The 72,089-nt window shown below is 35.9% G+C and overlaps 4 protein-coding genes across 4 annotated transcripts; 3 read left to right on the top strand and 1 right to left on the bottom strand.

Moving 5' to 3' along the window:
• Nucleotides 1–11,631: 11,631 nt before the first annotated feature.
• On the top strand, nucleotides 11,632–14,430 carry LOC131622630 (uncharacterized). The gene is made up of 4 exons (XM_058893698.1): nucleotides 11,632–13,309; nucleotides 13,447–13,588; nucleotides 13,994–14,157; nucleotides 14,249–14,430. Exons 1-4 carry the CDS (start codon nucleotides 11,632–11,634, stop codon nucleotides 14,428–14,430), a joined length of 2,166 nt encoding a protein of 721 aa, XP_058749681.1.
• Nucleotides 14,431–23,148: 8,718 nt separating this feature from the next.
• LOC131635755 (hydroxyproline O-galactosyltransferase GALT6-like) lies at nucleotides 23,149–26,826 on the top strand. The gene is made up of 7 exons (XM_058906395.1): nucleotides 23,149–24,065; nucleotides 24,987–25,228; nucleotides 25,310–25,600; nucleotides 25,685–25,813; nucleotides 25,898–26,071; nucleotides 26,209–26,316; nucleotides 26,447–26,826. Exons 1-7 carry the CDS (start codon nucleotides 23,339–23,341, stop codon nucleotides 26,654–26,656), a joined length of 1,881 nt encoding a protein of 626 aa, XP_058762378.1. The 5' UTR covers nucleotides 23,149–23,338; the 3' UTR covers nucleotides 26,657–26,826.
• Nucleotides 26,827–57,277: 30,451 nt separating this feature from the next.
• Nucleotides 57,278–59,398, top strand: LOC131605046 (AAA-ATPase ASD, mitochondrial-like). Its single transcript, XM_058877448.1, has one exon. The coding sequence runs from the start codon at nucleotides 57,683–57,685 to the stop codon at nucleotides 59,240–59,242; it is 1,560 nt and encodes a 519-aa protein (XP_058733431.1). The 5' UTR covers nucleotides 57,278–57,682; the 3' UTR covers nucleotides 59,243–59,398.
• A 3,318-nt stretch (nucleotides 59,399–62,716) lies between these two features.
• Nucleotides 62,717–70,911, bottom strand: LOC131635743 (DDT domain-containing protein DDR4). The gene is made up of 12 exons (XM_058906391.1): nucleotides 70,240–70,911; nucleotides 70,024–70,134; nucleotides 67,875–67,961; nucleotides 67,723–67,760; nucleotides 67,560–67,641; nucleotides 66,975–67,081; nucleotides 66,693–66,858; nucleotides 65,592–65,684; nucleotides 65,314–65,437; nucleotides 64,320–64,362; nucleotides 64,017–64,202; nucleotides 62,717–63,937 (listed from the first exon to the last, which is right to left on the bottom strand). Exons 1-12 carry the CDS (start codon nucleotides 70,681–70,683, stop codon nucleotides 63,136–63,138), a joined length of 2,283 nt encoding a protein of 760 aa, XP_058762374.1. The 5' UTR covers nucleotides 70,684–70,911; the 3' UTR covers nucleotides 62,717–63,135.
• Between the last annotated feature and the right edge of the window lie 1,178 nt (nucleotides 70,912–72,089).

The raw sequence follows: 72,089 nt of genomic DNA, 5'->3' as shown, positions 1-72,089 counted from the left end.
TTAGTTCTTCTTCAAGCCGAGCAGTCTTAGCCTTCTCTTCCGCTAGCTGTTTATCTGAATCCCGCTTCTGCCTCTTGAGACTACTCTCTGATCTCTGTAACTGTAGACACTCTTGCTGCTTCTGATACAATTCTTCCTCTAGCAACTCATAGGGACGCCTCCGGGCACTGGCTTGACTTGAACTTGCGCCTTCGACTTGCTTGAGCTGGTGCATCAACCTCATCTTTGCATCTCTCTCTTCAAAGAACTTCAAATTGGTCTCTTGCTCTCTTTCATGCAACCTGTAGTTGGTAACCAGAGCATCCTTGTAAAGTTCTGTTGGCACAAATTCAGATAGAATCAAAGGAGGTTGCTTCTGAAGTGGTGCAACCCTGTCATATGGCAGCAACAAGTTTCCAACCCGTTTCACAATCCATTCAACATACGGTGTCAAAGCAAGTGATTCCTTCTTCCCTAAATGGGCTCCATTATGCTTACGGATCTTCTTCCAAGCCACAATTATCTCCTTCAACTTTTCTGGATCCGACCCCTTCTCAAAATAGACTGTCTCCGCTATCAAGTGATCTGCCGGCTTGTCTTTCAACGTATACCCCAACTGACGCAAGGATACCACGGGATTGTAATTGATGCAACCTCTGGTACCAACCAAAGGAACATTATCAAACTTACCGCATCCAACAATCACTTCAGAAACATTAATTCGATACTTTGGCCACTGGATGTCATAAGAGGTAAGTGACATAATCCTGTGGGTCCACTTAAGTGTCTCCCTTGTCTTCACAAAAGGTCCTTTGCTGGGCAACAAAGAGAGGAACCAGATGAACAACAATTGAAGGCAACAAGTGATAGCACCGCCACGTTTCTCATATCGGGAATGAACGGCATAGTAAGTATCGGCCAACAAAGTAGGAATAGGATTCTTTCCCATGAAGATGTGTATCGCGGCCGAGTCTACAAAATTGGGAACATTCGGGAACATCACAATCCCGTAAATAGCCACAGCAAGCAATGCATTGTACGCGTTCCAATTCTTTTTCTCAAATTCCTCTTTAGCTTTTCTCACCAAGAACTTCAAAGAGCACCCCGAGACACCTCCATTCGACTTCCAATTATCAGATACTTCTTTTATGCTCAAATAAAGAGCAGCAACAATCAACTTGAAATTCAACTCTTTAGGAATGTCGATGAATGGCACTTTGCTTTTTACCTTGAGATTAAGAATAATAGAGTACTCTTCCAATGTCGGAGCCAACTGGTAATCCTGGAACGTGAAACACCTCATTTCAGGATCATAGAATTGCATCAAAGTTTGCAAAGCAGGAGTATCAACCACGGTTTCCAACAAAGTCAAGATATTCCCATAATTGTCCGTGAAACTCTTCAAGCAGAAAGCGGTCATTAACGAACTCAAACCCTCTAAGGCGGTCAACGGCTCTCGAAAAAAGCTGTAGGTGTGCCTATGTCTCTTTGCCTCCTTGACAGTATCAATGGGAGTGTCCATCTTTAACTTGAATGAACTCCTGAATGTCCCTGAAAAACATGACATGCAAATGCTTATTATACATATCTTTTTTTTTGCGTTTCTTTTGGAAATAAATATGCTATGATGCAAAGTGGTGGGACTTGTTGCCGCCCACCAGGCATTCTGGACTGCCGGTAACACACATAGTATAGAGCCAAAGGTTCGGCCCCCAAATGTTATACCACACGGAATATAGAATGTCAATCCACGGAACCAAAGCCCATAGTCAATAACACACTTGGAATAGAACACAGACTACCACTCGAACAAGAACCATAGTACCCCACGAACAAGGACCATAGTACACTCGAACAAGAACAGCGGTAACCCACGAACAGGAACAGCGGTAACCCACGAACAGGAACAGCGGTAACCCACGAACAAGAACAGCGGTAACCAACAATGTACCTGTTAATATGATCATTGATTCCCGCCCCACTCACGGGTAAAATCTAGGCCAAGGTAAGGTCATGAAACGCAGTATACGGTCCGCCCGAAGGTAAGCATCATCACAGCGCGGAAGCGGGTGACGATAATACCTCCGTTTGAAACCACTACTCTGCTCGTGGTCACATAATCCATCCCGAGACGTACACCTCGAGACAAACCATGCTCCCACTCTATCCTAGGGTTCCTATGGTTCACACATAGCCTGGGTATTGGGCCTTTTACCTCTTGAAACACCCACCCAACAGACAGAGATCCAGACAGTCCAGAATATGATGCAGAAAAGTAAAAGCGCACATAGAATGCAATGCAAACAGATAAATATGCAAAGCAGTAAAAACACCCAAAGATAAACACACAAGCGCTAGGATCGACTCGCTGAGTCCGGACCAGCAACAGGTCAAGACGTCCCCAGCAGAGTCGCCAGCTGGCGCTACCGCGAAAATTAACAGAGTCGCCACTAACATATTTATCCTGAAAAGGAAGGGAATGCCAGCAAACCACAAAACAAAACAACGGTCTCACGACCAGAGAAAAGGGTAAGGGAGTCGGTTACGCGAGGGGAAGGTTTTAGCACCCCTCGCGCCCATCGTACTCGATGGTATCCACGCCTGTGTCTAAATCTATGGGTGTGTAACAAATCTATGCTAATCTGGACTAAAATGAATGCAGAATGTAGGGAAAAGAAAGGATTGTGCTCGCACGGGCCCTACCCCGCTGCCTACGTATCTGTTTTGCAGAATCAGAGCTACCGTAGCTCGGCTAACTAATTTTGTTTGTTTTGTGTTTTTTAGGTGAACGAGTTACATTCACACTCTGCTGCTCGACCTTTGGAGACTTATGCTGGAAATGGAGCGGAAATAACAAGCTCTTAAGAAAAGAAAATCAAAGAGTGTGGTTTGTGTTTTAAAGAATGCATGAGGAAGACCTAAGCTAAGGGGGAAAGCTTGCTACCTAATGTTATCATACAAAGGGTACCAGTCTAAACTAAACTAAACAACCTACGGGGGAAAAGCGAATGCAAACAATATAGCACACAAACGAGCATCCGCTCGTAAAGCAAACAAACCAACGGTACTGACCGAATGGTAGAAAAGCGGTCCCGCCATAGCCAAGGGGAGCAGCTCAACCCAAGTCAACCAAGCATTAGACCTCGTGAAAATGATCGGGCCATAGACAAGAGGGCGGACCCCTCTCAGCAACCAAGCCGTCACGGATCATAAAGGAAAACGGTGCGTGCGTACACCGAGCATCTACGTCGAGCGACGCGAGCTATAGGAAAGGCGGGGGTCCGGCTACATGAACCCTTTTCCTGACATACTCGATAACAAGATCTTGTGCAAGTTCGGAAGCGAGCAACGCGTAGCATGCGCATACCAAACGACTCGATGAGACTAGGCGGGGGTTGATTACGAACCCTTGACCGCATGCCTTCCATGAGGACTTAACGGAGTGCCATATAGGACTTATTACACCGTGACTCCCTGCCGCAAAGCACAAATATAAACACACCAACAAAAACAGAGCCTCTTTCGAGGGCTTGGCCAGATGCATGTCTAGGTCCTACTTCTCATGTTATAGGATGATGCGGGGAGGCGATAAAGTGCGAGAGAAATAAAATGAAACGGGATCAATACCAAATGGATGATGATCCGTAAACTAAAGAGAGGCGAAGCGAAGAAACTAGAATCCCGCAAGCGAGCTAGCAAAGCAAAAGCAAATGGTCAGCACACCGATTAGCCATAAAGCACACAAAGATCGACACGCGCGTCGAGCATAATCACGATACACCTGCAAGAGTAACAAGCAAACCAAACAAGCAGATATAAAGCAATAAGATCGTGTCTCCAAGTCGAGAACACGATACGAGTCAAACGAGATATAATCGTATTCCGCAAGTGAAGCGGAACACTCAAGCAATGAGTATCGATCGGTGACCGTCCAAAAGCCTTGCACACTAGCACACAAGTTAGAGATAACAAAACATCGCAATCGGAATTGCGTTATTACCTTCTAATCTAAAAGAAAAGGAATAACTAATGCAAACATGAAATGAACAACAAAATGTCAAGGGGAAAACAAAGATGAATAAACCACAATCAATCAATACCAATCATCTCACAAGATAGCACGTTTCACAAGCTTTCTAACGGTATAAAGAACGCGCAAATCGGAGTTACGAGCAAAAAGATATGAAAGATTGAAGTTAGGAAGCAAAGGAAGCAAAAGTAGGTCGACCTACCTTCGACCTAGGTCGACCTAACAGGTCCAGAAACGAAATAAACAGCTCCAGGTCGACCTAAACTCACCCTGGGTCGACCTAACAGTGCCATGGTCAAAAATGAAGGTTTTAGGTCGACCTAAACTCACCCTAGGTCGACCTAGCAGTGCCAGGATCAAAAATGAAGGTTTTAGGTCGACCTAAACTCACCCTAGGTCGACCTAGCAGTGCCAGGATCAAAAATGAAGGTTTTAGGTCGACCTAAACTCACCCTAGGTCGACCTAGCAGTGCCAAACGCCGAAAATTGAGTTTTCTCGCAAGGAAACATGATGCAATTCTTCATGAATGTTCAGCATACAAGCAAATATCAAACATGCAATACTATGAGTCAAGAGCAAAGCACATTATTCAGCAAATTGATCGGTCTTTAAGAGCAAAATTAAACATTCCATCGAACAATTAGCATGCAAGCATTGAATCGTAAGCATTGTGATTATATCATCAAGAGCAATTGTTATCAAACCTCAAATGGCATCAATTTAGCGTAGGCATCATGAATTATCATTCCACAATCAATTATCACATGCTAGAAATCAAAATTAAGCATAAATGCTTCACACATTCAAATTATCAAACACTTAGTATGCAATTTCTTGGATCATAAGCAACATGCATGTAGCATCATCAACAACTCAACGGTAAATCTCAAATTCAATCAAATAATCAAGATCAACACAAATCGAAGCTGTCAACAAGCAATTATCATCATCAATTATCATAGATCCATCATCCACAATCAAAAATCTTCATGATCAATGTCGAATTAAGCAACAAATTCAATAATCTAGCAAGGTTTGTAGTGAATTTACCGGATCGAACGAAGAGAATGAGATCGAATGAACACGAACGCGAACACGACGCGAACACGAACGAAATTCAAGAGGTGTGAGGGAGAGAGTGGCGCGTGAGATCCTTTGATAGGGAGAGAGATGCACGACACTTTAATCGGAGGAGAAGATCTTGATTTGTGCTTTGATCTTTATTTGTTCTTAAGATTTGATCTTGAATTGATGAAGTTTTTGTGAGTTTTTGTGGTTTTGATCCAAGCAAATTGAGAGAGAATTGAGAGAAAGTGTTTTTGATCTTTTTGGGTGAAATTGAAGTTATGAGAGTCCTCTTTTATTTGTGAAGAGCAAAATGTTTATATATTGTCAACGCGAAATGTCCAAATTGCCCTCGGTGCGTCTTATTTTGGCTCATTTTTAAGGAAACTCGGTTCGGCTCTGAATTTAGGAACGAAACCAATGCCATTATGAAGATGACCAAATTTGTGACTCATTGCCGCGAGAAGCACCTCAATCCGATAAGCGATGAAGAAAATACGCCCGTTTGAATGACGAGAAACGTCGATCCATCTGACGCGACTGTGCGAAATTTTGTGAGTACCGCTCAAAGAACTCGATAAAACCCCATCTTCGGCTCGAAATATGAACAAGCATGTGTGATGAAGAATCGAAGCTAACAAAATTTCTGAGAAAATGCCGCCGGAATGGACTTCATACGATAAAAATCGAAAAAGTTATGAATTTTTGAACTCGGCGCGACATACCCGAAAACACACTTTTTACTGAAACAACGCGACGATCCTTAAAATTCTGGGAATTTTCTATGCATATTTAGCCTTTGGTCCGAACATATGAAATCTTGGTAATGATGCCACGGAGCTCCAGTTAAATTTTCAAGCGAATCCGGCGAGCGGATTAGGAGATATGAATTTTCCGAGGTCCGAAACCCTACATTCAGCACTGTTTTTTCACCGCGAATTCTCAAGTAATTTGCACATTTGACAACCTTCCTCAAAGAATTGGCTCCCGAGCCGAACACGAAAGTTGTAGATATCGTCGAAACAGCGGAGACAACGCGGGAACTTAGCTCGTATGAATTTTCTCGTACTTTCACCGTTTAAACCGCTCTTTCACACTTTACCCTCCTAAACCCATGAAAACTCTTTATTATTTTTCTTCCATTTTTGGATGACGAAATAAACGTCATCATTAACTTATAGCTCCAATAAAGAGAGCAAATTTTGGGGTGCAACAGCTGCCCCTATTCAAACTTCTTGAACCTGGCGAGTGAGAAACGAAAGTTTCGAACCGTCGAGGTGGAAGGAGATTGAATACCAGAATGAACTCGAAAATTTGCGCTCTTGATCAATAGAAGATTCCATCTTGTAACAAGAAGGAATGTACCACCCCGCGAGCAGGGGAAAAAACTTCAATTGATCTGGATAATAAATATGCTCCCACTTGTGAAAAAGGAGGAACGGGCACCCACAGGCAGGGGAAAACACTTCAAATGATCTGGGCATCAAGAGAAGGAACATCTCGACTGATCTGGGTATCAGACGTAGCAAATGTCTCCGAACTTGCATCGGGATAGATGTCTTAAGTCGATCTGGGAATCGAAGGAGATACGCCGGTTGATCTGGACATCAACGGGTAAAAGTATCTCTGATCTGGGAATCTGGGCAGACATCTCTTCTGATGCAATTAAATCATCAGGTAGATATTCCTACTAATCTGGGAATTAGCGGCTAGCTCCTTCGTAAGACCACGGGGATCCGGAGGCGGTTCCTTCAACTGAGCTGGATATCAGGATAGCTCCTTCACCTTCCAAATAGTATTTATGAATTTTCTCGTACTTTCACCGTTTAAACCGCTCTTTCACACTTTACCCTCCTAAACCCATGAAAACTCTTTATTATTTTTCTTCCATTTTTGGATGACGAAATAAACGTCATCATTAACTTATAGCTCCAATAAAGAGAGCAAATTTTGGGGTGCAACACTACGCGCCATACCAATCGAAAAGCTAAGTTTTTAATTTTTTCTTATTTAAATATCATTTTACTGTTATTTTTGCCTTATGAATTAAATTAGGGTTTGCTTCAACCGTTAATGAATTACTCCTACACTCACCCCCTTTTATTTTTTTCTTCATTGATTTTCAGGGTTAACCAACCGGTCAAAGCTTAAACCTTCGGTAACCCTAAACTCGTTCTCCTTTAATTCTTCTTTAATTATTACTTGTGTTTAACTTATTGCTTTATTGGGTTATATTATTGCTTCTTCCCCTTCCCCATGGCTATATATTTTGTAACTGCTCCTGGTTTGTATTGTTTGGCCTTGAAGGCACTTAAACTGTTATTATTATAACTGTGTGGTTAGTAATTCTAGGGAGTGCAACTCTGAACAGAATTAGAATAACTAATTTACAAGATAATATATCTGAACCAACCACGTGATTGTGCACCCACACACCTTTTATGGTAACCCCTTCAGTTTCCTGTTGCCTTGTTGCCTTTTCAGTGCAGAATAGTCAAGTCACTCGGATACGAGGACGCCTCAGCAAATGTTGCCCTCAGTTCATTCTCATCATTAAAGATCATACGTCCCTACGATGCTGCCTTCGATTGTATGATCTCGTCCCTCGAGGTTGCCTACAAATATGATGTGATAGTCCCTTTCGATTGCTGAGGTGTCCTCTTGGTTGCCTAATAATGACTATTTTTATCCTTCCCTTAGACTACCTGCCCTCTCTATGGCAGGGACAGTCTTGTGGCGAACGATACCTTCGACGACCCTTCAACCTCCAAATACAAGGACTTCCTACCCTTCTTATGGTATGGATAGCCCCGAAAGGCTAAAAGAACTCTTTTACAATGTTAAGGTAATTACCTCCTAATTGCTAGCTCTGGTTTAAATCCTTTTCTACTCTTTTCTCAAAAACCTTCAAAAAACTACGCTTATTTACAAGCTAAAGTCTTATTTCATTTCTAAACTTTGAAAACTAAAGAGCAAAGCAATTAAGAGCCCATGAAAAACCATGGATGCAAAGGGTGCCTTACACCTTCCCTTTGTATAATTACCCCCCGAACTCAAAATTTCTTTTAAAGGTTTTTCTGTTCTTTTAGCCTTTCTATTAAATTGGATAAAATAAAAGTCGGTGGCGACTCTTGCTATCCGCAACATTTTCTTTAAAAAACATTTCACCGTATTACATAACTGGCGACTCTACTGGGGATTTTTCGAATAAAAGAGGGGTTACCTTAAAAGTTTAGGATCACTTAAATGTTTTCTATTGTTTGCTTTGCTTGCTTTATTTTTAAGGGCTGTTTTGGGAATTAAATGAAGGACGAATCCAACACCCGGATTCAAGTACACCTAAGATAGGAAGTGGCATAGTCATGGCGACCTCCTTCATGTATGTGGAGGATTGGTCAATATGAGAGTTCACGCTTAAGTTAGGCCTCTATGGGTGTTTGCATGCTTCTCTTGTATGAGGGAGGTTCGTGCGGATATCTGTGGGTGAGTCGGAACTTAAGGACCTTTAGTTACCTTTAACCCATCTTGACCTTTAGGAACGTAGTGGGGGGACTACTCTTGATGTATGTTGAGAGCATAGTCGCTACCTGATACTACAACTCAGATAGGTTCTTTCTCAAAGTATCATTGCATGGTATGTATGTATCATGTTCGAGGGTGCTTTAGGAGGGCTGACAATTCTGGGTAACTCGGTAGAACCCGTTGCAGATATCATCCTTATCCTTAGAAGTGCCTTTGGGGAAGGGTAGTCACCTAGCCATACTTCATGCAAGCCTTTAAACTTAAGGACTCTTGTGTGACTTGTTTGTTATCTAACCCTTTGATTTCCTTGCGGGTTTTGCTTGTAGGACTTATTTGTCCCTACTATCTTACGCTTTGCCCGATGCACTGCATTCACATAACATCATGACATCATGACATCATAACATAACATGATTAACTAACCCTTTCAAGGATCTTAGAAATTTAGGGCGCACAATTTCAGGTGCTCTTATCAAGGACTGAATCCCTATTAAGGGGCAAGAGGATTTATTTTCCTCTGGCCACACACCTTCCAATTCAGAGACTCAGTACCTAGCAAGGGGCAAGAGGATTTATTTTCCTCTGGCCACATACCTTCCAAATTCAGAGGCTCAGTACCTATCAAGGGGCAAGAGGATTTATTTTCCTCTAACCATGTACCTTCAAATTCGGAGGTATCCCGAATCAGAGGCTATGACCCACTGGATATGGTGAGCTTGATTCCCAAAGAAGAGCATCCTAGAATCAGATTTCTTTGAACGAAGATGCGACCAAATCATTCTCTAAACGTGCTAACTATATTCCTTAAAGATCCTTGAAAACATTGCATCTGCATTCATAACATCGCATCACAGGTTTCTACCACAGGTTTCTCACCTCCTCGCTGTTTATTTCAGCATCATGAACCTCGAACAATCAGTTAAGGATCTCCAAGCTCAAAATGCTGAATTCCAAGCCTTGATTCTGAACTTAGCCAAGGGGCAAGAAGAGCTGAAAACCATGCTGACTAAAAAGAAGAAGAAGGGCAAGAAGACTCTGGGGAAAAAGCTTAGACCGATCTTGCAACTCAGGGAACTCAGGGAAGCCGAAGTCTCTGAAGACAGTGACGACGATGAGCAAGATGGTGATGCTAGTATCAAAACTAATGCAAAAAATAACCATGATTCTACTAAGCCCTTTGAAGAAGAAGAGGACTATTACCATGGGGATGAACATCCTGATGACAAATACAAGTTGTTGGAAGAACGTATGAAAGCCATGGAAATTCAAAAGGTACCCGGGCTAGACTTTGAAGAACTAGGACTTATCTCAGGGGTTGTTATTCCCCCGAAATTCAAAACTCCGACCTTTGATAAGTATGATGGAGTTTCTTATCCTAAACTACACTTGAGGTCTTATGTGAGGAAGATTCAGCCTCATACTGCTGATAAGAAGCTCTGGATCCATTTCTTTCAAGAAAGTCTATCAGGGACACAACTGGAATGGTACTATCAACTCGAAGGTACCAATATTCATACTTGGGAAGACTTGGCGGTTGCTTTCTACCAGGAATACCAATACAATGCTGATCTATCGCCGACTCGCATGCAACTACAAAGCATGTCTATGGGTCCTAAAGAAAGCTTCAAAGAGTATGCTCAGAAGTGGAGAGACATGGCAGGCAGAGTTCAACCTCCTTTAGCTGATGGGGAATTGGTTGATATGTTCATGAGTACACTAATTGGTCCTTTCTACAGCCACTTACTGGGAAGTTCCTCATCTTGTTTCACCGACCTCATACTGACTGGGGAACGTGTTGAAAGCGGTATCCGAAGCGGTAAGATTCAAGTGGCTACATCTTCTAATACCACAAAGAAGGCGCACAATGAGAGGAATGAATCCAACACTGTTGGAGCCAGTGTTGTAAAACCTGGACCGGCCTGGTAACCAGCCAGGTTCACTTCTTCGATTGCCCTCGTCTCAAAACCGGATGGAACCGGTGTGAACCGGTACGAACCGGTACGAACCGGGAAAACCGGTGGTCCAATTGCTTATTTATTTATTTATTTTGTTTTACTCAAAACAACGTCGTTTTGAGGTTTTAAATTTTAAAAAATAATTAAAAAAATTGTTTTTTATTAGTTAACTTGTTTGTTTCAGTCTTCAGCCAAAAATAAAATTTCAGAAAGAAAAGAAACTAAAGTAGTGGAATACGAACAAGAAGAAGTACAACAACCCTGCGCCGCCGCACCTCCGTCTACACAACAACGCCGGCCGTTTCCTATTCCGCCACCACACCTCCATCTTCAATCTCTCTGCACCACCGTATGTTTATTTATTTTTTATTCTAATATATGTTGAAAATTAGGGTTAGTGTTCAAATTGAAATTGAAATTATTGATTTTGTTGTTGTCTAGAGTTGTTGTTGTTCTTGATTTTGTTGGTTTCTCCATAAGGTAATTGGTGTGTGTAGGGGACACCACGTTTCTCCAACAACTATTTTATATTTTTAATTTACAGTCACAAATGAATGATTATAGTGTGTGTGAATAAGGGACACCACGTTTCTCCATATAGTGTTTTGGTTGGTTTTGTCACTTTGAATGTGAAATGTGAATAGGAACTACTAACTAGAACTTTCATAAATAAATATGAAAGAATAATGAAAATAAATATGAAGGTCTAATGAAAACTAATTACACAGAATGAAAAAAATGTTGTAAACTATATAGACATTCCGTAGGATTATGCTAGCCAAGTTTCTTGTAGGATCACTATGTAGACATTCCGTATTCATGTTTTAAATTCTACACAGTGGACATTCTACACAGTGGACATTCATGTTTTAAATTCTACACAGTGGACATTCCGTATTGTCTTTGTAGAAATACAATTACACATTATGGTATTTTTCAAAATAAGGAGAAATATGAAAGGGGAACTTGTTTCAAAGTCTTGTTTTGTTTCTCGCCTACTGGTATTTTTTTGTTACTTTATGATCCATTAACAAGGTATATATTTTTTATATGGTAATTTTGAACTGTTTTACAGGAATATGGCATCTTCTGAAACACCATCATCACAACCACCATCACAAGAAGCATCTTCAGCTCAAAGTTTAGTTCAAAATAATGTTAGAGGAAAGACTGATATTGCTTGGGCACATTGTATTAGAACTCCTGATGGAAAATCTCTTGTTTGTATGTATTGTCACAAATCTTTTGGTGGAGGTGGAATTCATAGGGTAAAGCAACACTTGGCTGGAATAGTAGGAAATGTTGAAATTTGTAAGAAAGTGTCAGCTGAAATTCGTTTTCAGATGAAACAACATTTCAATGAGCGGAGCAAGAAAAGAAAAGCTTCAGATGTGGCTGAAAGTGAGTCATTTGCTGCGGAGGGAGGTGAATTGCAAATTGGTGCATCTAAAAAGAATGACACTCGCATTGGTACTTATTTTTTACCAAGAACAACTCCGGGAGCTCAGACTACTTTAAAAAGTGTGATGCAAAGTAAAGAAGTGGTAGAAAAGTGTGATCTTGCTATTGCCAAGTGGTTTATTGATGCATCTATTCCTTTCAATGCTGCAAATTCACCGTATTTTCAACCTGCAGTCGATGCTCTTTGTTGTATGGGTGCTGGATATAAAGTTCCTACCATGCACGCTCTTCGAGGTAATTTGTTAAATATGTGGGTTGATGACGTGAAGATACAGATAGAGCAATATCGTTCTATTTGGAAGGATACAGGTTGTACTCTTATGGCAGATGGGTGGACTAATCATTGTAGGAGAACTCTTATCAACTTTTTAGTTTATTGCCCCAAAGGAACTGTTTTCATAAAGTTTGTTGATGCCTCAGGTGCTTCTAAAACTGCAGAAACATTGTTTAAGCTTTTCAGGGAAATAGTGTTGTATGTTGGCCAAGAAAATGTTGTTCAAATCGTTACAGATAATGCTGCGAACTATGTTGCTGCTGGAAAGTTGTTGGAAAAGGAGTTTCCTAAGTTGTTTTGGTCTCCTTGTGTGGCACACTGTATTAATTTGATGTTGCAAGACATGGGGAAATTAGAGGAAGTAAGTGAGGCAGTGTCACATGCTTCAAAAATTACGAAATACATATATAATCATTGTTTTGCATTGTATTTGATGAGACAAAATACAGGTGGAAAAGAAATACTCTGTCTTGCTCCAACCCGCTTTGCTACTAATTTCATTGCATTGCAAAGTATTCTGTCTCATAAAGATGCACTAAGAGTCATGGTAACATCCAAAGAGTGGACAACCACAACTTATTCCAAAGATGTCAAGGCAAAGCAATTTGTGGAACAAGTCTTAGACTCAAGCTTTTGGTCTAAATGTGCTGACATAGTGAAAATGACAGAACCTCTTGTACGTGTGTTGCGTATTATTGATAGTGAAGATAAGCCGACTATGGGATATCTCTATCGAGCTATGTATAAAGCAAGAGAGGAGATTGAGAAGAGGTTTAGAAGAAATAAGTTGAAAGTAGAGCCTTATTTGAAGATCTTGGATAACCGTTGGGATGCACAACTTCGGAAAAATCTCCATGCTGCTGGTTATTGGTTAAATCCATCTTGTAGATTTGGTCCGGAATATGAAAAAAACAAGTCCACCACCCAAGGCCATTTGGATGTCATTGAAAAGTATGCTTATGATAGTAAGGACTTGCGATCTAAATTAACTGCTGAGATGACTTCATTCAAAAATTGTGAAGGTAGTTTTGGAAGGACAACAGCAGTAGAAAATCGAGATGAAGTTTTGCCATTATATGATAAACTTTAAGTATTTTTGTACAATGTCAATATGCATTTTAAAATGTTTTCTAATTTTTTTTCACATGCATTATTCTAGATCAATGGTGGGATACTTATGGAACCGAAGCGCCGAATTTGCAAAAGCTGGCTATTCGAATTTTGAGTCAAACTTGTAGTGCATCTGGTTGTGAACGAAATTGGAGTGTGTTTGAACACATTCATTCAAAAAATAGAAATAGGTTGGAGCATTAAAAGCTTAACGATCTCGTTTATGTTCGTTACAATTTACGGCTACAAAATAGGTATTGCACTTATTATGTTTTATATGTTATTGTTTCGATACTTGATGACATGAATATTGGTTCTATGGTTAAGAATATATGATACCGTTTTATAGTTAAGAAATATGCTATTGTTTGGTTTGTTTGGTTTATAAACAAGACTATTTTGTTCTTCTCTTGATGACATAAGAATATTGGTTCTATAGTTAAGAATATATGATTTTGTTTGGTTTATTAAGAATATTTTATGGTTCTATATTTAAGAATATGTGATATTTATTGGTTTGTTAAGAATGTATATTATTGTTAGATTTGTTAAATTTATTTGGTTCTATGTTTGACATTGTCGTTAATGATTTGTAGAACCAAGAAGAAACAAAATTATGATCCTATTAATTTTGAAACACTTGGTGATCATTCTAATTGGGTGTTGGAGGATTCCCCACCATTCTTGACCATTGAGGAGGTGGAAGCGCTACGCAAAGATCTTGCTAGTATGACAATCCAACCTATTTCAGATGATATTGGTATGGTATTGATCTTTGTGATTACAATTATGTTATTTTAATTTCTTAAAATATGTCAATTTCTAAATTCTTTAAATTGATGTTTTTATAGATGAATTAAATTTGGATGAGGTTGATGTTGAGGGAGATGCACCACTTAACTCCGGAGAAAACAACCAAAGTAATGATATCATTGATGGGGAAGATGTTGCAAATGCGATTGATTTTGTCAGAGATGGTTTTGATATTGAAGGAGATCCCAAAATTGAGATAATTTTACCTCCTTGGAACTAAATTTAATAGATATTTGAGTGTTTTGGTTCTAAAGTATTCAATTAGTTTATGTTGCAATTAGATTTTGTAATTTGTACTACTTTGTTATGTGTAATACTTATGTTTAAATTTGCACTAAATTTGTAATTTTTAAGTGCTGAGCAAACTATATTTGTGCTTTTTAAGAGCCTTAAACTATATGGATTATTAGTATTTTCAGCACCTAATGTATAACTTCTGAATTTGTGATTTTTAAGAGCCTTATTTATAGATTATGCTGTTAATAGATCAGCTTTTAAGTGCTAGTTATAATTTTTTTAGATATTGAATGATCCGGTTCGACCGGTTTTATACCAGTTTAATGGATTATATAGTTTTATTATAATGACAGGTTTAATCCGGTTTGGTCATGCGGTTCGACCAGTGACCCAGTGGTTCGACCGATGAACCAGTGACCCAGTACCCTTACCGGTTTGATGACCGGTCCGGTTTTTAAAACATTGGTTGGAGCAGTCCTAGCCTCTAAACAAGTGTTGGTACAACAAAAGGGAAACCAGCGTAAACAAGGCGCATCTAAAAGACAATTCACAAAGATCAATATGACTTTGGCTGAAGCATTACAACAGTTGCTGAAAGCAGGGTTGATTGCCTTAAAGGATCCTCCTCTGAAGCCTAATACCTCATCTCATCAGTATAATCCCAATGCAAGATGCGCTTATCACTCCGACGGCATTGGACATGACACTAATGATGGTTGACCATTGAATAACAAGATCCAGGATATGATCGACGCTGGAGAAATTGAGTTCAACCCTCCTGCAACCATGCCTAATCACAACAAGAGTGCTAATACTGTTGATGGCTAGAAGGGTGGACTTTAAGATCATTAGTTTTACTTTCAGTTGCAACTTCTTTTTCTGTTTGTTTAAACATTCGATTTATGATAGACATTATCTGTTTTAATAATCATCATCAGTGCATTGCATATGTTTGTCTTGAATAAATTATTTCGCTATCACTCATTTTAACGTATGTCTTCACTTTGCATATTTTTTGTGATATTCAACTCCTGCTAAGCCGTAAGCCTTTTGAGGGAGGATGACGAAAACGATACCGCAATCACGTACAATATACTTTTGAACGGACTATGCTGACGATGTACAAGAATTGTTTCAATTTCTAAATAGTGGAAATATAAGGATGTTAATCCCTCGTCAAACCCTTTGAGCCTAAGAAGTTGAAGTTTCTTTTTCATACAATTTAAAACCCTTAATCATAACCTAGAGCAGGGTAGTTACTCAGTTAACCCAATCATGCTAGCTGTTGTTTACACAAATAATGATGGGTTCCCTTGACTATTAAGTTAGACAGTCAATATCTATCAAAAAGGAAAAAAAGAAAACTGTTAAGTCAAAACCTATGAAGGAGACTTATCAAAAAAATCGAAACATCCCTCTGATTGTAATCTCAAAATAAACAGTTCAGGCAAAAGTTAGGGATAACAAAGGAAAAAAGAGGTCACTAAAAATCCTCGAAAAAAGAGAAAAAAGGACGACTTCCTGTCCAAATAAATTTCCGGTACTTTAATCATCATCAAATGCCAATGTTACGACTCCAAGCTCTGCTAGAGCTTAAACGAAAAGTTAACTGAGCATAGGATCGAAGAACATCACGAAGATTGGGATGGGTACAAATAAACTTTGAGCTTTTATCCTTTGTTTCTTAAACCGTGAACCAAGCCACGTTATAACCCTTGAAAGTCCTAACTGAAGCATGGTTAGTTCAAAAGCATACTGTCATCAAAAAGGTATCCTGACTCCTTAAGGTTTACCAAAAATGCTGAGTTGATATTTCGTTTTTACAAACATCACGTTTTACAAATATCACACTTTTACATCTCCTGTTTTAATGTTTTTCAAAAACTTAAGACAGACATATGCATTGCATATCATGAATTCATTATTAAACATATTCTGCTACCTAATTTCAAATGTTAGCATAAGAAAGAATTTGCACAGGGTACGACTAATGACTAGAAGTCACTTCGACAGACGAAACTACTTCAGCAGCAACATCTCTTATAACTGACTCAGTTGACTGGAAAGTCAATGAATACAAGGGGCATGACGTGCTCTATCCAATCTATCTGGGGCAATCCGGCCAAGATTCAGAGAATCTCTTAGGAGCATCGGACAATCAGGGGCATGCATCCAAATGTGCCTGAGGCTACTTCCCGATCAGTCAAGGGCATCACCCTAAGTCAATAGCACTAGGGGCAGCACCCATAGTATACATATCCAAAGGTCCTCACAAGGCGAATCTCTCCAAGGTTCCTACTAGCAGGGGCAAAGCTGTGCAAAGCCTGTTTGACACTCCAACCAACACTCATTGGTGTGTCCCAATCAATACAAATCTATGAATGATAGTTACAATACTGGGGGCACATTCCAGACGTCCATGTCTTCCCACAAGGCTGGTTTCACAGGATCATATCCCCACAGAGTAATCATTAAGAAGATCTTTAAATGTTCTCGTCCCAACAAAGACTTAACTCCTCAACGGAGTTTACATCTTCAACACTGCCGGTTCCCCGACACCTTTCTCTCCTCCAACATGGTTTATTAATATCTCTTATCCCCAGTCAGGGTACATCAAGATTAATGGCTCTCATCTCCAAGCAGAAATCATAAATCCCCAGCTGAGCATCTTGAAAACAAGATCAGACATCAAAATCACAACAATACAGAGATTTATTTTCTCAAAACACTCCAAACAGCATCAGTCATACATCATATACATACACATTCATACATTGCATACATTACTTCATGATAAATATACGAGTTTCTCATCTATTTTGAGGGATTCGTCATATAATACATGCATCATGACATTGCATATTTCTAACTCTGTTTTCAGGTTCCATCTCGACAAGCAGTCCTCTCAGATATAATCAAGCTGAAGATTCATTCTGACAAGTCTTTTTACATTCCAAAACTTCATCAAATAACTTATCAACTCTAACAAGCAAGCATTCTCTATCAGATAGGGTCTAATGTATGACTCGTTCTGGTATTCTCAGTCAGACATGGTCTAATGTATGACTCGTTCTAGCATTATCTTACATATATGGTCTAGTGTACGACTCGTTCTGATGTCTTCCATCAGATATGATCCAATGTATGATTCGTTCTGATATCCTTCCTCAGATATGGTCTAATGTACGACTCGTTATGACATCCTTCAACAGATATGGTCTAATGTATGACTCGTTCTAACAACCTTCAACAGACATGGTTTAATGCATGACTCGTGCTGACATCCTCTATCATATATGGCCTAATGTATGACCCGTTATGGTATTCTATTTCAAAGATCTAATTCAGTTACTACGAACGGTGTTGACACGATCGACCTTCAAAGATCTAATTCAGTTACTAGGAACGGTGCTGACACGATCGACCTTCAAAGATCTAATTCTATCATCACGAATGGTGTAGGCACGATCAACTTCCAAATATCTAATTCAGTTGCGACGAACGGTGCTGACACGATCGACCTTCAAAGATCTAATTCTATCATCACGAACGGTGTAGGCACGGTCAACTTTTCCAAAGTCTAATTCAGTTACTACGAACGGTGCTGACACGACTAACATTCAACAACTACTTCCCAACACTTCAAGTTTAGATATAGCCTAACATACGATTTATTCTAACTTTCAAGACAGGTGGCATCTTAAAGCCCACTTCATATCCCCAATACCCGGACGACATCTCTAAGCCCATCCCCGATGGTACAAAATTCTGGGTACTCTAGTGTTCAATCCTCTTCCACCTTCAGATACCGACTGGCATACAAACCACTCTACATCTTCAGGTTTAAGAAGATTGAACAGGGCAGCTGTCATACCCCAAAATTTTCCCATCTCATTTATCCTATTCAAACTCATACCAGAGTTCAAGGCTCAAAGACACACCCTCCTAAACAATGGCTCAATGAACTAGGGTTTTGACTTCTCTGAAGAAAATCAATGAATCAAAGTCTCCAATGGATTTCATATGGCTTATGATGTTTCAAACTATCGCTATAGCAAGGTACAAGCTTCAGTTCCAAGGATTGCCCAGTCAATTGCTCAGAAAGTCAACAGTCGACTAGTTTGACCTAAAAGTCAACTGTGGTCAAAGTACAGTCAAAATTCCTGATTTTTTGTCAACATCCTCATTTTGAAGTATCATTCATCATTTGATCAAGGAATAATCATGATTCATCAAGAAAAGTTCAGAAATCAACAAAATCCAAAGTTTCTAAATTAGGGTTTTTGGACTAAAAGTCAACTGAACTTTGACCAGCCATAACTTTCACATGGAACATCAGAAATTTTCCATCTAAAGCTCATTTTGAAGGAAATTGAATTCTCTAAAAATTTGTCTCTCACATGCCAAGTCTAAAAATGCTTCATTTGAGAGATATGGATCAAAACATTACAGGTCATTTTTGAAAGTCAACCAAAAGCAGTTTTTTGTCAAAGACCATATCATCAAGATAAAATCTTCAAATGGAAAAAGCTTCCAAGGCGGCTTGTAGAGGACATCTTGAGGTTTCCAAAAAGTCCTAGAACTCTTCCATATCTTAAAAATTGAGGGAGATATGCCTTGTCAAAGTTTGACAATTTCAAGGAGAAAAATGTGAAATAAAAGGCCTCAAAATAAATTTCTTTGCAAATTGGCCCATATTCCTTTGATCCAAACTTGATCCCAATCTTGTTAAGAAGTCTTCTGGCCCAATCTCTTGCCATTGTATTATTTATTTATTTATCTTGATTTTAATTCATTTTAAATTCAATTTAATTAAAATAAATAATAGAAAATCAAAGATTTGGTTTTAAGTATATTATGTGACCAAATAACCAGATCATATTAATATAATTAAAACAAAATTTGTGATTAAGAGAAATTGGAAAAAGTAGAGTGAAATTGAATCAAAATTGGAAAGATTGAATGATGATTTTCAACCAAATTCCAAATCAACTTGATTCACTAATATTTGATTCAATTGATTAACCTAATTCAAGTCACATATATATACAAGTGATGCATACCTAAAGGGGTGGATTTTTTCGGACTGCAGAAACTCTGTTTTGAGTCAAAAAACCTGTAGAATCAAAGGAGATAACATAAGAGTTTTGAGGCGGATTCAAGCTATCCCTAGCATCAAGATCAATTCTTCGATCTTCTCTGAATCATTCTGGACCGTTACAAGCCGTCTACGCCTCTAGAATCGCGACTCTAGCATTCACGGTTTGAACAAAATATTTGATTTTTGATTTCGGCTATATACGCATCATAAATTGAATTTGATCATGCATTCGTGTTCGTGATGATATTTGTGAACTTTCTGCACCGGTTAATTTAATTTTAAGTACATGTAGCATTAATCTCCATGGCTAGGGTTCATAGTTTTCAAATTGGGGATTTTCTTATAGAGACTCTTCCAGGTTAAATTGATGATTCCGTTGGGTTCACAAGGGCGGTTATAGCCGATGTGAGTTATCTTTGTATGTCTGTAGCGTGATTTTGCAGGTGTAGCCATGGCTAAGCAGACAAGGAATAGACGAGAGAGACGATGAACAGTGTTCACGCGTCTTGTTTTTTTAAAATATTTGCGACTTGTTATTATTTTGATTGGAAACGGAATGGCTAACAACAAATAACGTGCGATGCGTTGGTTGAAGCGAGTGGCTAGAGTTCCATGCGCGAGGAGATGGGTTCGATACCGGCCTCGCGCGATTATTTTTTTTTCTTGTTTTATCATTTTGCATATTCGATGCTATACTCTGACGCGAGATCACCGTAGGCCCTCACTCAAGAGCCATGTGATTTCCTCAACGCCAGATCAGACATCCCTGGGAAGGTGCAACACCGTACACCATCAAGACTTTACCACACAGGATCCAGCTGAGTATTTTTTAAATTTTTTTTATTTTAATTACATCAATATTTTTATCTTAATTTTCTTATTTCCTCTTTTTTATAATTATTATTTACAACTTTCTTTAAATAATAAAGTTTATTATTTTAAAATCACTATTATTTATTTTATCGAAAGTTCAGTTTTTTTTACAATGTTATTAATAATTGTTTTTTACTATTATTTATTTATTTAAAATTCAATTCTTTTTCATAAATACTTTTAATCGATTAAATAATTAGGATTTAATCCAATAATTATTTAATTGATATATTAAATCGAACTTTCGACTTTTGGGCATTTATTTAATTTTCTTTTATTATTTAATGGTTTCTAACCCAGATTCATCCCGATAAATGAGGGTTTAGATCAGTTAATGCACTAACCTTTTCTCTTCTTTGTGCAAGTTTTCAGGGTTACCTCAAGATCCTCCGACTACGCGCCATACCAATCGAAAAGCTAAGTTTTTAATTCTTTTCTTATTTAAATATCATTTTACTGTTATTTTTTCCTTATGAATTAAATTAGGGTTTGCTTCAACCGTTAATGAATTACTCCTACACTCACCCCCTTTTATTTTTTTCTTCATTGATTTTCAGGGTTAACCAACCGATCAAAGCTCAAACCTTCGGTAACCCTAAACTCGTTCTCCTTTAATTCTTCTTTAATTATTACTTGTGTTTAACCTATTGCTTTATTGGGTTATATTATTGCTTCTTCCCCTTCCCCATGGCTATATATTTTGTAACTGCTCCTGGTTTGTATTGTTTGGCCTTGAAGGCACTTAAACTGTTATTATAACTGCGTGGTTAGTAATTATAGGGAGTGCAACTCTGAACATAATTAGAATAACTAATTTACAAGATAATATATCTGAACCAACCACGTGATTGTGCACCCACACACCTTTATGGTAACCCCTTCTGTTGCTTGTTGCCTTTTCAGTGCAGAATAGTCAAGTCCCTCGGATACGAGGACGCCTCAGCAAATGTTGCCCTCAGTTCATTCTCATCATTAAAGATCATACGTCCCTACGATGCTGCCTTCGATTATATGATCTCGTCCATCGAGGTTGCCTACAAATATGATGTGATAGTCCCTTTCGATTGCTGAGGTGTCCTCTTGGTTGCCTAATAATGACTATTCTTATCCTTCCCTTAGACTACCTGCCCTCTCTATGGCAGGGACAGTCTTGTGGTGAACGATACCTTCGACGACCCTTCAACCTCCAAATACAAGGACTTCCTACCCTTCTTATGGTATGGATAGCCCCGAAAGGCTAAAAGAACTCTTTTACAATGTTAAGGTAATTACCTCCTAATTGCTAGCTCTGGTTTAAATCCTTTTCTACTCTTTTCTCAAAAACCTTCAAAAAACTACGCTTATTTACAAGCTAAAGTCTTATTTCATTTCTAAACTTTGAAAACTAAAGAGCAAAGCAATTAAGAGCCCATGAAAAACCATGGATGCAAAGGGTGCCTTACACCTTCCCTTTGTATAAATTACCCCCCGAACTCAAAATTTCTTTTAAAGGTTTTTCTGTTCTTTTAGCCTTTCTATTAAATTGGATAAAATAAAAGTCGGTGGCGACTCTTGCTATCCGCAATATTTTCTTTAAAAGTCAGTTCACCGTATTACAGTGTGTGAACAGTATTGGTGAATAGTGTCGATGAAAAGTACCCCTGTGAATAGTATATTTAATTGCAAAATAAAGTTGGTTAATGAAATATAAAAAAATGGTTAATGAAGTGATGAAGTTGGTTAATAAACACTCAAATATTAAAAATAATTTAGTAGTAAAATAAAGTTGGTTAATGAAATATAAAATGTTGGTTAATGAAGTTATAAAGCTGGTTAATAGACTGCCCAAATTTTTATTAGGTATGAAGTTGGTTAATGAAATTTAAAATGTTGGTTAATGAAGTTATGAACTTGGTTAATCACATAATTCTGTTTCTGTACTCCTCAATAAAAACAACAAAATAATAAAAAAAAATATTTTTTATTTAAAAAATATATATTTTTATAATATTTCATTGTTCACCGTATTGGTGAACAGTGAAATACGGTGTAGGTGTATAGAAGTGGTGTAAGAATAACATTTTTCTTTTTTTATGTGTACCAATTGTTCTTTTCTTATAGTTTCTACATTTTATTTTAAATATAAACTTTTATGCAACTATTTAGTGTATTTATTATTATTTTTTGGGTTAATGAACTTTTTCGTCCCTTTAAATATTTCAAATTTCGTTTTTAGTCCCTCCAAAATTTTCCTTCAAGAAATCGTCCCTACAAAATTTTTCTTCTGAACTATTGGTCCCTAACGTCAAATTTCGTAGCTAATCGGTGGCTAAAGTCGTAGCTAATCTCTAGCAAATTTGACGTTAGGGACCAATAGTTTAGACAAAAAATTTTGAAGGGACGATTTCTTAAAGAAAAATTTTGGAGGGACTAAAAACGAAATCTGCAATATTTAGAGGGACCAAAAAGTTCATTAACCCTTATTTTTTTCACAAAACTTTTAAAAATAAATTGAATGAATTGGTAAGTCACTTTCTTAGTGAATACAAGTTAGTTCTTTATTAATTAAAGACATTATTATTGACTTATTATTATTTTCAATTAAACACACTATACTAGTATTTATTTAAAAATTTAGAAATTTTAAATTATATAAATGTATTTTTTTCTTTGAAAAATCTACCTATAAAAATAGACAAATCAATTTCACTATCAACTTATTAAAGGGTTTATAAAAAAGTACAAGAAAACCCCATTTCTAAATTAGAAATCAATTTCTCTTTTTCTCTCTTAAAACTCTTCCAACTCCACCACCACTTTCCACACCACAAACCGATCACTTTTTGTGACCTTTCCACGTAAATAAAATGCCAACAACTCAAAAACCAAAAACCTCTCTTTGACTCATAACAACCTTCTGCAAAAATTCGAACCCACCATGAAGAGAGCGAGAACGGGAAAGGTCGATTCTTTCTTCTTCTCGCTCTGTCGACAACGATCCTTCCAAATTCTCATCGTCCTCGCTCTTTTCTACGTTCTTCTATTCACTCTCGAAATCCCCTTCGTTTTCAAAAACACCGCCACGCGCTCCGAGAGGTACGCGCTTGAACGACAGCAACAGCTTCAACCGAGTCAGTCTCAGGCACACGAAATCACTCGCCGCCATAATCGCCGTTCGATTCTGTCCGGATTGGTACTAAACGACGCCGCATTTGATTCCGAGGTTTATCATTCAGCGTACCGAGATGGGAAAAGGGTTTGGGAGGAAGTTGAATCGGCGAAAACGCCGATTCAAACCGGTCCCGTTTTAAAGCCGGAGAATAGGTCTAATTTATGTCCGCGATCGGTTTATGTGTCCGGGGTTGATTTTGTGGGGAATGGGAGTTTGATGATGATTCCGTGTGGGTTGACGTTAGGGTCGCATGTAACGGTGGTTGGGATGCCGTTGGGAACACCGGAGGGGAAGAAATCGCAGTTTATTGTGGAGTTGCTGGGTTTGAAAACGAGTGAAGGGGAGGACCCGCCTAGGATATTGCATTTCAATCCTAGGTTGAAAGGGGATTGGAGTTGGAAGCCGGTTATTGAGCTTAATACTTGTTATAGGATGCAGTGGGGTACTTCTTTGAGATGTGATGGCTGGAAATCTAGGGCTGATCAAGATACTGGTAATGATTGATTACTAACTTTATGTATGCATTTATGTGTGTGATGTTCAATTTCATGTTGACTGAATATATTGATATTGTTGGTTACTAGTTACTATTACTAGTTTTGACTAGAATTAGTAAAAAATAGTATTTGAGTTGGCTTGAAGATTTGACATTAGGTTTTATATTCAATTTGATTTTAGACTAGAATCATTCAAACATGTTATTTCACTTTAAATTCAGTTACCAATGTATTCAAGCAAGTAAGATCGGTCGGTTGTGAAAGATCGTAAAACTCAGATCGTTAGCACGATAGGTAAGATCCTACTAAAGGGAAAAAGGGTAATTTCATACATATATACACACACACATACACAAAAACATGAAAATCATAATTCATAATACATGCCCCAAAAAAGACCCACCACATTTTTTTTACGATCTTGCTTAAGAAAGCTCAATTTTGACCATGCTGGCGCTGAAAACGATCCTTCTGGATCGTAGCACTCTCAGGCATTCTTAACACATAAGATCTTACGATCCAACACTCGATCTTAGCTAGCTACACTGTCAGTTACTACTAGAACCAAGTAACTAGGCTCAAATGGTTAAAGAGTTCCAATTAAGGATGAATCCTTCGGGAAAATCAGAGTTTGAATTCAGGCTGAACAATTCTTGGTCAGACTTTATGTAGTTCTCGAACAAACTTTGGATTTCCCAGGCCCTGTTCCCTGGGAACAAGAGGGTTAAGACTGAAAATCTCAGTTACAATTGATGAACTGAATAGATAAAATGATGCTACTATTACTACGTGGGTATATGGCATAGATAACTCTTGTTATGAAATTGTGTGCCGGTTCAGTTCATTCTTGATGTATTGTTTATCGGTTGTAATTGTGATGGCTCTAAATTGAGTTGTTAATTTTATGTTTGAAACAGTTGACGGGCTGGTGAAATGTGAGAAGTGGATTGGGGGAGAATCCGGAGATGATAGACACGCAGTGGAGTCTAAATCAGAATGGTGGTTGAAGAGACTCATAGGTCGAACAAAAAGAGTAACAGTTGATTGGCCATTTCCATTTAATGAAAACAAGCTATTTGTTCTCACTCTTAGTGCTGGATTGGAGGGCTACCATATTAATGTTGATGGGAGGCATGTGGCCTCCTTTCCTTATCGCACTGTGAGTAATGAATACCATTCAATTTGCCAACCTGAAGTTGGATTTCTATCATTTCTTAATTTTACATTTTAATTTAAGCAGGGCTTTACTCTCGAGGATGCTACTGGACTCACTGTAACCGGAGATATTGATGTCCATTCTATATTTGCTGCCTCCTTGCCTTCAATGCATCCTCGTATTTCTCCACAGCAGTATCTTGAATTTTCAACGAGATGGCGTGCCCCACCACTACCTGAGTTTGGAGTGGAATTGTTCATTGGCATCCTATCAGCTGGAAACCATTTCGCTGAGCGGATGGCTGTGAGGAAGTCGTGGATGCAGCATAGCCTTATCAAATCTTCAGAAGTGGTGGCTCGTTTCTTTGTAGCACTGGTATGCTAACAAGACGATACACCCTTTTCGCTTCTTACTTATTTCCTTTCTTCTGATGTTAGTAACATGTTAATCTTTTTACAGCACCAGAGAATAGAAATTAATGCAGAGTTGAAAAAGGAAGCAGAATTTTTTGGAGATATTGTTATTGTGCCTTACATGGATAACTATGACCTTGTTGTGTTGAAAACAGTGGCTATATGTGAATATGGGGTAAGTTGCTGTTTCTTTAAAATTCACAGTTTGAAAAATGAAAATTTTCGAGAGGATAGATAAGATGCGCTACATTGTTTGTAGGTTCATACAGCGGCTGCAGCGTACATCATGAAAGGTGACGATGACACGTTTGTGAGGGTGGATGCTGTTCTAAATGAAGCAAGGAATGTTCCAGATTTTATGAGCGCTTATATTGGGAATATAAATTATCATCACAAACCCTTGCGCCATGGTAAATGGGCTGTGACATATGAGGTAATCAGAATCTGCTGCAATGTTTTTCCGTTGTTAAAGAGCATGAGTTACTATTGTCTCATCATATTTAACTTAATACTGGTGGCAATTTTTGTGTTCGCTAATATTGATTTCCATCGGCTGCCTTCTGTTTTCAGGAGTGGCCAGAAGAAGATTACCCGCCATATGCTAATGGCCCGGGTTATATTCTGTCTTATGATATTGCACAATACATTGTTTCTGAATTTGAGAAGCATAAATTAAGGGTTAGTACAAAAAAGTATCGCTGCACAATTTCCCTGTTGTCTTGTTAATTGATCAAGTATCTATCTCCATGCCGGTGCATATGACGTCTATTATGACTGAAGTTGTTGGTTTTTTTCTTCTTAATTGCAGTTGTTTAAAATGGAAGATGTGAGCATGGGAATGTGGGTAGAGAAATTTAACAGCACAAAACAAGTGTACTATTCGCATAGCTTAAAGTTCTGCCAGTTTGGGTGTATTGAAGGCTATTACACAGCCCATTACCAATCTCCAAGACAGATGACGTGCCTATGGGAAAAATTGCAGCGGCAAACAAGTCCTCAATGTTGCAACATGAGATAACAAAGTGGTGTATTAGACTCCATCTTTGAGTTCTCAGAGGGACAACAAAGTTTTGCAGTGATAGCTTAGCTTTGAATATTTGTAAATACAGCGGATCTTAGATAGAAACCTTAGCACTGTATAAATGGCCTTTTAAATTCCATTATTTATAAATTCTTTTGATAAGAAAATTTCATTACTCTCTTATACATGGTTATCTCATATGTGGTCATTGTTTTGCCTAGGGTTGGGTTGGGTTGGGATATAGGAAGCTGCGAACATCCTGCTGTGAATAATGTTATTAGGACACTTAATAATGTAATCCTTTCAACACAGAATTACTGTCAAAAGGGAATATGAACAAATAATCTAGTCAATATCACACAAAGTTGCAACCTTTTTGTTCTGAAGATTTCAAGTTTCATTATTTTCTTCTGAATTGATGGGAGTTTGGGTTTTGGTTTGGATTTTTTACTCAAAATTTCCAGGTTTCATTATTTTCTTTTCTAGAGTATCATTCACATGTTTGGGCTCTGGGCTCTGGTTTTTTGTATTGGGAATTTCTTAATGAACTCTATAGGGTGGAGAAACACCCTATGAAAATCCAAAAATGCTCTTCAGATTTTGGAATGTATCTCCGGACACGCAATTACTCATAAATGTATTTTTGAAATGTATTTCCGGAATAAATTTAGTCATAAAATTGGGACTTTGTTAGAAAACACGCAATTACTCATAAATGTATTTTTGAAATGTATTTCCGGAATAAATTTAGTCATAAAATTGGGACTTTGTTAAAAAAACGAGTGAATTGTGTGTGTTTAGGTGCGTTTAATAATACATTTTCGAAATTTGAGAATATTATTATATTTTTACGAAAGTGTTCTAGTGATTCATAAAGTACATTAAAAAAATTCCCTTTTCTATTTAGTATTGGATTCTTAGGAGGCTTGTATTAGATTTGGGTGGTGTGTAATGTATTTACATATCACACATTATAGAAATTTGAAAATGCTATTCGTAGCGTTCGGAGATTGAAATTCGAACATACCTATTTTAAAACAAAATTATTTTATCAAAGAGGGACACCATTTTTTCTTAAAAAATGTATGAATTTCAATCTCTGAATATATCCTATTAAAAATTGGGATTTCAATATTTGGATACACTACGAGATAGTATTTGCACCCCTTGATAGTTACTTTAAAGAAAAAAATTTCACAATAAACCATACAATATAAATCATATCCACAATAGATTATACACATTAGCCATTCATTACTAAGATTAAATTGTCAAATAAAATGTTGGTAAATCATACAACAGTCGTTCGTAAAATACAAAAAATTGTACAAAATTTTAAAATATTAATATCAAAATACAAATTAAAATATTACTACTGAGTATATCTAACGCCTTTGTTCCTCTTCTACCTCCTATATTGTAATGTAAGCAATGCCTATGCTAGGATTGCCTGTAGAGTGACCATCTGAGGAGTGTCTTTCTGAAACACTTAACCATGGCTTCTGTCCCAATAGCAACAATACAATGATATATTGACAGTACATCCACGACATGGTCCGTCCGTGCTTGTTCCTCCCATAGTATCTCCTGATGAGCTGTCTTAGGGGGGCCTCATTCTTCATCTGGTGTAATCCAAGGATGGACACTCTATAAAATCGTTGGATGTAACTGTACACATACTCCATGGACGAAGATTTGGAACACTATGTACATCCTTTGGCACGAGATGCTCATCGTAGTTGCAAATGTCCCACCAACTAGGGGTGTTCAAAACCAAACCAACCCAATAGAAGATCGCAAACCAAACCAAATCAAACCGAAACCGCAAAAAATCGCATTTGGTTCGGATTAGTTTGAGTCATCTTTTAACAAAACTGCACGGTTCAGTTCGGTTTGCGGTTTATATTTTGTAAACCAAACCAAACTGAATTAAACCGCATTATATTACAACCATACTTTTACATAACTCAATTCCAATCCAAACTTAAACCTATTATACCTTAGCCTTATGATTACGAACAATTTTCTCATCCTTACACATATAATTTCAGTTCCGATCTTCTCTAATCTCTAATAACATTATCGCACCTTCTTTGCCACATACATCTTTCCTCTTATTTTATAATCCCTACTCTCTTATATTCTTTCTTTTTCACCTTCTCATTTTTATGTAAATGTTCCTTATTTCAGTTCCGTTTTTATCGCACAATTTCTTCTCTAATCTCTCAACTTTTTTTCACCTTCACTAATCTCTTGTCTCTTCTATTTTTTTGTTTCATTATAATAATTTTTATATTGTTTTATGCTATTACTTTATGTTTAATGTTCCACTTTTCTCTAATTTAATTTTTACATATTAAATAGAAAATTGTTGTCAAAATATGACGAGTTTTGTTGTTATTTGATAGTGTATGAATGTCTAAAGATAAAATTATGTTGTCATCTATATGTGTATGTATGACTCAATAAAATATTTGTATAAAACCGAACCAACTGAACCGAACCAAACTGCATTAGTTTGGTTTGATTCAGATTTTTTTTAAAAGCCAACTAAACCAAACCAAACCGCACGATTTTTTCTCTTGCAGTTCGGGTGGTTTTTTTCTCGTCAAAACCGCCCAAACCGCACCGCGAACACCTCTACGACCAACATCTCTACGGAGGACCATGACAGAAGTAGTAACTATGGGGCCCTTTGGTATACCCTGCAGATACCCGAACTACTATAATAATTGCGCAGGTAGATGCGGACACATAAGTCGAGACCCACAAATCGACCATCCAGAGAACCAGGATATCACCTTTAAGGGTTGTGTTTGGTAGTGCTCATCATATGAAGTAAAACAAATATCATGCTTCATGATGCAATCAAGTGCAGTTCAAAATCGCTCAGTCACATGTTTACCCCTGAGTGGGAAAATGGAGCAGGCACGCGACAATTCCTCGAAGTAGTCTTCAACATATTCCTAGCCGGAGAGATGTGGAAAATGTTGGTGGATCCATGACTGAAAAAATGGTTATGTGAAATATTAGTAACAATGTAGCACATGTATTATGAAATTAATATCAATAAGGGTGAAACAAATGACTGTAAATAGACAATTGTTTCGTGTGAACTATATTGTTTTCCATTGATTGCATTCACCTAACTTGGAGTAGAGGTGCACTGAACAAGATGCCCCTAGTTGTACTCGTAAATCATCTCTAAGTCAATGAAGAATTAAATATAGACAATGTCAATATAGCTCGCACTTTTGTGCACAAAAATGGTCGCGCTAACAGAAAAAATGAAGTTGAACTCAATGCACATACTATATGATTTGAAACCCATGCATCATTGCCTGCAACATCCACATATGCTTTCAGGTGGCCAACATAATGTTTCATGAGAAAATAAAATTTAACACCACATCCTCACATCCTCTAGTGTCATCTATCTCAGGTTGGAAAACACTCAAATCATCTCTTAAATATAATATCAGGCCCAGTGCACCAGGCCTATTGATTCTAAAGTGATCTAATAATCTTTATGTGATTGGAAAGTGTAGGAGGAATGATAGATCATCAAAGTGTGATGATTATCTCACTAATCAAAAGATAAAATGACGATGTCTCTGGGTGACATCTCTAAAACAGTGTAGACAATAAATCATGATTAATATAACCATATCCAGTCCTGCAGAAATCCTTCAACCTAGATTGTTGCAAGACATCCTGAAACCATGGCTCATCAGGTTGTAGAAGTTTTGTAACTTCTTGCCATGGTTTATACATTTCAACGTCTCACAGTACTGCAGAAATAAATACATGTTCACTAGACAGTTCAATTGTTATAACACAACTGTTTAACACAAACATTTTAATTATTTATGTTACCTCTCCCTCTCACACATGTCTAACAACGTAATATACATATATATGAAGTAGTGAAAGGTCTGAGGGGCCTCTTGGAAAACTATAAAACACAATAGAATCGGGTTCAACAACAGTGGGGGCTTTGTAATGAGCCAAAGATACGTGACCTCGGGAAGGTGATCCCTCAGTAGCAAATGACGATTCAGGTCACGAGGGTCTAGCTTTCTCTCTGTGCATTGAAGCATGTTGTGTCACTCTATCATGTCTCAATATTTGTTGGTTGTCTATCATTTTTCCTATAATCAAACAAGAAAATGCATATCATACTCAAAGAAGCGAAAATAATGTATTAGCAAACCGAATTTCAAAATATAATGCAAGATAGAGAAATTCAAATTTTGTTATCTATACTAAGGGTTCAGATTTCAAAATTTGAACTGCACATAATCAGAAACACATCATGCATTACAAATTCTAAGCTCAAAAGTTTAAAAAATCAAAAACTCAAAGCAAATCTAATTAGGAGAAATCAAATACAAAATCTCGAGAAAATCATGCTTCTCAAATAAAAAGTAAGGAAATAATGAACTTACCAAATGTAAGAGATTGATCATCTTGGTTTGAATGTAGTGGATTAGAGCTTGACAAATGTGCTGAGCTTGAATGTAGTGAAGTCGAAGTTGTGAGAAAGATTGATAAATGTTGGTGCATAAGTAGGCAGTTGGTAACCCTATTTTCACTTGTGTTCAAATTTGATGAAATAAAAGAGAAGGAAGAGAAAAATGCATGACCGCAAATACTTAAATAAAAACGTTCAGATTTCAATCTTCATAAGTTTAATTAGAAAATGAAATTTAGACTAGCCTTTAAACGTTTTTTTTCTTCATAGTTTTAAGTTTGAGTTTTTGTGTGGTATGCTAATGCGTGTTCACATTTCAATATTTATAAGTTTTTATAACCAGGATTCAATATATATACCCATTTTTAACTTAGAAGTTCACGCGCTTCGAAAGAGTTTGTTAAATATTTGGTGCACTCAAAAATTGAAATTGAAATTTCAAAAGTAACTTTGGAATTTTGGCATGGTGTGCGAGTAATGACTGGAGTGTAATGAATTATGTAGCACCGACACTTTTGAAAAATAGCGTGTCTGTGTCAGTGTTGGTATTCGAAATCGACACCGACACTTATGATTACTTTTAATTTATTTATTTTGTTTAAAGTTATTATCAATATCAACGTATTAATATCGATGTCAAGTTTCTGATATCTGTGTTTCATAGGTACGAGATGGGGATGCAAGCTTTTTTTCTTTTTTTTTTCCTTTCTTTCTTATTTGGGTAAGAGATGAGTGTGATTCTAAATCTTAGTACTCTATAGTATAGAATTTACGTCAAAAGCAAAAAGTTACAAGGTGCTTATAGTTTAAGAAACCATCATATTAACATCAAATCAAGTATGTAAGTTGATGTCAATTTCACTTAGCTCATAATCAGTTACATATATTTAACGAAACCGACCTATCCATTGCTACGAATTACAGTCAGACTAACATATCAAGAAAGTGATTTAAATAAACAAATTTCCTTTTCAAAAATACTCATTAACTTTTGACCTTTATATTGTTTCCCCTTTGATATTTTCACTAAACAAATACTATAGCTTTTCAAATATAATATCATAGTAGTGCAGTTTATTTAAATTTTATTAATTTGGTGTAAGCTATACCTGTCACCACCGATTTATCTTTAACTTTTTTTAATAGTAAAGTCGTGGATAATAACTACAAATTCACTAGTGACAGACATATTATGTCATTAGAAGCAAGTACTGCAACACCTCGAAGCAGTGATTGGAAGATGACTTGTTCTCCTTGGTGTCGTCATTTAAGACGTTTATCTTTTACTCATGTTGTCATATTCCTACTTAACTTCTTTGCTAATGTTTTCTATTTTAGGTTAAAATAATGGTTGGGAATTCAATGCTAATAACGAAGTATAAAACAAAAATAAATAATAAGAAAGAAAAAGAATGCAAGAATTGATTATAACTGCTACTCGTTTGCTTTCTTTTAGAAAATAATATTACAAATTTACAAGAATAACAAATAACATCTCTGACTTTAAATTAAGATTTGCAGTGTGCAATGATGAAAGACTAATATGCTATTTATAATAAAACCTAGCATACTAACTAATGGGTTTTTTCCACAAGGCCCATTACACAAGCTAACTTAATAAACAAGCTAACTTAACAAATTAGTGTTTAAACACTAAAGCTTAATTTAACATGCTAACAACCCTGACATCTTCGACACCTGCATGCTAGATCCATCTTCGACTACAACATGTACATTTCGACACCAACATGTGAACAACCTTCGACTTCATGCTTAACCCTATCGAACTGTCGAACCAAGAAGTCACCCTTCGGCCATACTAGAGTTCGATCCAATATCTCACAATAATTAAGTTAAATTATATGAAATTAAGTAAGGCGGGGCGACCCTAACTCCTCTCCTCTTTCTTAGTGGCCGAAGGATTAAGTGATCAAATTAATAGGGCCATTGAATTGGATTTGCTCTTTGAGTTTAAGGCAGAGTCTCTAATTCGATAGTTTCTTAGATTTTCGGTATATAAATATAGATGACACTCTTATCTTAGTGGATCTGTTAATTGAGAACATTTAGAATATAAATGTCATTTTTAGAGATTTTGAGTCTCTAGGTGAATTTTTTAAGTAATCTAGTAGTGGTTAATGTGAACCCTATTTTTTTTTTTAGATTCTGTTGTAAAGTTGAGTTCCTTCCGTTTAAATACGTGGGGCTGCTTGTAGAGGCTATTCCTACTTGTGAAGCTACTTGGGATCCCCTTGTTAACATGTTATCTAAGAGGCTTAATTTCTGGAAGCACAAGTGAAATTGCGTCTCATATGGTATTCCTGAGATTTTGGGGTGTTAATGTTTGTCAATTTAATTGTCGTTTTAGTAATTGAGTCTCCTCACCATTAGGCCATTGTACATCTCTTAAAATGGAGCGTTTTTCATTAAAAATGTATTTTACATGCATAAATTAGACATTTGACCAAAAATCAACACAATGATTCAAGACAGAAAGTTTGCGATTTGAATCAAGAAACTCATCCTGATATGTTTCAAGTCAAACAAAATATTGACTCAACTCATGAACATTTTTATTTCTCAAAATTTCAGTCCGGGTAACATGACATGAGTCAGAGAAATGCATAGCTCGAATTCATAACTCGAATCAAACTCGTAAAATCTGGTTTTTTTTAATTTATTTATTTTGATTCAAGTATTTCCCTTACTTGACTTAAATCATTTTTCTTTGTTCTTGACTCGAATCAAATGATCATTTTTACTAATTTTTAGTGCATTTCTCTAGCACACATAAACTAAATTTTATCTCTCTAGCTCATAACTTGCAAAATTTTGTGCATAAGTTGAAAAGAGATTTTTGTATAGCCATTCACATTTTCTGAAACACAACTTTCTCTATCAATTCAAACTTGAATAGAAACCTTTTCTTGAGTTGAATTCCTGGGTTTTTGAACAAGTGTGTGTGAGTTTTTGATTTAAACTCAAAGAGAGAGTGTGAAGATCTAATGTGAGAAGGTTCATTAGTACTCTAATGTCTTGAGAAGATTTGCTTTCAAATATAAGATTCATTTTTGTGTTTAGTTCTTCTAGAGTTTGATATCCAGTGAAGAAAAAGAAGAGGTTATTTTCTAAAAGAAAATTTTGACTGGAGAGAATGAAGATTCCTATGAACGAAATTTTGGAGTTTCTAGTTTCTTTGGAAGTTCAAAGACTCGAACAAAAGAATTTCGGTAAGATTAAATGAAAATTGATGTAGACAAAATCTTAGAGTGTTTTGATTCTAAGAGGATGAACTAATTCAAGTTCGAGTGAAGATCTTAAGGAATTGTAGCATAGTGAGTTGTATACAATAGATTAAGAATCATGATTGAGATCTAAGTTGCTTGGCAGTTGATTTCAATTTTTAGTTTGTTTGTGATTATTTGTCGTATAAAAAAAACTAGTGAATTTTAAATTTGTGGAAGAATAACGAATTTTCAATGGTTCTCCATTGGATACTGGATTAGGTGTAATCGAGGACGACACACCGAACCAGTATAAATACCAATGTGCAATTATTTATTCCCCTCTCTTTTAATTTCTGTATAGTTTGCATGTTCTTAAGTTGTTTATCGCTTTCTAGTTTTGTATGATTTAAGAGCTTTATCACTTTTTAGAATTATATGTTGTGAGGTTTATTGTTCATAGTGTTTTAATGTTTAAGTTTAGGCACGTGTTACATCCTATCTGCTAAATATTTTTTCTAATGATTATATTTGTGCAAACTTGTAATATTAGATTCCAAATTCAATTAATAAAATTTTATTTAAACATATCATTGTAAAAATATCTTTTATAAATTTGTTTTAAAAAATTTATATATACTATAGATAAAGGGAACTATAGATACCCTATAATCGCGGAGGTAGGCACCATTAGCCGAAACGTGTTAACAAAGATCAATCATGTTCATTGTCATTTACTTTCGTTTAACTTTAATCTTCTATACTAGTTGTTATTCTTCTTCTCACTTAGGGATCGCACCAAAAGTTCTTGGAACTCACTAGAGCCCTATTCCATAGCGACTTGGAATGTTTTCGTTGGAAAAGTTGGCCAAGTATTTTCTTCTCAGCAATGCAAAAATAAGGAATGAGTTCACCTTTATTAAAATAACGAGAGGACGAGTCACTATTTGATACAAGAGGGGTGTTCAAGTATTTTCTAGGATAATGTCCTTACCATGTGAAAAGTTTATATAGTCTTGATGTTGTGGTATTGACTTCAATCGCCCAAAAGTCTTGTATGGCCTTATAACATAAGCATATCTTTAGGCATTTTTACATGGTAGGAGTAATATGCCCCAAACCTCAGCTAACGTAGTCAAATATTGGCTTAGGGTCGTGGGTTACAGGTGGAATCAGAAGTCAGTTTGAACCTGTTGATCAATAATAAGGAAATCACTTGGTGGGACCGTTGCTGATTAAATTTGTTGTAATGATAATTTGTTTGAGGGCAAAAATGACTTTAAACATAGTATTTTTGTATTTAGTATGTTTGTTTGTGTGTTGGCGTTGCATATTATGAAGGACTCATTGAGATTGATCTTAATCATGATATACTTTACATGTTTTCGATTTTGTTGACATCCAACAAGTCATTGAAAATGTTCCCTTCCCCGACCCAAGTAGTAATCCTTGGTAGGAGACGGATGTGGCGTCATTACCCTAGACTTCAATGGTTAGCCAAGAGGTGGGTGTACCGTAAGGAAGTTGGTACTCTTGTTCAATTAGGAGCTTAATCTTTAGGTAAAACTGAGGAACTTGAATCTCACTCGACCAAGGGTATAAGCTCGAAGGAGTCAACCTTATTGAAGCTATCAATCACGACTTCTCACTTGACCAAGTGTATAAGCTTGGAGAGGGAAATTGATTTTATATGTTAGTCGGTTGTGAACCCATTTTGCTGAAGCATATGGCTCCTTTGCAAAAGACCCTTAAGAAAGTATTTTCCCGTCATTTTCAGTGACAATAAACAAAATGAAAGGAAACAACATTGAATGTTAGTACTACAAAGAGTTTATAAGATGTTTTAATCAAGTTGGAGTGTTTTATTCAATTTTCTAGAGTATAAGTGTTGATATCATCCTCATTGGAACTGAGAAGTCGAGAGAAGGAGCTTAATCTTTAGGTTATCTGATTCATCATCACCCAACCAAAGAGTTAAGAGAGAGAAACAACTTTATTTCTATTAAGGCTATTCTCAGCCCTCTTCATCTGCAAAATGGTTGATAATATTATTGTACATAACATTAAACTTAAAATTTTAAGTATCGGCTAATTGATGACATAGATCTCGTTATAAAATGTGTTTCTCATATAGGGAGAGAAACATATGGAGGTAGGGATTATGGATCTATTTGTTATGTAGGTATAACCATCTTTTGATTTTGATGATGATAACAGTCAAGCGGTTTAAAAGATGACAACAACATCAGTCTAATGTTCCTTGGTGTTAATAAGTCAAGAAGTTCTCGGTGACAACTGTTAAAGGGGGAGTGGATTGTAACTAGTGGTTTTTGTGAGGGCTTCCAAACAAGATATCACAAGTATAATTTATCAAATATATCAAGATCTACTTGAAAGTTCTAGATGTTGTTGGATCAAGAAAGGGACTTTTAGACTTGAAGTTATGATCTTTAAGCTGGAAGACTTGAAGTTGTGAAAGTGTGAAAACTCGTTTGGTCATGCCTAAGGGTTTTTCGTAGTCTTAATCAGTTTATTGTAAAATAAACAAGAGTAATTCTTGAGGTACTAAGACATACACACATAAACACAACCTGTTTTTCAAACCTTTCTTCTCTTTTGATAAAATCTCTTAAAACCATTCCGAGCACACACTTAATTGGTTAGAAGCTTTGCCAATCAATTTAGAAGTTATTTTATGCTAGTTAATCAATTAAGGGCTTCCTCTAATCGATTAAACCTATGTGTAACACCTCTTTATTGATTAAACAAGTTTTTAATCGATTATGTAGTGTGAAAACTAAAACTTTCCTAATTTGGTTTGGTTAATCAAGGATTAATAGATTAAATCATTAAAAAAATCTGATAGATCGTTTCCTTTTTAAGACACATTTACTCTTATATAAGGGAGACTTCTTGTCATATCTCCTATTTTTCTACTCTCTTTTATTCTAAATAAAAATAATACCTACTACACGAGAAAAATTTTCACTAGAGTTTCCTAAAGCCACGCGCCTAAAATATTGGTGAGACGCCTCAATGATGAGAAAGACATTTAATGTGCTTGTTCCCCACTATATATGTAACTACTTCATGACTTTCCCACTTCCCCTTATGGTCAGATTTGACCACGAGACGCCGACTGCGACTTTGAAAGACTTCTCGACTGATAATACACCCACTAAGCCTTAGGGAAACTGTTCCTGATCGTCCAAAGGTCCAATACGGGAAGTCCACGTGTTCAACCCAACCTTGCGTAGCCCAATAAAAATTATCCAACGTATATAATCAACATATGTGAGATTTAAGGTACACTTTTTATCTTCATTTTTTTCACTTCACCTATCATGAACTCTATAACTAACTTGAATGTTGGAGTGTTAACCTTTCAAATCCATCTCGCGTCACCGTATTAGAGATCAACATTATTACCTTAAAAATTTAACACCATCAATCAACATCAATTGTTTTTTTCTTATAATAAGGAGGGCCGAAGCTCAAAAGAGAAAAACTACATAAAGTCAACAAGAAAACTACTAATTCCTAACGAGTCTGCTTCCATAAATGGCCAGATGAAAACACGTGCTTCCTGATGCACAATATGGTTCCTGTTGATACTCACCCTTTTAGCAAGCGCATCTGCACACCTATTTGTAGTTCGATTTGCACACGAAATGACAACTGTCTCATACAAATTTATTAATTCCCTAATCTGACGCATAATTGAGATACACTCTTGGTTACACGAATCCCCTTTCTCTATGGCAGCCACCAAAATATTTGAGTCCACATTTAATTTCACTCTCCGAAAACCCATCGCCTGGGTGATTTTTAATCCTTCATACACTCCCCAACATTCTACAAGGATAGTAGTACTACATCTGCCTAGGTGCTTGAAAAAGCTACCCTTCCACTCTTCATTGAAATCTCTAAGAATTCCTCCACACCCTGCCTCCCTACCATTTTTTCTCAATCCATCCGTATTAAGCTTTAGCATACTCATCGTTGGCGGCTTCCACCCAACATAATTACTCCCACTCTCCGCATAACAACATTTCTTGCTCGAGGTTATAGCAAAGTCATACTTGTGTTTCCTTTTTAGTATGTGGCATATGGGATTTAGAGGCCTTATGAAGCTGTCATCACGTGCCTCCATGTTTCGCCATGTCCATAGCGTATGGCATGCTATCATCCACGTATTGCTACACCCTTGTTTGTCATGGCATTATATCGGAGGTTTATTGAGATCCACATTTTGAGGTCAACCGTGAAAAAAATCTGGCAGCAGATCACTTGGCGCCAGGCTTTTCCAAATAGCAATGCACTTATCGCAATCTCTCATTGCATAAATGGTAGACTCACACACATTGTACAATCCGCACTTCCAAGTCCTTTCATACTTTTGCTAAGATTGGCGAGGATGCGATCATGCTTCAAAAGCCAGGTAAATGTTTTGCACCGTTCCGGATCATTTTCCATTTCAGCATCTTCAAATGCACCATCAACTTTATCTAGCACTTGATACATTGATTAATCAACATCAATTTTAATTCCTGCGTGGAACATATTTTAAAATGAGGATTGAATTAAATCTCTTATAATGAAACTAAAAAAATAATAGATTGATTCTACTTAATAATTCATATTTATAATTGAAAAATAACAACATCTACTTATTCCCACACCCAATCTAAGAGTTACATTACACCTCTCTTCTTTTTCATCTCCCTCTCAACTCTCATCTCTTCCTCCCCACTTCATTATAAATGATTAAAAAATAACTATTTTCTCATCTCTCCCTCCCCATTTCATTATAAATTATTAAAAAATAACTATTTTCTCTTCATAATTGATAGAGGGATGAGACAGACTATAAATATCTCTCTTTTCTATCAATAAATTTAAATTTTAAAAAGATTAAATAATTTATATTCTTAATAGTACACAAGTGAGTGACTTGTTTCCTCCCTCACCTTATAAACCTCCCTCACCTTATAAACCTCTAATAGTAATAGTATGTTTGATTTTGTTTGGTTTTTAGAAGAATAAAAAAAAATTTAGATGTACATAATTGATTCTGAAGTTTGTTTTTTAAGGTAGAATTGGTTTTATCTTTTAAATTGATTTTATTAGAAATTAAAATTTATAACTTTTGAGTTTTAGCGTGATTTTTAAATTAAAATTTGTTATTCACATCATTTTTACATTAATGTATATAAGTATAAATTATTTCTACTAAATTCAATAGTGTTAAAATCAATTCTATAAAACTTAATTCTATCAAAAATTAATTTTATTTGGTGTCAATCTAAACTAGGGGTGGCAAAACGAGCTCGGCCCGCGGGGAAAGCCCGTTTTACCCGCACTTTTTTGCGGGGTGGGGCAAAATTTTAGGCCCGCTCTCTTTAATGTGTCCGCCCCGCCCCGCCCCGTTTTTTTGTGGGCTTTTGCAGGCATTTGTTTTTTCATAGAATTTTACTATTTTTAAGCCTAAAAAGTCGAATGCCCGCGGGCTGTTCCCGCCCCGCCCTCACTTTTTTGCGGGGCGGGGCAAGGTTTTAGACTCGCACTTTTAAAAAAGCCCGCCCCGCCTCGTCCCACTTTTCGCGGGCTTTTGCGGGGCGGGCCTAAACGGGGCGGGCATGCCCGTTTGCCACCCCTAATCTAAACAAACACGAATGCTCATTAATGATATATGAAAGATTTGGGAAAAAGAATAGAAAGATTTTAGTTTGGAGGATTTTGGAGTGTTTGATTTTCTTCATAACACCAAAAACCTCTAATTTGAGAGAATTTAAAATTTGTATTAAATGAAGAGTTTTGGAGAGTTTTGACAAAATGTTCAAATATAATTTCTGTTGTTATAGTATTTTAAATGAATCTAAAACAAAAATTATTTTTCAAAAAATATTAAAAATTTTCTCTATATTAATTCTATCAAAAATACATAAACCGTGCTCATGAGTAGTGCTGCATTTTAGATATGATATATTTTGTATTATGCTATTTTTTGTGTACTTTGGAATCTGACATAGTTTAGATTAGATGTATGTATGTATTTTGGATTATAGTCTATTTTATTTTGGATGTATGCTAATTTATAGTTTACAATTTGTTATAAATTCCACTAAATTGTAAACAGGACATTACTATAAATTATTGTAAATTATGCAAAAATGATATAAGTGCATATATTCTATTATTGCAAATAATTTTTTGTCTTGTTGCCGCATCCACACACCATAAGAATAACAAAAAATTCAATTATTATAAATTATTAGAATTTATAAAATTCATATCGAATCATCAATCCAATCCAACTACAGCTTTATGTGAATCATAATCAGAAAGCTAAGATAATACGCAAAAAAGTACCATAGAGTTTTCTTTTCAATCATTTTTCGTTTTTATCCTCCAAGACAAATTTTACATATTCCATTATTAATTTTTCTAAATAAACATTGTGTGAAGAAAAGAAAAACATTCGAAGCTTTCTTGTTAACAACAGCGAAACTTGTGTCTTTTTGTTCAATAGTTGAAGGATTAGTTTTGCCACATCAGTGACAGTGATTGTAGTTTTTTAGCTGTATGTACTATTTATAACATTGCTGTCTGTTACGGATTGAAAGCAAGTGAAAATTACTCTTGAGAAGGACATATTCTTTTGTCACAAGCAACTTCACCTTTTCGATCAAAGTGTTGGAATATTCGAAAGGTTCCATAGCAGTGTCCATAGCATGAAACGAATTGGAGCACTTCAGATTTCCTCTAAATATCGATTTTGCTCAACAGTTAGGGTATCAACCCGTTCTTAAGACTATGTTTGGGAGTTTGGAAGGGAGGGGAAGAGAAGGCTTCCGAAAATGATTTTTTTTTAAAATATAGAAAAATATTTGATATTTTTTGAAAAAATGATTTTGTTTAGAATGATAAAAGAGTCATTATCATTATAAAATTTTTAATTTTCAAAATAGTATAACAACCTAAAAGATATTTGAAAAATTTATGTAAGCCCTCTAAAAGCCTCCTTCAATACAATTTTTGAGTTCCCCCATTTTATGAGGTTTCTGGTGTTATGAATAAAATCAAACCCTCCTACCCAAAATCTTTTTATTCTTTTCACCCAATTCTTCCTATTTTCCAAAGTCATCTCCTCCCCTCCTCCAAACTCCCAAGCATAGCCTAAGGTTTTGTTTGGGAGTTTAGAGGGGAAGGGAGGAGAGAGCTCTGAAAAATAAGAAGAATTTGGTGAAAAGAATAAAAAAAATTGGGTATGAGAGTTTGGAGAGTTTGATTTCATTTATACCACAAAAAATCTCATAAAATGGAGGAACTCAAAAATTGTATTAAATGGGGGGTTTTGGAGGACTTCCATTAATTTTCCAAATATCTTTTAGGTTATACTATTTTGAAAATTAAAAATTCAATAATGATAATGACTCTTTTATCATTCTAAACAAAATCATTTTTTCAAAAAATGTCAAATATTTTTCTATATTTTTTTAAAAATTCGTTTTTGAAAGTCTTCCCCTTCCCTCCAAACTCCCAAACATAGCCTTAGCATCTCCTTCTTCTGTCAAAGACCTTCAGGCATGAAGACTTTCCTCCGTCCAGTAGCCCTGAACGCAAAATAGTTGATGCCCAACTGATATGATAAGCCAACTTTGCCAACCTCCCTTGTCGAGCTTCCTTGGAAAAATTTGATAAATAGGTGTAATCTTCTTCTAAAATTGAGGACCAGAACTCCTTGCTCGTCCTCGTTCCAGGGTGAGCTAACAACACAGATTACTACTACGCTCAAATAGAAGTTTGTCTTGTTCCATATTTGAGTCAATGAAGTTTAGTAGGTGGCCTCTCAAACATAAGTTCTTCAAGTTTAGGGATGTTGGCTAGAATTCCCCCGCTCTCCAGCTATAGCGGAGGTAAGATGTCATATATCCCGACCCGGTCTGGAGAGACTCAAACTTCCATTTAAGAAGGAGGAGTAATCCGAACAGTTGGACTAGCAGTCAGACTAGAGGACGTATCAACGGGTGTACCTGAGGTAGAAATCTCCCAAGCAGGAGGAGTACTCGGAATATCAGCCATAAAAGAAGTTGCTCGAAGGTCCCTCGTCATCTTCTATATTGCTTATTCGCTCTTCATCGCATCTACACAATCAACAAAAAAGATGTTACAGGAGAGCTAATTCAAGCAAATAATTAAAGAAAAGCGAGATTTCTATGTCACTTACCGAAAATGATTTTCCTCTCCTTCTATGATTTAGCATCCACCAGCCAACGAATCTGAATAAACTTTTTCAACCGATTTTTTGATTTCTTGTCAGGTGAAATGAAACCACCAACATATCCTAGCTCCTTGTAAAAGGCCCCCAGTCGGTTCTTCAAATATAAATCCTCCTAAGACAAGTCATCCTCCTTGTAGACGTAAGATCCTGCCCCGTCAAAAAACAACTTTGAATCATGTACTTACATAATAAGTATGGACACACAAGTTGAGGACCTGGTTCTAATTTGCAGATCTTCGCATAAGCTCCTTTAGTAAGAGGGATAACTAGGAAGAAGCGATCTTTGAAATTCTTCATATTATAGCCAGTTTCAAAGTATATGATGTTTTTCCTCTGAGAAATCAAGCCTGAGTTGTTCGCGTAATTTAGATTATTTTGAGTCTTAAAGAGATGAAAGAATAATGTCATTGTCACTTTACGCTCTTGTAGTCACACTAGTGTTGAAAAAATTTAACAAATCCTTGGCTTATTGCATGTAACTACGAAAAGGCAATCAACAGGTAATTCATAAATCTAACCTGTGACTCGTAAAAAGGAATGTGAAATCCTATAAGAAAGAATAAATACTCATGAAAGGGTAAAGTGCACTCATCTTATTAATTGCATACCCTTTCACCTCCCTTTAGGGAAATACTCCCTAATCAGACAAAGGACCCACATCAATAGAATCTTGTTCTAAAACGCCCTCGCGAACGAAATAAAAAATGGTCCCCAATATGTCTTAGTCCACCCAATCACCTGAAATGTCCCTGCTTGCCTTCCTAGATTGATATTCAAAACCATATGTTGAAGTGATAAATTTCATCGTCAACAAATTAGCACGTCTAATGGAATCAATTTACAATTTGCATAAGGTTTCAATAATTTTTACAATTAAGAAACGGTAAAATGGTTAATCCCTCGAGAATAAGGAACATAAATTCTCCATATAAGAATAATAGTCAAAATAATAAATATTTAAACAAAGATAATTGAGAGGTAAACATGCCTCAAAACAATGATCATATCATTAATGGATTTTTTCCTTCAAATCTTGTGATTAATAAAATTAGTACTATGCCAATAGAGTCATATGCAACAAGAAATTTTGGGGTTTGAATGAATAAGGTATGAACCATTAATGTAGATGTTATTCATGGACTTATGAAGAATCACACACTTTATCTAGTTACTAATATCACTTTATTAATTCTTCAGACAACAAATAGATTATAGTAATCATAAAATGAAAAAAACATGACTATTATCAAATCACCACTTTATTTGACTCGTTCTTAGAAACACAATTGTCGCATATTAAGATTACTTAAGTAAATGAGTGGAATTGTTGGTGTTTTTAAGAAACCTAATAATGTTGATAGTAACAAAGATTTATCGATAGATATCATCTAAATATAATTGAATTTAATATGAATCAAAATGAGGATATAATGATTCATCATTTAAGTGAAAATATTAAAGGGCGTCATATCGAAAAATGTTGTAGGAAGAGTCTTAAACACGAATTGGTTTGATGTGGGTTATGAAAATAGGTCAAATTTTCTGTTTGATTTCCGTAATAAAGTTTTCAGTATGAACTTCATCGATGAATCAAGGTACCAAAATCGATGAATTGGTCCTATATATAGGACGTTCAAATGAGAACTTTAGTTATTATGAGAGCTGAGAACTTTTAATAATAACCATATGATTTAAAATCAATGGCCAAATTTGTATTTATGTGATATGTATTTAAATCAGAATCTATCTATTAATTATTGTCTCTTAAAATTTGAGTGAAATCTGAGACATTGAATTTAAATCGTATGGTTATTATTAAAAGTTCTCAGTTCTCATTATAACTAAAGTTCTCATTTGATACGTCTCCTATATATATATATATATATATATATATATATATATATATATATATATATATATATATATATATATATATATATATATATATATATATATATATATATATATATATATATATTGGAACCTAAGAGACTACACAAGCACATTTGTGGTGAGTAATTCAAGTGTAATCCACCTACATGGCTACACAAGCACACCAATCAACAACCCAGGTGAGTCACATGTACACAATGTCTACATGGCTACACGAGCACACCAATCAACAACTGAAGTGAGTCACCAAGTGATTTATGCCTGGATGGATTCACAAGCACACCTATGGTGAGTAATCCAAGTTTAATCTGCCTACATGATTACACAAACACCCCAATTGATAACGTTGAAGCGTAACTCCAAGTGGGTATTTGTCGCATCGGACCCCCACAAGCACATCATTCGATAGCTCTGGTTAGTCCCTAATTGATTTACCACCTAGTAGTTTATGTTCACTTAGACTCAAGCATAAACAAATAAGTCATATCTTAATGTTCAACCGAAACGTACGGACAATGGGAAAATATAAATGGATGACACCATAGTCTCCACTACCTTATCATACTTCATGGTAGTCATACAACACAAAAGACGGCGCCCCATTCCGAGCTAAAGAACTGAAATTGCACTCAGGGGAAGAAATCGTAAAATATTATCTACATGTGCTTTCCGGGAGAGATCCAGCAAGGTCCAGACCAGACTTGACTGAAAGGAATCAAACAAAATAAATTGGTCTTCTCGCTAGGCGAAGTAGCAGCGAGGTTGCCCTTGCCAAGAGAGGATAAGGCAAGCTCTTATAGAATAGAAACCTATTATGAATAATTGTCATCTTGTTGGGTAAGGTATGTGCTCGCTAGACAAAACTTCCCAGAAATGCAAATGGCGAGGACATGAATGCTCATCAAGTGAGACATTTTCTTCATCAGGAGAGACTTGTAGAAACACAAAAAAACTGAAGATGTAGAGGACGATTTCCGCACAAAGGACATTTCTTTTCTACATGCAAGAATCAATACACGAAAATCAAACATATCCCAACATGCATGTACACTTTATAACATGTATTGGGAAATTAATCATGTAAATGACATATTGATGAAACTTCTCCCAAACCCTTACCTCAAATCATGATAATCCCACGAATTTCCTCAAGGTTCTAACTAGGACTCACTTGAAATAATAGAAAAGGATGATGATGATGCAGCAGAAGGTGGTTGAAGAGTTATTCAAGTTGGGGTTTGGTTCTATAAAGCTTGCAAGATGATGAAGCCTTGAAACTTGGTGTTGGTTCCTCCACTTCTTCTTGATTTCATGTTTCCTTTTTATCCCTCTCAAAAATCTATTTTGGCGAGTGAATAGTGTAATACGGTGAACTGACTTTTATATCGGAATGTACGGTAAGCAAGAGTCGCCACCGACTTTTATTTTATCCAATTGGAAAGGCAAAAAGAACAGGAAAGACCTTTGAAAGATTTTGAGTTCGGGGGGTAGGTTATACAAAGGGAAGGTGTAAGGCACCCTTTGCATCCATGATTTTCCATGGGCTCTTAATTGCTTAGCTCACTTTGTTTGAATTGTTTGTTTGAAAAGCTTGAAGTGTCGTGTGTGAATAGTAAAAGATTTCGTTAAGGACTTTAGCTTGTAAATAAGCGTGGCCTTGTTTGAAAGTATTTGAAAAGGAGGTGTAAAAAGCATTTGAATTTGTTTGTATTGAGCAAGCAATTAAGAACTACCTACCCTAAGTTTGTCTTTCATGTTCTTTAAGTCTTTCGTTTGAAAGGGTCTATCCATACCATGAGAGGGCAGGAAGTCTTTCAATTGGATGTTGAAAGGGTCATCGAGTAATCGTTCTCCATAAGACTGTCCCTTGCCATAAAGAGGGCAGGTAGTCTAAGGGAAGGATATAATAGTCATTTAAGGCATCATGCGAGGATACCTTAGCAATAGGACAATCATCTTTTTACCGAGGCAACATCGAGGGACAAAATTGATGATGATAATGAACCGAGGGTAACATTTGTTTTGCTTTAGGTATCCTCGGAATCGAGGGACTTTGACTATTTAGGCAACAACATTAAGGCAACAAGGCAACAATAATAAGGCAACAAGGCAACTAGAGGGATTACCCTAAAGGTGCGTATGTGGCACAATCAGGTGGTTAATTCAGATATTTATCTTGTAGATTAGTGATTCTAGATTCAGTTAATAGTCTTGCCACTCCCTAATTTACTAACCACAACAATTAATATTACGGAAATTAAAGGCAGAAAATAAATTCCTACGCTATTACAATAAACACCTGCAGGGATGGGGGAAATTAAAAGACGGAAATAAGAGAAATCAATAATTAGTTTTATCATCTTGATCTTGAACCTTGATCTTCCTCGAACCCTTTGATCAACTCTACAAATTAAGAGGAAAAATAAATAAGGGTGAGTGCGTAACAAATTCATTGGTAATTGGAACAAACTCTATTTTAATCAAAAGGAAAAAAATAAAAATAAAAATGATATTTAAACAAAAGACAGGGAATCAGAACTTAGCTTCTTAATCTGATGGTGCGTGGATGGAGAAATAGATAGAAATAGAGGTAATCCTGAAAATTTGCGCAAAGAAGAGGAAAGGTTAGTATATGAATGATCTACAAACCTTAATTGATTACAAAAATCTATAAACCTTAAAAAAGTTTACAAACCCTATCCCTGAACCTAACAGGTTTATTCAAGAAAACTTAGTGTGACCTACAGGGTTTGTAAGGCTAAAAGATGCGTTAATGGATAACACCTACCATTGACAGTGATTAGTTATCATATTAAATCAGGATTTAAGGCATAAAAATAATTTTAATGAGCCCAAAATTAAATTGTAACCCTAGAATAAATATTAATTTAAAAAAAACTAAAAAACAATTATTTTTAATATTAAAAATAAGATCAGGTTTTCGATTAAATAAAATATTTGGTTATGAATTTATTATATGATAAAAGTAAAAAGAATAAAAAGAATCATAATATAAAAAAGAAAGAAATAAACAAAGGTGTTTATGTAATTAATTAAAAAATAAAATAAAGGATTTTAGAAAACTTAGCTCTAGGATCCAGTGTGATTGGCAGAGAGAGGTCCATGGTGGACTGGCATATTGATGCACGTTGGATCTGGAAGAAAGAGGATCTGATGGCCATGGATGGAGGGCGCGTCGTGGACAAGAGGTGAAGAGGCGCACTGGATTCAGCAAGGAATTTCCTCAAAAATAAACAACCAACCCAGGGGTCGAACTCGTGACCCTAGGACTACCAAAGCAGCGCTTTTCCAACTATGCTGCATGATTTTCTTGTTAAAAGCTTAGCAAAAAACAATAACTACGATAATAAATAAAAATTCAAAAGAGTCAAACACTGGTTCAAAGTGGGCCCCTTGTGCGTGCATTAGCCAATGAAATCGTGGGGAGAACTTTGACTGGCCACTCGTATTGGAGAGAGAATAACACCTTTAGACTCACCAACCGGGGCTCGCCATGCAACTCTCCACTTTCCACCAGCCACTATTCATTGTCTTCTTCCTCGGATGTTGCGAGTTTAGTTGCGAAAATTGATGCGGCTTTACCTGCGGATTTTTCCGCAGGTCTTATGCTTCCATGGCTGCAACCTTCGTACCTGCAAATTAACGAGAATAAAAGCAACAAGAGTACCTTACCCCCCTAAACTGACCCCCAGGAATTCAATGGTGGCATTATTTTTTCCTGAAACGATGCGCATCTAAGGTTTCGAAGCTTCTTAGTTGATTTGCCCTAACCATGGAAAAACATGCATCCGGCCTCCAAGCTCTGGTTTAATAGTTTATTATCACTCTACTCATTGTCAGGAACTCGTACATGAAATTATACCTCATTTAAACACATTAAATCATGAGATATGGAAATTCAAGGTATGTATGAATATGATATCAATGGTATGGACATTAGAGGTAGTATAAAGCTTAGATAATAACGTGTTCTTACCCTATGTTACCTGAGGAAGATGATTGGATCGTTCAGAGACTCAGAAAATCCTTGTATTGGTGGATACGAAAAAAACCTACTTCTCCTTGATTTTTGACTCTTTGAAACCCTACTCTCCTTGTCCAATTTTTTTTCTCCTTATGGTTGTAGCTGTTAGTCTTTATATAAGGACTGCATTAGGGTTAATAGTAGGCTTGGGCTGCAAGTGTTTGATGAGAGAAAAATATTGACAATATTTGATTGAAATTTATATGAAATCTTTCTATCTTTGACTCAATCTTCTATAATTCTCTTTCCACGAAATTTGAAGGATTGATGAGTTATTTTATGATACCAATCTCATAGCAAATCATGGTCATGCATCTCTTAAATGATTTTTATGATTTAATTATTTTAAATTGAATTAAATTCAAAATAAAATGAATAAAAATCATGGGGAATGGAGAGATAAATTTATGGGCCCTAAACATTGTCACAAGCATGTTTAGAAACAAAAACCTAGGCCCATTTAGTAAAAGATCCAAGTTTGCTCAATATAACCTTTGTGTATTTCCTCAAAACTTGCCAACTTCATCAAGCTATAATTCTTTCTATTTTTGTCATATGAAGGTGTTCTATGGCTTTTTGGAAAGCTCAAAGGGTCCTCTAAATGACCTTGTTGGTTTCGTCTCAATTGAAGCTTCCATGCTCAAGTTATGAGCTTTGATCCAAAATGTGTTTTTGTTGACTTTTCGGAGGACCTTTAATCCCTTGCACCATATCTCTCAAATGAAGCATTTTTAGACTTGGCATGTGAGAGACAAATTTGTAGAGAATCAAATTTCCTTCAAAATGAGCTTTGGATGGAAAATTTCTGATGTTCCATGTGGGAGTTATGGCTGGTCAAAGTTCAGTTGACTTTCTTCTAGAAAACCCGAATTTATGAACTTAGGTTTTTGATGATTTTGGAGCTTTTCTTGATGAATCATGATCAAATTTTGATCAAATGATGAATTACACTTCAAAATGAGGATGTTGACAAAAAATCAGGAATTTTGACTGTGATTTGACCATAGTTTGACTTTTAGGTCAACCAGTCGATTATTGATCATTTGAACTGTAGACTGAGAAATCTTATGAACCAGAGCTTGAAACTTGATGTGAGGATTCTATAAGCATATGAGAGACCATGGGATCCACTTGAGGTATCAGAAACTGATTTTACTTTGAGCAGATCAAAACCCTAGTTTGAGGGTTGTCGTTTAGGAGAGAGGCTGCATGCTTCCTTCTTGTATATCTTTGAGCATTGGAAAAGTCAAATGGACTGAAATATGATTAAATATGATGGGAAAATTTTGGGGTATGACAAATAGTATGAGGAAATGCAACCAAACAAGACTTGGTTTTCTATTTTAAAAGATGTGATGACCATCATACCCTTTTCCACCAAAATGTTAATTAAGTGGAAGCTAGTACCATTAATCTCCCAATTAATCGTAATAATATCTCATTAGAGCGTCAAATGGCCATAGTCATACCGGGGCATTAAATTCTCCCCCCTTAAATAGAATTCGCCCTCGATTTCAAAAACTTACCAAAACATATGAGGATAATGTTCTAGCATCTCTGATTCAAGCTCCCACATAGCTTCCTCGAGACACAAACCTCCTATAGAACCTTCATAAGAGGTATTTCTTGTTCCTCAAGGATCTACTAGCATACTCCAAGATGTGGCTGGGTTGTTGTTGGAACTAAATGTCTAGTTCCACTTCAACCGTATCTGGGAGGATATGATGAAAATAGTTTGGCATAAACTTTCGAATTTGTTATAAGTGGAATACATCATGTAACTCGGATAACGATGGAGGTAATGCCAACTAGTATGAAATTTCACCTATCTGACTCACAATGTGATAATGTACCACATATCTCAGACTAAGTTTACATGTCTTGAACAGTCCTCTCAACCTCAACCTTAGGGTAACTTTCAAAAACACATGGTTTCCTAATTCAAACTCCAAAGGCATTCTTCGCCGATCAACATAGCTCTTATGGAGATCTTATGATTTCCTTAACTTCTCTTGGATCATTTTGACCTTCTCTATAGTATCTTGAATTATCTTGGGTACAAGATGTAATAACAAGATTGGTTCTACATAGGGCCTTAAGTTTTGATGATAACTTTACATGTTATCTTAAAGAACAATTGTATACACTAACTATTTCTTTCTAGTGTGTGGCCTTTTCCTTGAAGGTTCTGACTATGGAAGAAGGCGTGTGACGTCATTAGGTTCTGAACTGAACACTCTAGAAGAATACCAGTGTTGTGTTACAATGGAAGTCAAGATTCTGGAAGTTACTTCTGCAACTGTTCTAAGGAACGTTAGTAGAAGAGCTCCTGATGGTGACTTTGAAAGGAAGCTTTTGAGGCCTTCTAAAGCCTTGCTTATGTGTCCCATGTTCTGAAGATGCTGAAGACGAGGTTCTGTTAAACAAGTTATGAAAATCTGAAGACATCTTTTCTTAAAACCAACTGCTAAAGACTCTAAATACAAGGTTATGATGAACATGTTCTAAAGACTCAAATACTTAGGCACTGAAGATTCAAGTTCGGATCATCTACAACATGCTTTAATCAACATATAATCAGAAGCCCCTGAAGACTTAGAAGATCAAGGACGGTTTACGTGTGATGGTGAACATAAAAGTACTAACATAAACTATGACCTCTACTCTTATAGGGTGGTGTAAGGATAGTCCAACCTGTACTTGTTATCAATCATTCCCACCATGATTGTTGGAGACTTTACATATGTAGTTTGAATTTCCTATTTTATCCTCCAACAGCTATATCCTTCCCTATAAAGGAAGTCATTGGAAGAATTTGAAATCGACGAATCAGTTCTACAAAACTACACCAAAGCATTGCACAAACTCTACTAGAGAAATCTTTGTAGATTGTGTTTTTTGGGCTTTATTTTGTTGGGTATTTGCTATTATAAGTATGTATCTCTTCAGTGTTTTTATAGAGTGATAATCTTAAAGTTTATAGTAAAAGGTAGAGCAAAGGGCTTAAGGTCTTCTCAAGGGAAAACTTAGAAAGACAAAGGTTTTTGGAGAACCTTTGGAATTATATAAGGGGATTGAAAAAATTCTAAGTCTTGGGTTTGCGTTATTCATATATTGAGAGTTGGAGTGGTTGGGTAACACTTAGTAAGAAAATATGATTTTGTTGTTGGGAGCCTTTAGGGTTGTTCTTGGGAATTCTGAAGGCGAAAGCTATTTTCTTGTAACTCATCTATAATATATTATAATAACTTTATGGTTATAATAAATTAGAGAGTTTCTCTCTCCTATAGAGTAGATCTTTTGATCCAACTAGGTAAACAAACATTTCGTCTTTTCTCACTTTATTCTGTTATAATTTCTGCTTATTGGTTGTTATTGTTGAATGTCATTTATTTTTGTTACTATTATTCTTTGCCTCACATATAAAAGTATTGATTATAATTTAACCTTTTCATTATTCACAACAAGTGGCGCCCACCATGGGGAAACGATGTATCATTTACAAGTGAGCACCTTGGCTAAATGGGAGATCGCAGAATTTTCTGGAGACATCGATTTTGGATTATGGGAAGTGAAGATGAAAGCAATTTTAACTCAAGAGAAATGTATTGAAGCTTTTAAGGGTGAGACGTCGATGCCTACCCACCTTAGTAAAGTAGAGAAATCTGAGATGGTGGATAAGGCCATGAGTGTTATTATCTTGTACCTCAATAATAAAGTTCTAAAGGAAGTTTCCAGAGAGAAGATTACTGCTTCGATGTGGGAAAAACTTGAATCATTGTATATTACCTATTATTTGACTTCACAGGTTGTGTTTGAAACAACAACTCTATTCATTCTGAATGGTGGAAAACAAATCCATAATGAAGCAACTTACAGAATTTCACAAAATTATTGATGATCTTGAGAATATTCAATGGAAGATTGATAACGAGGACCATGCTTTACTCTTGTTGAATTTATTACCCAGATCCTTTGATCACTTTAAGGATACAATTCTTTATGGTAAGGAATGTGCTATTACTTTAGATGAAGTCCATACGGCTGTGAAATCCAAAGAATTTATAAAGTCGAAAGATTTGAAGATTGATGATATTAGGAAGGCTTAAGTGTCTCAAGACGAGGAACTGATCATAGAGGGATGTCCAATTGATTGTAAAAAAACTAGTCACTTCAAGAAGGATTTTCTTGAGAGAAAGGTCAATAATAATTATATTCAAGTTGTAGTTTTGTTGGACGGGGATGGTTATGAGGATGTTGGAGCACTGGTGGTGAATATGAAGACTAAAGATAGTTGGGTCATAAACTCAAGTTGCTTTTATCACATGTGTCCATGAATAGAAATACTTTGAGACTTTGAAGCTGGTGCAAGGTAGAATAGTTCTCCTTGGTGATAATAAGGCTTGCAAGGTTCATGGTATTGGTACGTTCATACTTAAAATGTTTGATGATCGTGAATTTCATGACAAAAAAGATCTATGGGATTTGAGGTCAAGGCATTATGAATGCTTTGATGTTGTTTTAGAAGTGTATAATGAATTTTGTAGAGAACAAGGGATAAAAATGCATGTGACCTCTGAGTTATTATTGAGTTTTTTAGGAAGGGCTGATGTCAAAGCAGCTTACTTGGTTGGTTGAAAATTTATTTAGAGGAAGAACAGTAAAAACCAAGGGATAAACCTATTAAAAACTATAAATGAGAAAGCTCAGTTTGAGGTGGAGTTTCCTACTATAGATACTCACTACAAGAAAAATGTCATTTTACGACACATAGGTTGCGACGGTTCACTAAAAACCGCCCTATTATGCTTATTACGGCTGTTCCTGTGGCAGTTATTTCCAACCGCCTTGGTATAACGGTTTTGACAACCGTCGCAATTCAGCCTCGCGACGCACGTTTTTGAGGCAGGACAGGAACCGTCGCGACTCACAAATTAGGACGGTTCTAACCGTCGCAATCTGGTAAAATGAACTGTCGCAATCGAATAATTTTCTTGTAGTGACTAGTATTAGTGAGGGAACGGTTACAGAGATCTCTAATTATCATTTGACTCGTGATAAGATAAGGAGGTGGATTTGTAGCGTCTCAAAGGAACGATTATGCTAGCCTTAGGTGTTATGCTTTGAGTGTGGCTGAAGGGTTACAGAATTCATAGAGAAGGACCCATGGAGGCATTTGAAACCAGGTGGAGTCAATGATGGTTGAAAAATCATTCTTGCAGGCTTGTTAAATTTTCTAGGCAGAAAAAGGTAATTGAAAATAAGTGGATGCAAGTGGTGAGATCAAGATTTAAGGGTAGCTTGAATTTGATGAAGATTATTGATTAGAGTTTCGACATGGTAGAGAGCAGCAAGGTTGTTAATGGTTAAATTAATATCAACACTCTTTCAAGTCAAGGTGGAGATTTTTGAAATGTGCCTTAAAATATTTGTTGATATAGAGAAAGAAAACATTTTTTTCGAATTGCATAAATCGCAAAAATTGGAAATTCCAGAAAGCATGTCAAAAAGTTGAAAAATTGGAAAACGAGAAAAAACGGGTGGGGGCGCCGAAATCAGCACGAAAGCGGAGTGCGGCCGAAACCGTGGCGATGGTTTAAGCCAAAGTTTTGCCGCAACGGAGCTGCTGGAGCCTGACAGCGTTGACGGGTGACGAACGGAGTGCAATGTAGTTTCCGGCGGGTGGTAGGGTCCGTAAGGCCGATCGCGGGTCGGTTTGCCCAATTTCAAGTTTTTTAGAAAAATTGACAGTTTCTCAAATTGTGTATTTTGGAATTTTCGGTTCGGCCCATGGATCCATTTGTCAATGGGTTTTGTTTTTTTGGGCTTTATTGGTTGGATATTTGATATTATAAATATGTTTCTCTTTACGATTTTACAAAGTGACAATCTTAGAGTTTATAGCAAAAGTGTAGAGCAAAGAGTTTAGGTTATCTAAGGGGATTAGAAAATACTTCTAAATCTTGAGTTTTAGTGATTCATATATTGAGAGTTAGAGAAGTTAGAAAACACTTGGGTAGAAAATAGAATTTTGTTCTTGGGCGCCTTCAGGGCTATTCTTAAGAACTCTGAAGGGGAAGGCTATTTTCTTGTAACTCATCTGTAATCTCCTGTAACAATTTTCTGAGTATAGTGAATCTGCTCCTCTAGAGTAGATCTTTTAATCGAATTGGGTAAACAAACATTTTGTCTTTTTTCATTTTATTCTGTTATAATTTCAGTCATTGGTTATTATTGTTGAAAACCATTTATTTTGTTGCTATTTTTCTTCGCCTCGCATATAAAAGTATTGATTAAAATTGAACCGTGTCGTTATTCACAACAACTTTATACGAGAATGCATCATTGTTGCTAGGCATTAGACCATGCGTCGAGGTTCCTCTGCTGAACATTACAAATCACGATGAAAGAATTTAGTGTGCATGTTCTTAGTATTATTGATGTTCCATCAAAGCTCTTCCACCTACTTTCGCCGGAAACTAAACTAAAGACATGCACATCAAACACTCGTTCTACAAATATGAACAAGAATTTTTGGTCGCAAGGCCCACGACGAAAGGCTCAAAAGCAAACATCACGCAGAACATATGAGACTTCACCTACATAGTTCCGGCTTTTAACATATTTATCACCATTGGATTTGATCAAACCGCCACCCGCATAAGGCGTTGGACTTCATGGAGAGAATTTTAATTATATGTCTTATATAAAACACACACACATCGTTTCAAATCTTCTCTCATTCACATGCTCAAACTACTTTTTTTACTCATTAGTTGATTTGGGATTACAGTGATTACCTTACATGTCAACCTCCACTCTACCGTCCAGAAAGTTCACCCTATAATTAGAGTTCAAGTCGGTTTGTTTTACATCTATCTCTTTATGAAAGAAAAAAAAACACAACAAATTTATTTGGGTGTTAAAAGATACTCTATATGTATAGCTATCATCATCAATTGGTATAGGTAGCAGCAGCCTCACATGGGGCATCACTGCTTTTGCGTAGATAATAAGTTCCTATTATTCTGCTGCCAGGTGTGTGAACTGCATTTTTTCTCTATATGATCTTGATTCCTTTTTCTTCTTTTGGAAAATCAAACATGTGCTTGTCCAAGGTAATATGTGGATTGTACTTCAAATTGGTGAAATGTTAGAATTCATAAAAATTGTATGAAATATGTTTTTGGTGAAATATGATCAATTCACATTATAACAACTATAATCTAAAACATTTTTCCAGCATTAACATGATGACATTCATTATAATAAGGGGCAACACTGGTCAAACATTTTAGACCTAAGTTAAACATGATTGAACTTAATTTTAAAATAGTGGTTAGTGGGAAAATTTGAAAAGAATGGATAAGATTCAAACATGTAACATGGGTGTATCTAATTTAGAAAAAACATTAGTGGAGTAACTTTATGAGCTTGAATTATTCTTGTCTCTATGTTATTATATATGTGCATGTTCTAACAAGTTGAGGAAAATGACATGTCATGTATGATGAGAGAATGAGAAGTAGACAGATGAACATGAAATTAATATGTGAGCATGAGAAGGACCCCATTATGTTTTATGTTTGAGTTGAGAATCACATCATCTACATTCAAGGCCAAGTACCAACTTCAATACAGTTTCACTTGTCTTTGTGCAAAACACACTTCATAATTAAGGAGGGGCCACATTTGTTTTAGCCTTTTGGGATGACACTAACGATTTCTTTCATGAAAAATAGTTGATATAAAACATGTCACACATTTATTTATTTTTGTTATCTTAATTCAAATCATAAGTTAAAATTAGTTTATTGAACTTGAATCAATGATCCAAACCAAATTGATTCTTCTTTTGCAATTGATGCAATGATTGGCAGATGGAAATGTTCGTCCCGTTTAAACATACTTTGCAAAAATATAAAATAAAAAAAAAAAATAGAGTGAGTACAGTTGACGGTGTGGATCAAAAACTTTAGTTGCTCTACGAAAAAGTAAAGTTGGGGCAGACATGTGAGTTTAACAGCCTAAAGATTAAGAATTGCAAAAATTCTTCTTAATGTTTGAGCACGTAAAATCCCGCAAAAAATCGGGACGACATATTAGATGGTGTGGATCTAAAGCTTTTGGCAGTCCTGTTAAAAAAATGTGGGTTAAATGGCCATATTCGACAAACCATATCCGTTTTGTCACCCCTATACAAAATGGAATTTTTGGAGATGCCGAGAACAACAACAAATACAATACACCTCGTGAGTACAACGCAAGCGAGACTTTCAATATAACTCGTGAGTACAATGCAAGCGGGACTTTCAATATAATAATCAAATTCTTTAATCTGTGTTCAAGTTTCTCCACCAAATTAAATCAAATTCATATACCTTTGATTGAGAGAAGAGTAAAGTAACTTTAGGCGCACAAAAAATAAATAAGACAAAGGAGACACGATATTTATTTTAGAGAAAAAAAGACATGAGAGAAAGTAAATTATACTAGAAATAAAAAAAAAAAGTTAAGGAAAGATAGAGAATTGAAAGTTAGAGAATTTAATCACTATTGAAGAGTCTATAACTGTATCGTCTCGTCGCGTACTGGCTCACTTTAAAATCAGATCAAAATCATATCTCCATAGAGATTTCCCTGAACTCATTATAAGCCCTAAACTTCCTGTCCTGTCCCATCCATTGTCATAGCCTGTATGAATTGTCAATTAATGTGTGCACATGTAAAAGCACCTGATTCTTGTGTTTTCCTCATTTCACATAAAGCTTTCTTGTATAATAAGACACATCACATACAGCAAATCAGCACATATTTTTTCAGAGTTTCAAACCACTCTCCACATATAGTCCCACCAAATCAAATAAACTTAGTGCAACCTAATATTCTACCTCTCTTGTCCTTTTCCCTTTTTCCCCAAAAATCCACATTACTATTATTCCTATACTATATACTATCTCAGTGTCATTTGACTCATTTTTCTTATATACTTTGTCACCTCCACTCACTCCCTCCTCAACTCTTCAATAGCCAAACAGATTTTATACAAACACCCTCTTTCTAAATCTCTCTACCAATACCACCTTAAAAAAACACACAAACAATGTTGTCTCTCAAAATGACAGAGATGTGGACAACAATTGGGTCAACCTTAGCAAGCTTCATGTTCATTTGGGCTATCATAAGACAATACTGTCCATACCAGCTTCTCCGTTTCTTTGAAAAATACAGTCACAGAATCATGGACTACTTCTACCCTTACATAAGAATCTCATTCCATGAATTCTTAGGTGACAGGCTCAAAAGAAGTGATGCTTATGGAGCTGTTGAAGCTTATCTCAGTGCCAACACATCAAAGAGTGCAAAGAGACTCAAAGCTGAGATAGGTAAAGACAGCACCAACTTGGTCTTAACAATGGATGAATATGAAAGAGTAACAGATGATTACAACGGAGTAAAAGTCTATTGGGTTTGTAGCAAAGTCATGGCAGCTTCAAGATCCATGCCTTATTATCAAGAACAAGAGAAGAGATTCTACAAACTCACTTTTCATAAGAAGTATAGGGATACTATAACAGGTTCTTATTTGGATCATGTGATGAAAGAAGGGAAAGAGATTCGGTTGAGGAATAGGCAGAGAAAGTTGTACACAAATAGTCCTGGTTATAAATGGCCTAGCTACAAGCAAACTATGTGGAGTCACATTGTTTTTGAACACCCTGCAACATTTGAAACAATGGCTATGGAGCCAGAGAAGAAGAAAGAGATCATTGAAGATTTGGTTACTTTTAGCAAAAGCAAAGATTTTTATGCTAGGATTGGGAAAGCTTGGAAAAGGGGTTATCTACTTTTTGGTCCTCCAGGTACTGGCAAATCAACAATGATTGCTGCTATGGCGAATTTGTTGGGCTATGATGTTTATGATTTGGAGTTAACAGCAGTGAAAGACAACACTGAGTTAAGGAAGCTTTTGATAGAGACAACAAGTAAGTCAATTATTGTTATAGAAGACATAGATTGTTCACTTGATCTAACAGGCCAGAGAAAGAAAAAGGGTGAAAGTAAGTTTTTTTCTGATGATGAGACTGATAACAAGGCGGGTTTCGATGCGGCGAGGAAGGAGGTGAAGGAGGAAGGAAGTGGAGGTGGGAATAGCAAGGTTACACTTTCAGGGCTATTGAATTTCATTGATGGGATATGGTCAGCATGTGGAGGTGAGAGGTTGATAGTTTTCACTACAAATTATGTGGAGAAGCTTGACCCTGCACTTATAAGGAGGGGTAGAATGGACAAGCATATAGAGCTTTCTTATTGTAGTTTCAATGGTTTTAAAGTGCTTGCTAATAATTACTTGAGAGTTGAGAAACATGCATTGTTTGAGAGGGTTGAGAGGTTGATTGGTGAAGTGAAGATTACTCCTGCTGATGTTGCTGAGAATCTTATGCCTAAGTCTCCTATGGATGATGCTGATAAGTGTCTTTTGAATTTGATTGAGGCTCTTGAGGAAGTTAGAGGGAGGAGTGGTTTGGTTAAGGAGCATGATGAGGAAGTGGAATGTGTTAGTAGTGTTGTTAAGGAAAATGGTGAGATTGTTGATGATGATGATGATGATGATGATGATGAGAAAGAGATTGATGAAGGAAAGAAGCAAATTGAGAGGTAGCAAAATTGTATGTCACAAGGGGAAAATGTTAGGGATATTTGTCATTATAGTAAGTAGTGTAATGTGTTTTAGCATTTGAAATCTCTGATTTTGTACTATTTATGAGACTAATTTTGAACTTTTATTGTTAATTGTATGAGTAACTTGTTAATTTTTACTCCTTATTTTCTTAAAACAACATGTAGTTATACTTAATTTTTACTCTTTTATTTTCAGAAAACATGTAGCTATACACAAATATCCAGTACCAAGTCCATTTTTTATTATGTGGTGACAAAAATTAATTTCACTTAAAAGTGAGTTAAATGCATATTAGTTTTATACTATATTTAAATAAATAAAGTGAGTTAAATAATAAACTTAAGTATAAAAAATATATTTAAATTCAAAAAAGAATTACTTTAAATATTGAAATTCGGAAATATCAACGGAAAAAATGAATGTTGCATAACCTTGCATGGGTAGATTCATGATCCTAACACAAAAATAGCATAAATCCTCTAAAATATCCTTCCATTCTTAATCAAAATCCTCTAAAATCTCCTTACATTCTTAATCAATATTTTCAATCGCAAACAACATTCAATTGTATTTCTACCTCAAAAGACATAAAATCATCTAGAATTACAAGTAAATGTACATCTATATATATCATTGATCATCATATAAATAATTTAGTTTTTCTGTATGTACTATGAACGTTGAGAGTCCCAAAATTGAAATCTGGATTCTATAAAAGTTAGTCATTGAAATCCAAATTAGTTCAATGTTAATTGAAATTGTCTTATTTTTTTTATTAGTTGCACAATTATGATGCATCTTGATGTTGTGATAAAACACCCTAATGATGTGGTTAAAGTTAATGCATCTAAGAATGGTGGTCTCGAATCACCCCAACAAGTTGTCGTCCACGTTGATGTAAGAAGAGAATTTTTTCGATAAACATGAATTTACTTTTATGTGAACATATACTTGAATGGGTTTGTATGGAGGCAGTCAAATTAGTGTTTGACATTGTTATCGGGAGGTTGAATTCTAATTTTGATAGAAGACATGCATTTGTTACGATGAGATGCGAAAGAAGTGATCAGTATAAAGAACTTATCGGAAAGTTAATACACCGTGACACCAAAACAAAAAAAAAATGTGAATGTCCTTTTAAATTAGACATGGAAATTTAATGTGGTTTATGGTGTACATAAGCATGGTTTGAATCACAAGTTAGGTAGTCAGATTGTATGTCCTCTGCATACCGAAGAGAAGAAACTTGTTTCTTATAGACATTGAACATGATTAGCGCAATAATATATTATCTTACAATGCATTTAGGTGGCGACACATTTTTTTAATGTAATCCTGATACATTTTGATGTCTTTTAATGTATATCTAAGATTACTTGTATAAATAATGAAGCGATGTTAGTTATTTTCATTAATGTAATTCTGATGCATTTTGATGTGTTTTAATGTATATCTAACATTACTTGTATAAATATTAAAATTAACGGTTTTATGTGTTTGTATGTCATAAAACAAGTCCATAAAATAGGAATTGTCTACTAGTTTGGCATGATGCTAAGAGGGGAGAATCTGAATTTAAGTTTCTAAAGAAATCATGTATTGTGTGTATATGTGATGCTAATTAAGGAGAATTCAAATTTCAATCTCTCAACAAACCAAATATTTTATGTTTATGTAATGCTAACAAAGGGAGAATCTGAATTTCAATATTCGGATACACCATACGTATAGTCTTTGTATATGTAAAAAGGGGAGTGATTACGGATTTCAATATTCGGACTATTCCCTAAGACATTGCATTTCTATGGTTCATAATGATCTAAAAACATATAAAAATAGAGCTCATTTCTTGTTAACACAAAAAACTTCAAAATGAATCAATATTGATGAATTGCATTAATTTACTTCAACGATATGGAGCCTCCTTTTGAGTTTATGGTCACAGAGAATACTTCTCTCATATATTTGAAATTCAAGTTGGAGAATATCCTACACTACATTGACAATCAAAGGGTGGTTAAGATTGAATTCGTTCATCAATGATTGATAATGAAAGGAAAATTAGTTTGAGTTGAAGACAGTGCAAATGTAAGTGTTATGTGGAATACATTTCATCTTTACGCAATTAAGGGTTCAATCAAGATGGAAGTGACACTTGTAAGATCAACCATAGATATTCTAAAGATGATAAATATCTTGAATTGTTGTGATGAAATGTCATGTTAAATTTAGGATATGGATTCCCTACTGCATTCTTTCTGCTGCTTCCTCTCCTGTGCAATGCTTGATCATTAGATGTAAATTAAATGGTTTAAACTACTTTTACCTTTTTCTCTTCCTTATCAATAGATGAATCTAAAGGCTTAGATTGAAGTAGAATGAGCAGAAGGAAATATAAAACAGGAGAGGATCCAAATGCTTAAATTTAGGTTTACAAATAGTTATATTATGTATTATATGTGTGTTAAATTTAGGTTAACAAATAGTTAAATTATGTATTATATGTGTGATATCAAAGATCTATGTTAAATTATGTTTTTTTTCCCTCATTGTTGATGTGTTATGTATTTGTAATAATATGGATGAATCCAAAATTCAGTATGCAAACAATCCCATAGACCAAATTTCTCCGCCTATGTGATAGCAAAGACTGAATCTGAATTTCAATATTCGAACATATTTGTTGTTTGTATTTAGCATGGTTATGATGGAGACTGAATCTGAATTTCAATATTCGAACATATTTGTTGTTTGTATTTAGCATGGTTATGATGCGACGAATCTCAATTTCTGAATTTTAAAGATATTTTGAAATGGTAGGGTGGGTGAGTGAGATATCGGGTGACATGAACAATTTTCTTTGTTTATTTTTTAACAGTTTTCTTTATTTATTTTTCTTTCCAAAAATACTCTTCTTTTTTTTTTCATCCAACAACCCCTGACCACCCTTCTCTTGGCACCTTCACCCCCTAGTTGACCCCTTAGTCGTCCCACACTTCAAAACATTTCTTTTTTTTCTTTTGATTTGAAAGGCATACCCAAAGCTTTGCCCTCTAAAAAGTATTTTGTGGAGAGTCAGTTAGGGGAGTAGGTGCAGAGTGTTAAAGGGAAGAATGAGAGGGTATTCTAAGTTTTTTTAAAAAGGAAAAGGAAAGGGGTGAGAGAGTAAGAAAAAAAAAGGTGTAGGTAAACTCAAAGATATTATTTGATGAAACAATTGGAGACAGTGACACCAGTTTACAAAAATAAAAATCCACTACTACCTTTTCTTAATGAGTTCTCAACACCATTTTAATATACACTAGAAACAATACCACATCAACTCATTAAGCATAGATGATTATATCACTATCATCCATCATTTCTTACTCAAGATCCTCAGTCTTCCCTAGTCAGTTTCATTAACCATTAAAAGACCAGTTTTCAAACACATCAAAATATGAAAAGAAAAAATGTCAACCGAAATGCGCTTATGTTCATGCTGATCAGAGTTCAAGAAACAGAACTACAGGGTTTATAATCTGAAAGCCGCTTCTTTTTAAAGTTACAGTACCTGTTAACAACTATTGTACATAGATTGGATGAGCCAAATAAATAACCCGATACAATTTCTCATTCATTTTGATGGACCCTCTGGAAGAAGAAAAAAAATAACTAACTAACTAATCTACATAGCTTATCATACTTACTGTTTCTGGTGGTAAATCATGCTCTGACAGCTGCTCGGATTATGCCATAGGAGGAGACCTGCTAATAACTTCCTCTGGGGCTTATAACAAAATTTATAATTCTATTATCACACACATAGGCTTCTTCTTCCCTGATAGATAGAAAACTACAATCCCTGCACTCATACAGAAGAGGAAGAAGCTTCAGTAATCATTGTTGTCTTCGTCTTTCATTATTGTATTTGGACCATCATCAAATCCAGGACTAGGGGCAAGCTCATTCAAATCAAGGAAACGTCTCTTTCCCGTGCCCTCGACTTCATCTTGACCAGGAGGACTACTTGACTTTTCAGGAGGCTGGTTTGGTTCATTCTCTTCTACTGCAGGGTAAGGAACACTAACAGGCTCGTCTACTTTCATTTCCTGATCTTCATCTTCAACGCTATCTGAATCTTCACTTTCCACCATATATTCCCCATTCTCATTCTCATTATCATTCTCATTAGCATTCTCATTTTCATTCTCACTGGGATCTGAGTGATCAGCTGATGCATTAGATTTCCCGGGTTTGGTGAACTCGGTTTCTGAATCCGACAACTCATATTGTTTGTAATTTATACGATTTCTAGTTGCCCTCTTACTGCGTCTTGGACTTGATTGAATCTCACCCACAGACCTGAGTTTAGTTTCCCTCCTAGTTCGGCCAGGCAACCGTTTGGCTTTTCGGGGTTTGTCACTATCCTCACTCATGCTAGCCGAGTCATCGTCCTCTTCCTCCTCCTCTTCTTCTTCATCTTCTACATTATCATCATCCCACTGATATTCTTCATCTCCTTCAGAGCTGCTAGAATGCTTCCTTCTCTGCTTACGTTTCTTGAGATATTCTTCATCATATACAACCTCTCCAACAATATCATCATCACTTTCAAATTCTGGCTCATAATCTGATACTTCTTCAACAAACTCATTCTCTGAATACCGCTTAGGTTTCCTTCTTCGACGACCACTGTTGTTAAAATGAAATTATTAGTCAAAATTTTGATAGAAGGAATCTGAATAAATTTTGAAAAACAAATACTACACACCTTCGGTCCAAATTGTCAGTATTATCATATTCATCGTCATCATCAGAGTCAAATGATTCTGGAGATGAGATAGTAAAATTCTGCTCTTGTGCAACATGTGAAGGACCATGGTTCCCATTAGTCAAATCTTCAGGCTTCGGTACTGGTTCTCTCCTGGGCATAGGTTCTGGAGATGACTGCTTCCGCCTGACAATGGAGGAAACAAATACATATGCCATGAGTACACAATATCGGAGAATGGATATGACTGACACACGCACTCGCACACACACAAATACAGATGGAAAGGGTATTAGCACATACTTGGTTACTTTTATTGCCTCATTGATGGACCGATCATAATCATCTGCATCGACAATAGCGGCAAAAGTTAGGTTAGTGTAAACAAGCACATCGTGGATGATTCACATCCAAACAAAAACAAAAAATGACAACATTTATTCATTTTTAAATTGCCTCGCCACATATCACCACCAGTGGTAGGATGTAATAAATGTTACTTTTTTTTGTTGGACATTTAACCAACATGATTCAAAAATGAAAAAGGTGGCCCAACTCACAAGTCTAAAACCATTGTGATGACGTGGAGGACAAGGCGGCATAAAATCAGTGATCACCATGTCATAGGGTATCAAGTGGAACCCTACCATTGCACTAAATTTCATCTTATATTTACGAAAAACCAAGTATGATATAAAATATTTATTTTTGTTTAAAAAACCCACCTACTATGTTGAAAAGGGCTAACCATCATAGATAGGAAAAATTCAATGACATTTATCACATAGGCAGGCATAGCATAACCAGAAAGTTTCGGTATATTAACCCAGAAGACATGATGTAGATATGGATTAATGGATCCAGCTCAGGTCCTTCAAACAATACAAGGAACATGGACACAACAACAATAATAAAAATCCAACTTTTGAGGTAGGAAAAAGAGGAAATAAGGACTCGAGTAAAGACTACTATTCTATTATTTTATGATAATGCATGATAAAAAACTGATCCAATCATCCTATTATCCTAGTAATGAGGACAACAAGTACTAGGCTAGGATTTCCAGAACAAACCTAAAGTATTCAAAGATATAATTAGGATATTATGACTTTTTCAGAGACATTCTAACATTTTAAAGGAGTGCAGACTAGTTTAAATGGTAAAACTGGTGTATAAGGAATATGAGAACAAAAGAGAAAACTCCGCCGTCAAATCCAAATCCTCGTGTAATAAAGGCATCAACTACCAATACTATGAAAATGTTGGTTCAAGTCATGATTGAACTGTTTGCTCTTACCGAAAGTGTAAGTCACAGGTTTCCTGTCACGAAGTGCACGCCCAGAAGAAAGCGCATCAGCAACCAAGTAATTATCAAGAAGAAGAGCTTCTCTGTGCTGCTTTTTCAGCAACCTCTCTTTTTTCTGTGACAAGATATTTTGTATCAATTAAAAATGTAACTAAGATCCTTTAAAGAAGCGTGAATCAAGAGTCTTTTAATTTTGTAAAAAAATAGCACACTTTTGAGTTAAATTCTTCAAATACCAATTCTAGTCAGATTTCTCAACCCTAGAGTACCTTGTGAACTTTCTCAATTTCAGGAAGCATGTCTATCTTCAGCTTTTTCCCCACAGAAGTCTCTGTTCTGTTTTTACTTGAGAAAAGTTTCTCCTGTATAAACAGATGAAAGAATTGATTAATTCATATAGAAAAAGCATACACGGCTTGAAATAAAAGCAGCGGAAAGGATACAGGATTATTTTCTTTGGTTTATTTATCCTAAGACAACAAAAAATGAGGGGAAAAAAGGGTGAAACACCATTCATCTGGATGCAAATAAATATCAGCACTGCTGAAGTGTTATGTATAAAATAAAATAACAATGATCAAGTGCAGAATATCAAATAAATGAACATGACAATTGCTTCCGCATTAAACATCTGAGTTATGTATTATTGATGAAACAAGCTGTGGACAAAGTTGTACAGATTTATTGTTTTTTTGAGAGCAATCTACCCCAAAAGATTTCGCAAGCCTTTGTTTAGAACCACTAAAACCAATATAACGTGTTCCTTTTTCTTTAAGCTCTATTAAATTAAAGAAGATGGTCACTGGATTTCCATAAATCAAGCTGTGATTTACTAGATGTGTCTCTCTGATAACTTTCACAAGGTATTTTTCTCCCCACAGATATCAAACAGAATAACATCCAAAGGGGTATGCTATCATTATTCTTGTACTAGCCTTAATTCTGCAACTTGTAGCACCGACACCTCTGAAAAAAGACATGTCCGTGTCGGTATCGGACACTTGCACCGACACTTGTGATTACGTTTAATTTATTCATTTTTTTCAAATTATTATTGGTGTCGTCGTGTCGGTGTCGGGGTCAAATTCGGGGTGTCCGTGTTTCATAGGCAAGCATTAGTAAATTTCTCTTTCCAGAGTAATTTAGTTTTCTTGTGCACATAAGAAAAAGGTTTCCATCAATAATGTGAACCCGTGAACAATTCTTGCAGAAAATTTCTTCAATCCGGTTTAGTCAAATTCTATTCAACCACTATTTTTCAATAAGTCCATAATAGCTTATTATGCTAGTAATTTATTTGCAGCAACTTACAGATCGACCAGCTAGTAACTAACGAGAATATAGATCAACCAGCTAAAGCAGCAACTTACAGAAACATCTTGAAATTCATCAAAATTGGTAGCAACCGCTTCCCACTGATATGACGTACTAGAAAGAACCTGAGAACCTCTTGATCTCCCTTTCCTTGGTTGAATCACTTCAGTTTTTCTTATTTCTCTATACAACCTATGACCAATCACGGGGTCATCTTCATACCTGCACTAATCAAATTTCAAATGAATAAAACTATAAACAGACTTACATGTACAACAACTTTCTAATATAGCATTCCAAATCTTGACCATGATGAAGGGAAAGCAAAAGTATATTACCAATAAGAGATTCCATTTGAATCACCTCCAATACGCTCTTTACGGAATGTTGAAAGTTGAGCACCATGTTTAATCGAGTTGTCAATATAACTTCGGATATCTTCTTGCTGCAAGATATTACTCAGATTTGATCATTGCATCATAGGTACAGTGAAAAGGGGACAACCAAAGTAAGACCATGTCAGGCCATGTTTCCTAAACCCTCAACGGAAAGGAAAAAAAAGTTCCTTGGAGAATAAGAAGAGCTAAACAGACAGAGAAGTCCTCAGCCCTTGAAAAATAAATATCGCATGTCACAAGAATGTGCGGATTGTATGTAATGCATGACATGACAATATATTGATGCTGATCAACCTTGTTAAGTACACAAGTATGAAGAACTGCTTTAAGTGAAAGATAAGAGGAATGAAAAATAAGCCAAGACAGAGTTGTTGTAACAGAAAAACAGCGGAAAAAATAGCTAATGTCATGCACAGAACAAAATAGCAGTTAATTCAGGGTATGGCATGAATATGCATATCTTCCAAAGTTCACCCATTTAAGATAAAAAGATGTAATATACAGATAAATCAACATTAACAGTACCTCAACACGAATGTCACATAATGCTTTTAAGATGATAATACGGACAGATGGATCAAGTGATTTATAAACTTCAATCTCCGTCCTGTCAAAATAAGCATAATTTAAGACTTGAGAATTATATAGAGTAACATTATAGAATCTTAAATGTTGCAATAATATTTACCCGTGTGAAGCAACAATCGGGAGATCCCCCTCGGCAACCTGCATTTGAATTCCATCCTCTTATAAGTTCTAGAAAATTTTAAATAAACTACACATTATTATTATTATTATTATTATCAAATATAAGCACACAAAGTAAAAGTAGCTTATTACCCAATGCCACCAATCTCTCAATTTTCTGCATAATACGGTTATCCAAGTATCCCGTGTGAGTGCCATTCGTGTAATAGGAGGGATTGCCTATCAAAAGGTATAATAAATGTTAAAATCAAACCAGTAGCAGCTTTGCAAACACGAGAGAAAAAAGTACAATTTTTTCAGAAAGTAATAGACTTTGAGAGAGATCATTGCAGTAGAAACATCTTCAAACACCTCTTGCGGCATTTAAAAGTACAATAATTTTAAACAAGCATTCATGACTTTACCCTACTCTAACTTAATATTAGTCACTCAACACATCCACCCCCAATGTTATTGATTGCAGATGGCTGACCATGGCAGAAGGCCACTAAACCCGCCATCATATAGAAATTGGCCATAGCGGAGAGGGAGAAATTGCCACCGCAATCTACCATGGCTGATATTTAATAACACTAAGAGACCAATCTCTCAATTTTCTGCATAATACGGTTATCCAAGCACCAAATGTGAGTCCCATTCGTGTAATATACATTGAGAGATTATTGCAGTAGAACGATAGCTGAACAACTTCAGACACCTCTTGCAAGATTTAAAAGTACAATAACTATAAACATGGATACTTCACTTTACGTTACTCTAATTCAATTTTGCTACTTAACGAATAATTCAATGTTTGCTACTCAACGTATCCATCCCCCTTACAAGAAACCAATGTTATTGATTGTGGGCTGACTATGGCAGAAAGCTGAAAATCTGCCATTTTAAGCCAGTATCCATGACAAATTGGTCATAAAGGCTGGCAAAAAAAACAGCCACTGCAATCTGCCATGGCCTCTATTTGACAAAACTAAGAGACCAATGCAATAAAGCTATAATTACAATGTTCAAACCAAAAACAAACTTATATGAAAAAAGGTCAGGTATTTGTACTGATCAGTCAGTCCATAACTCATGACATCAGGAAAGACCAGTTGAATATCCTGCCTCTAATATAATCACTTTGACACTGAAATGCAAGAATTTTAATGAAGTGCTAAATCTTCAAACATTTTAGTGTACACTTTTTCGTGATATTTGAATCTACTAATGACAATAGTTCATGTAAAAAACCTTTCAGTAATAATTTGGCATATAGAAGACACATGTAGCCAAAGTTTCAAGAATTTTTAAATCTTAACCTTTTATTTAATGCAATACACTCATGACAACGTAGTATACCAGGAACTTGATTGGGAGGTTTTTATTATATAAGTATACATTAAGCCTATGCATGGCTAAAAACATACTATTCTTTAAAACATGAGCAGATTGTTCACAAATTTGTAACCATTAAATACAGGCAACAAATCATTGTTGTTCTTACTTCATACAAGTTCAAACAACAAGGAATGATTATGAAATAGCCTCCTACTTTTCAGAGGCAAATTGGGCCTTTAGATCAAAGAATCACAAACAAACAAGTCCCCAGTTTAACACTCACATGGATAAAAGAAACAGCGCAAATTCAATTCATACTTATCGCTTTTACCAAGTAAGCAGAGGACTTAACGTAAACTTATATAATAAAAACCTCCCAATCAAGTACCTTATCTCTACTTAACAATCTCTTTCAAGCATGCAATTCAGTCACAAGCAGTTATTACCATCTCAGCGTGTTCTATTTGTCAAGTTCAATGCTATATCATCAATTAGTACTGTAATTAGAAGTCAATCAGCCCAATGAACAATAAAGTTACATCCCAAGTCACAGCCGTTGGGCATTCCTTAAGTTTATCACCTACCTTTAACCCACTCATGTAGAAAATTTAGAGAAACCGTCGCCTTTGTAATAAAGACATCCTCATAACACATGGCTGCATTTATGCTTGGAACAATAATAACCAAAAGCAATGCAAAATGTGTGTTATCAACTTGCCAACATCCAATCATTCAGAATATAAAAAACCCACTTCACAATTCTGAAATTTCTCATATTCAACTAAACTATCTTAACTAGAACTTGCAATTCAATGTGATGAAATTTAGAAAGCACAAACATTGCAAACTAGCAAAAATTCAACAAAGAAAGCAAAGAATCAACTTGATATAACATTAACAATAAGTAGTACACAAACTAAATTTACAAAGGATAGAAGCAACATTCATAGAAAAAAACACCAACCTTTAGCAAAGGCATGTGAATGTAAAACAAAGTGTCATTGGGATTGAGAAGAGCAGTCTCGAACTCTTCCGCAGAGAATTCAAGTGAGATATTCAACAAAGGCCTAAACAACTGCAACAACAACAACAAAGCACAGCATAAGAAAACAACCTTTTCAAAACAAACACACAATAAAAACACAATCCAAATTCAAAAGATCACGCCTTTGAAGCTCACATTCAAGAAATTGAGCACGGAAGCTAACTCCCACATCGACCTTAACTTCCACCGCGACATCTGCGACTCAGACGGCGGCTCCACGAGCGGAGTAACAATCTTACTGTTACTGCATTGCGGCAGCGGAGGAGACTCCTCCCGCTCCTCCTGTTCCTCCCGCTTATGCTCTTTCTTCGGTTTCCGTTCAATTACCGGCTGCTGGGAAGAATAGTTTCGCGACGCAGCGCGAATTGTGCAAGCTCGGGAAGGGCGGTTGCTTCTGGTGGTCGGCGGCGGAAGAGGAGCTGGTGGTGATGGAGGAGCGGGTGATGTTTCCGTTTCCGTTTCCTTTTCCTGTTTAGGTACAGGCTCAGGCTCGATGTGATTTTTGGAATCTGGTTCCGGTGAGGGAGATGATCGGTGGTGGTGGTCGGCGGGAAGGGAAGAGGGAGATCCGGTAGACATGATGAGAAAAAGGGTTTATGGAAGTTACGGTGAGATTACATGTAGAGGATCACGGGTGTTAGCATTTGGATTAGAGAGAGAAAGAGAGAGATGAAGATTGGAAAAAGAAGGGACCAAAGGGTCCAATTTGATTCAAACCCTGAAATCGGGAAAAAATAAAAACCCTATCTATCAATATTTGGTTTCATAGTCAAGTTAAGTTAAGTTAGATTTGCCTTCACTAGGTAAACTTTTTCATCTTCTTTTTCTCCTTTTCTTGGATCTTATCTCACCATGTTTTTGTTTTACTTTTTGTTTTTTTTTACCATAATAAATATTTTTGACCGTTTGTGTCTATGTAACTAAGATGTTTTGTTGTGTGTATGTTTGGTGGGGCATAACAAAGGCTTCTTGTTTCATCAATCATCATGAGTTAAGCTAGATTCTTTTATGAGATGTGTTTTGATCATTAGTACTTGAAACAAAACTCAATACATTGAAATGTTGGAAAGACAAGTTTTATTAGTAAGATGGATTATGTGTGTTGTTTACACACACAATATGAATGTGTTTTTGGATTATGTATGTTTTGACATGGAGTACTTGCCGATGGTATAGTACATGTTGAGGTTTTCAGCTTAATACCCTAACCGGGTCTTGTCTTTGTAAACGGGGATTTTAAAAACTCCAATTCATTTATTGATAAGGAATAAATAGTTGTACTATTTTTGTAGGACTACTATTTATAGATTGTTTTTCACCACTTACTCTAGTGCTTATATCTATCTCCACAAGGTAAACATGGCAACGTATATGAAATGATCCGTAAAAATAGTTGATAGTTTATAAGTTAGTTGATAATTGTACTTGATGACTGATAAGTTAGAATTGATGATTAATAGTTGAATTCGTCTAAACATATTTGAATTTTGACTGGATTTTTTTCATTTTGGTATCATATATAATCTAGATACAGGTTTGAGTTTTCTTCGATATTTTAAATCCTAATTAAGGGTATTAATATTCGCCAACACTCCATCTTCAAACTCAACTCGAGAGTAATTTTACTTATATCAATAAAGATTAGTTTCATTGATAAGAAGTTGGTTCATATTTTATGAGATTGTGAGTTCAATTCCTCTTATCAATAATTCTAATGAGTTTTTGAAATTAATTTTAACGAGAAAAAATTTATTATAAGAGTTTAATTGGTATGCATTGTCAATAGGAGTGTTCAAATTCAAAGCGATTCAAATAAAAACTGCAAATTGATCCCAAAAAAATTGATTATTATTACTATTATTTGATGTGTTTGGATGTAATTTTGTAAAAGGGGTTACTTTTTCTACCCTTATATGTGCTCTCTCTCCCCACCACCATGAAAATTTATAATTGCCCCTAGTGTCTGGAGATGCATCTCTGAACGC

Source organism: Vicia villosa, linkage group LG1 (assembly GCF_029867415.1).
Source record: "Vicia villosa cultivar HV-30 ecotype Madison, WI linkage group LG1, Vvil1.0, whole genome shotgun sequence".
NCBI classification, from domain to species: Eukaryota; Viridiplantae; Streptophyta; class Magnoliopsida; order Fabales; family Fabaceae; genus Vicia; species Vicia villosa.
Note: the sequence above shows the minus strand (reverse complement) of the source record. Positions and strands in the feature narration are given on the sequence as shown.

Bases quoted from the DNA above. Each gene is read 5' to 3' on its own strand.
- LOC131622630 (XM_058893698.1), top strand. From the start codon at position 11,632: ATGGCATCTTCTGAAACACCATCATCACAACCACCATCACAAGAAGCA. The intron at 13,310-13,446 runs GTAGTTTTGGAA...GCATTATTCTAG, and splicing joins TTCATTCAAAAATTGTGAAG to ATCAATGGTGGGATACTTAT. The intron at 14,158-14,248 runs GTATGGTATTGA...ATGTTTTTATAG, and splicing joins ACCTATTTCAGATGATATTG to ATGAATTAAATTTGGATGAG.
- LOC131635755 (XM_058906395.1), top strand. From the start codon at position 23,339: ATGAAGAGAGCGAGAACGGGAAAGGTCGATTCTTTCTTCTTCTCGCTC. The intron at 25,601-25,684 runs GTATGCTAACAA...ATCTTTTTACAG, and splicing joins CTCGTTTCTTTGTAGCACTG to CACCAGAGAATAGAAATTAA. The intron at 26,317-26,446 runs GTTAGTACAAAA...TCTTAATTGCAG, and splicing joins TTGAGAAGCATAAATTAAGG to TTGTTTAAAATGGAAGATGT.
- LOC131605046 (XM_058877448.1), top strand. From the start codon at position 57,683: ATGTTGTCTCTCAAAATGACAGAGATGTGGACAACAATTGGGTCAACC.
- LOC131635743 (XM_058906391.1), bottom strand. From the start codon at position 70,683: ATGTCTACCGGATCTCCCTCTTCCCTTCCCGCCGACCACCACCACCGA. The intron at 67,642-67,722 runs GTAAATATTATT...TTATTTTGACAG, and splicing joins CCGATTGTTGCTTCACACGG to GACGGAGATTGAAGTTTATA. The intron at 63,938-64,016 runs GTGTGTAGTATT...TTTTAACAACAG, and splicing joins ACTGACAATTTGGACCGAAG to TGGTCGTCGAAGAAGGAAAC.